This window comes from Rhyacophila brunnea, unplaced genomic scaffold (genome assembly GCF_057557595.1).
Source record: "Rhyacophila brunnea isolate RB1 unplaced genomic scaffold, BYU_Rbru_1.0 scaffold_10, whole genome shotgun sequence".
Lineage (NCBI taxonomy): Eukaryota > Metazoa > Arthropoda > Insecta > Trichoptera > Rhyacophilidae > Rhyacophila > Rhyacophila brunnea.
The window spans coordinates 41,061,036-41,122,302 of record NW_028232752.1 but is presented as its reverse complement, the minus strand read 5'-3'; the positions used below and the strand labels follow the sequence as shown (position 1 = coordinate 41,122,302).

Below are 61,267 nucleotides of genomic sequence, written 5' to 3'. Positions count from 1 at the left end.
GCAGAATAAATAAATTTAAAAACAAGTATGTGTTTTTTTATGATTATTGTATTATCTAGTATTTTATATGGAGTTTTGTAATATTTATTTTTTCAAAGACAGGTATTTCTTGTGGTGTTCACGTGGTAAGTTTCATAAATAGTAAATGTTTAAATGAAGTAACTTCTGGTAAGAATGAAAACATCAATAATTTTTAATTGCTGAGCAAACTAGGTTTCCGTAAAATAATTGATCTTAATTGAAATGGTGCATAATAATGATTGTTAATTTTTTAGAATATATCTAAATATAATAAAACTTTTGAAGAAGTACAGTTGTAGCGCGGGGGTTTTCGAATACTTTGTCTTTCATTTCACTCATTTGGATGTCGCAAACAGCACCATCCAGGCGCCCCCATTACCAGGCACTACCACCACAGTGCGCAGGAAAAAGTTATCACACAGTTGGCAGAGAAGGGGTCGCCTATTTAACTGTTTAAGGCAGGGGGGGGCAAACTTTTTGGATGGAGGGCCAAATTCAAGAATTCAAAATGAGCGGCGGGCCGCAAGTAAAATACCATTTTTAGATATACACTATTTATTATCACGAAAAATAAACATTAAAAAAAAATATTGAGAAGAATTAAACTGTTCTACATTTTTTAACATTTTTTTTTTTAAATTCAGGTGTTAATTTTGTAGTTGATATTCTCAAAACTGCTTGTAAATGGGCATCAGAGATATTTGATCGTAAAGAATTTTTATTGGGGTTCATGATCGAAATAATGTTTGTTCATATATATAGGTTGATCCAAAAATAACGAATCTTGCATAATCTTTAAGTTGGTAGAATTTGTCTGAATTAAGGGCATTGTAAAATTTGGAGATTTCTTCACGACGATGCAATTCTCTTAAATCAGTGTCACACTGCAGATCTATAATCTCACGTTGTAGATCTGTCGGTACACTGTCAATATCTATTGAAAATGGATCGCGTACTATTGCTAAACTTGTCTCAATTTTTCGGAAGTCACCAAATCTTTCATCAGAGCTTCAATAATTTTACCATATTCTTCAAATTTATATTCTGGTATATTCAGCAACTTCAAAGTTGGAAAGTGGTCCACGTTGTTATTCGATAATTGTCGAAGGAATAACTTGAGTTTTAATTGAAATCCATTCAAACTTTTTACCATATCATGGGCATATATTTTTTTTCCTTGCAACGCGGAGTTAAAAGTATTTAAATGTGTTACGATGTTCAACGTAGAAAATAGTGGTTCCATAGTGTGACGAGACGCAAGGAAGACGTACTGAGATAATAAATTATTTACAAAAGAACATATTCTTCAAATTTTAATGTATTGTCAATATTTAAAAAAAGTATATATAAAAAAGTTATTCATAATCAGAAGTACAATTAATGATGGTGGGCCGCAAAAAATACCCGGCGGGCCACAGTTTGCCCCCCCCTGGTTTAAGGCAATGCTTGACCTTCAGTTATATTTTAGAATTGAGTCAGGCTTGGCTTTGCCAAGAGATTTAATTCACCTAGTTCACTACTATAGCCTTGCTTGCACTCTGAAAATGGATAAATGCGGTTAGCCGTAAGCCCTATCAAAGTCAAGTGAGCTATTGGATTGAACTAAGTACATGGTCTGACTACGCCGTAGTTCTAGCATTATAAATTACCCCGCAAACTTATACTCACGTTGTATCAATTTATTATTAGAGTTATCATGAGTTAAAAGATATATACCATACACACTTCGATCAACCCACGACTTGTAATTTATAAATAAGGGGGAAGGAAGAGAAGAGGATTCCACCCCTTATACAGTTTTAATTTGGTATGGCGCCTTCAATTCAGCTGTGAGTGAGTGGTCTGTAAATGAACAGTCATTTATGTGGGCAGATTTAAAAGCTTATCCAAAAACTATTACCCACTCACTGAAGAAAATTAAGGCCAATTATTTGTGTATTGGCCATATTGTTTGATAATACCGGTTGGAGTGTCTCCTTTATAAAGTTGATTTTCTTTTTTTATTTATTCCCAAATAATGCATTAGCCATTAAAGTAAACAATGAAATGGTAAAACAGTCCTAAACATAATTTGTGGTACAAAATTGTTTGAACCAGACAACAAATGGTTGCATTAAATTTTATACGCCATACTTTGGTAGGATGGTTAGGTACTTTAAATGCCTTTATCCCAAACCTATTCGGGTTTAAACTGTTCTAGAACAATAAATAAAAAAATATATACTATTACTATATTAATGATTTTTATTATGTTTTTGTAAAATATAATTCATTATTGTGCAATTTTTTCATGTAGCCATTTTTGAACTCCAATGCGGTCATATTTCTTTTTCCGGGGATTCCTAGAGAACAAAAAAACACCGATTTTCCGTCCTTGCACCAAACACGGATGCAATTATTGTCTTTATCGTAAACAAAATATCCAGGAGGGTGGACACCATCCCCATTATGCTTCCATAGATGAATTCTTTGTACTTTTATTAGGTGTTCTCTAAATTTTGTGATCAACGGATGAATGCCGCATAAAGCTCTCGATAAATTATATATTTCCTTTGCTGAGTTTTCGTCCCATCTTAATTTGCCAAATGCCGGTGAAATCTTTCGAGCTGAAAGTTAAAAGGATGACCAAATTACGTGATATTATATTAAAATACCTATTTTTGTCAATTTGACAGATCACAGCACTTATAATGGAATGATGCAAATATTATATAGTTCAAAATAGATCGGCTTCAATGCAATCTGGTGTACCTGGTGTGATTCAAGCACATGTCTTTCGCTAGCCGTGTGAAACCTGTGACCGTTAAGTTAGCAACTCGAGCACAATCCTTGTAGATACATTACTCTCTTTTCTGAGTTTATTGGTTTAGTGCTGAGTCCTCGCCAGCGAGTGAAAAATGTATCATCAAATCCCACTTGGACCAAAATTTTGTTATATTTATAATAATTTATAGCTACCGTATAAAATATTTAACTGCATTATGACAGTGACCCACAATGGCCGAGTGGTAAGGTATCCACTTATAATGTTCGAAACGTTATCGGGTTTAAATCCCGGGCATGAAAATTATTCATCATTTACAGACGAGTGACTAAGATCCAGGCGAAATTGATGGTGATGGTGCAAGTCAGGAGATATAAGACAGACCTATAATAATATTCAGCAGCTGACAAAAGAATATGGACTTACCATGTGTGACTAGTTTGCTGTCCTGTTTTATAGTATTACTCAAACAGTCTGGTAAACTATGGATACATTCTAATAAAGCTTTAGCCCCCATACATGCCAAGGTGTCATACAGTTCTGGCTGTAATATTTGATTGTCTACTTTCAATTCCTTTTGACTTACAATATCACCTGTAAACAAATAACAAACAAAAATACAACTTTATTAAGTCTATGTCTATCCATCTAAATATGAAAAGTTAAATAATTAATTCTAAATTTTGTAAGGTTACATTTTTATTCGTTGAATAAAAAAAATAGTTTATTAAAAACTGAAATATTGAATGAAATAATAATTTTGAATAATGAATTAGATCCGGACCGAAACATAAAACCGCCACAGAAGACAATCTTTATTTTGGAAATGTATATACTAGTTTAAGATAATTTTGAATAAATCAAATCAAGCATTATCAGTTGAGAATATTAATTATTACTAGCTGAGCCAGCTGGCGGTCGCCAGTCTGTCTCGCTAGGTCTTGCAGACGGCTTGGCGGTGTTGGATTTTAATATAATTGTGAAGTATGCATAGATGGCGCCATCGTTTTCCCTTCGGGATGGGTTTTTTATTCACGTCAGACAGTTTGACATTTCGCTGATTTGTCATTTTTACGATTTGCAAATCGTCACTTGCAATATAAATTTGGACTCATATGCGTAGTCTATTCAGGAGTCGCCGATTGCTACCACTGACATTTTAATACAATATATGTGTAGGTATGTGCTGTTAAATATGCTAAATAAGTATACATCTCAATCATTCGAATATAAAGCAATATATTATGTGATTATCATAAATAGCGATCCAATATAACGTGATATTAATCTCCTTCGGGTCCCATTGAGATAATAGAAGGTTAGCAGTGTAAAAAATAAATTTAAACATTATTTTGTTTCATTGTCTATAAAAAATAAATGCTTGCAGCCATAGAATAATATTAAAAAAATCAAAATTTGAATTAAAAATTAACCTTAAACAATATAGTTTCTCGGTGCGGGACATTCATATCGAGACAAATGTTGATAAATAATGAAGCAATACATAATAAGACCTAAAGATGTGGAATCAGCTTAAAGAGGCCTTCATCCAGCAGTGGATTGATACAGGTTGATGACGATAAGTAATGAAGATATAAATGGGTAGGTATATAAAATCACAAATAAAAAAAATATAGCAATTTATATGACCAAGTAGAGTAGAATTAGGTTGGGATAACCTTCACCCAGCAGTGGATTGATCCTGGTTGATGATGATGATGATTATGATGACAATATGAATATGTAGATAATTAACATTAGCATTTTTAATAAATATAGAAATTCAATACTGTCAAGAATCAGATTGCGGAACCCTTCATCCAGCAGTGGATTGATCCTGGTTGATGATGATGATGATGACGACGATATGAATATGTAGATAAATATAATATCACCGATTTTGATAAATACAGCAATTCAAATGACAGAAAGGAGTAGAATCAGGCTAGGGAGGCCTTTATCCAGCAGTGGAATGGTTCAGGTCGATGATGATGAGAATGATAGAAATAGGTATAATATCACAAATTTGTTTAACCGCTAGTAGTAGAATCAGGTTGTGGAACCCTTCATTCAGCAGTGGATTGATCCTGGTTGATGATGATGACTATATAAATATGTAGATAAATATAATATCACAGATTATGATAAATACAGCAATTCAAATGACAGAAAGGAATAGAATCAAGCTAGGGAGGCCTTTATCCAGCAGTGGAATTGTTCAGGTCGATGATGATGAGGATAATAGAAATAGGTATAATATCACAAATTTGTTTAACCGCTAGTAGTAGAATCAGGTTGTGAAACCCTTCATCCAGCAGTGGATTGATCCTGGTTGATGATGATGACTATATACATATGTAGATAAATATAATATCACAGATTTTGATGAATACAGCAATTCAAATGGCAGAAAGGAATAGAATCAGGCTAGGGAAGTCTTTGTCCAGCAGCGGATTGGTTCAGGTCGATAATGATAAGGATGATAGAAATAGGTATAATATCACGAATTCGTTCAACCGATAGTAGTAGGATCACGTTGCGGAACCCTTCATCCAGCAGTGGATTGATGATGATGATGACGATATGAATATGTAGATAAATAACATTAGCATTTTTAATAAATATAGAAATCCAATACTGTCAAGAATACAATCAACGTAGAGAGGCCTTCATCCAGCAGTGGATTTATTGAGGCTCGTGATAATAATGGCATTATATATAGATAGGTAGATAATAATTTAATATCACTGATTTTGATAAATATAACAATTCATGTGTAAGTAAGGAGTAGAATAAGGCTGAGGAGGCCTTCATCCAGCAATAGATAGGTCAAGATTGATGATGATAGGGACGATAAAAATAGGTAGATATTATACAATATCACATATTTTGATGACTATAACAATTCGTATTAATTTCTTTCATTGTTTGCAATGGCAACTTTGTTAGTTTAATATGACTATATTCTGATCTGTGGAAATTAGTAGCCTAGGTAATTATTCAATAAAAAAAGATTGAGTAAACAGCCACAAAGAAGTATATAAAAAAATCAAATTTGGAATATCACGTTATCTATGAAATGGCGGACAGTGGCGAACGGCGCTGTTAGAAGATATTATACGTAGTGAATTGTACCAAGATTATGGTTTTTTCACCAGAAAAAAGTGCGCCAATGCCTACATTACGATATTTGAATAAAAATAATCGAATTCGTTTGTCAAATAAAGGATTAGAAGGTCTTAAGCGACGAAGACGTCATTCTGTGAGGCATAAACAGTAAATATGGCGATTGTATACGGTGTGTAAGAAAATATTGGATAGAAACGTCATGTACATGTAAAATAATGGAAAATTTCTGAAATGTGTTCAATTCAATCGGTAGATGAATCGGTAGCGCACATTTCGAAGTGAAGATGTAAAAATAACAATAAAATGTCGCTTAAATGAGCTGTTGGTGCATTTTCCAAAATCTCTTAGGATAATAATATATAGGAGATAATTTCTAAACAGGAATATTTAAGAATGTGAAGCGGTAATCGGATGCTTTTGGGATTTGTAAAAAATATCTAAAATGATCTATCATTTAATATGAATACATAATATGAAATATCTCCTGCTTTCTATAATTTTCCTAAGAGGCAGTTAACATATAGATTATATGTTAATACTGCCTCATTACTTACTTATTTTACTTATTGAATATTGTCAATCTCTTACCAATATCAAATTGGTGTGGATGAATTCTCATTATGGTAACGCCAGTTTTTGTGTCTCCATTTAATAATGTGTGTATAATCGGTGCGGCGCCTCTCCATCTTGGTAAAAGACTGGCGTGGACATTTAATATTCCTCTGAAACAATATTAATATTGCAAAATTGTGAGGGGTTATGGCTTATACCATAAAGCACATTGTACAGAATAAAAATATTTTACTGTGTTTAAAAGATTACCATAATATTATCATAATAAAAACGATAAATCAAAATAATTAAATATTCAGTATTGGTATTAAAGGCTCAGGCTCAGATGCCGTTCGCAGAAGGTCAAAAATGAAGAATTTAGATTATCTCTGTGAGATAAACCAGAATAATCTGGAGACTGTAGGAAAGATGTACGTCAAGATTAACTGTCATTTCTCATCTTAGGAATTAACATTGGATGGTCACATAAAATATAATAACACCATAAAAGTGTACAGTAGAACCTCGGCTATCAGGACTAATTAATTGTGGATGAAGTATGATGTAGTGTAGCTTATAGTATTTTGTCAAAAATTATAGTACACGTCATTGTCATCAGTTGAAAATGTATATAGGTTTTTCGTTTGTCATAAAAAAGTAAGTAAGTACCTAAGTTAATACCTAACATAAATAGTGCACACTAAACATTGTCAGTCATGCTTACTAGTTATTTTCATTTAACTAATAAAATAAATTGCAGATGGTGCTGGTTAGTTTTAAAATTCAATTAAACCCTGCCTACCAAGCCAAGTTTTTATTTATTTATTAGCGGTCCATGATATATTTTTTATATTTTCACTGGTCCGCAGCTGTAAAAAGGTCGGGAAGCAATGATGTCAAAATTTTAGACAACATCTATAATAAAGAGAGGATTTTCTATATCTTTGAAACATTCCGTTTATTGAGTCATTGCTATGGTAAGGCTAAGGCCACACAGGTACAGACCTACAGACTTATCTGAAGAATGGGATGGGGGAGCCACTGTCAAAAACTACCTCTAATCAAGATTCGTAAAGGGACAAAATCTGGCATTTTCGAAATGGCGTCCTATGGTAGTTTGTCGTTACATTTTTGGCCATTCTTTAGATAAGTTTGTAGGTCTGTAGATGCCTCGCTTAGTGCTACACTACAGACATCTTGGTTAATTTTATTGTATTACCTAGCGATTTTGCAAGATGGAGGAAGTTTTAATAGGAGCAGTTTATAAAAGAGAGCCTTTGTGTCTCTTTTAAGCCCAACAATAAGTCAAAATAAATGTTTCCTGGTTCACCATCAAATAATTAAAAAACTTTTCATCGTATTTCCGAAATTTTTTGTAGAGAAGTTGAAACTCTCCAAGAGTACTTCTAGATGAATTGACATTATGTACCCAACAAGTTTGAATTTGAGACTTTCGAAATTTTAAATGTAAATGCTCTGTGAGAAGTAGCTTTCTGGTTAGTTTTGAGAGTGACATATCATTGTAGACTTGAGCACTCCTAAATGTCAAATGAATTTGTACCTAAGCACGTAGCATGCAATGTGGCTGTAGTGTTTTTAGTAGACAAACATAGCACCCAGCTTAGCGCTAAGCGAAGCACTTCGGTGTGACCCTGGCCTAACGTATATCTCTTGACTTCAAGATGTTGTAAAGAAAAATTCTTTGAGGTAGGTTTAATAAGCTATGAGTGAAATATGAATGAGCTCAATCCGCTAAAACATAATACTTAAGATACTTACAATGGAAATTTTTCAATTATGTTCTTTGGAATGAGATGACCAAACGACACCACTATTCCAAGGTCGAAGGCGTCGTCTTCGATTGAAGGTGGATGGATTGGCCATGGATGCAAAGGCAATTTATATTTTGTAGCAAATTTCATGACATCATTTCTTCGACCAGGTGTCAGGTTAGTAACTATTTCCAATTTATTTACAATATTCCCAGCTTCACTGAAAGTTTTCAAGTTAATACAAAATATAACGACTGCTGTGTTCGTTGAATTGTATTTTAGTCTATATATAATTTCGCTGCAATGTCGGATTTTGACAGTTGACATTAAAAGGTTATAATTTATAAATGACGTACTATTCACCGTGTACTTGTTCCAAGCTGCTCAATGAAAACTTATCAGTACCAAAAAATAATATATTCCATTTTTTATCACCAAATGATCGGCTAAAGGAAGTTAAATGATTAAATAACTGACGTATATTTTGAAAACACCGCGCACTCGCCAATCCTAACATGACGTTTAAAAAATAATATCTGTACCTCAGAGGCAGACGGATGCAACTCCGTTTTTGGGGAAAATTGAGTTTTTTTAAGAATCGTCATGCTAAAAGGCTTTATCCATTAGTGGCAGAGAGATGAAAGTCCTAGTCCAAGATATGCATAGCATAAAGATGCAAATGCCATACCTACCTTAGAAGCAGAAGGATGCAAATCCAATAATCCACTAAGATAAAATTCTATCAAACCGTCTGAAATATGTACTAGACGAGAACCAGCCAGGAGAACGAGCTTTAGAGGAGGATACAGCACTATGGACCATATTATCCAAGTCATCAGAGAAATCAGAGCGGTAACAGAATACAAGCTGCCGCTATCCATGGGTTTTATAGACTATGAGAAAGCGTTCGATTCCATAAAGAAATTTTCAATACTCGATGCACTCAGAAATCAAGGAATCCCCGGGCGCTATATAAATATTTTCAATAATATATACAGTAGCGCAACATCTCCAAAAACCATCGCGCATTTCCTAACAGCAAAGGAGTCCGACAAGGTGATACAATCTCACCTAAACTATTTACAGCTACATTTGAAGACTTATTTAGACAACTTGACTGGAATGACTCGGGTCCGCATAAATGGAGAATACGTGAGTCATCTACGCTTTGCCGATAATAATAAATAGTAGTTCGCAAGACTCAGAAGGCCTCCAAAGCAGAATGCAGTAACTCGCTGGAGTAAGCAACAAAGTAGGCTTGAAAATAAATGTATCAAAGAATAAAGTCATGTTCAACTGCTTTGCGGGCCAAAAAGAGATCCTTATCAATGGCATTCAGCTCGAACAGGTGAAAAACTACATCTATCTGGCACAATAAGTGTCTATAGATGGATGTATATTTGATGAAATTGTTCGCAGAGTAAAGCTAGGCTGGAGTGCTTTTGGCCGCCTGAATAATTTCTTCGAAAATGCCTAAAGTGCAAAGTGTTCAACCAGTCTGTACTTCCCGTAACCACATGCGTGTGAAACATGAGCCTAAGTAAAAGAGAGATCCAGAAACTTAGAGTAGCACAACGTGGTATGGAAAGGTGCATGCTGGGCATAACGCAAAAGGACAAAAAAGGAATGAGTGGATAAGGGAACAGACAAGGATTAATGATGTGATAGAGTTTGCTAAAAACCTCAAATGGAAATGGGCTGGAATATGGCTTGAAGAAAGGACAATCGTTGGACAAATTTAGTCATCCAGTGGTATCCAAGAAGTAAAAAACATCCGCAAGGTAGACCTAGAGGCCGCTGGATCGATGAAATGATAAAGTTCTGCGGAAAAACTTGGCAACGCAACGCACAGGAACGAGAGAAGTGGAATCAGCTTGGAGATTAGCGAGGCCTTCATCCAGCAGTGAATAGATTCAGGATGGTGATGATGATGATGACATGATAAAAATTTAAAAAAAAAATTTTGCTTTGTTATATTTATATCTATATTTTTTTTTAACTTAAAAATTGTTTTATTTTGGCTAGGTAAATAAGATACAAATCCACATTTAACAAAATATCGTTAGAGGCAGAAGGATGCAAATCCACACTACGTTTTTTATTTAATTTTTTTTAGATATAAAATTGTATTATATTTATTCCTTTCTTACATATTCCAGAAGTACTTTAATTGAATTAGAATAAAAAAAAAATAATGATCATTATATGTATATTTTCTTGGAAGTTATGAGTATTCGTTTAAAATAAAAATTGTTTTTTGGCTCTCCTGAACAATTGGGTATTTGGATTTGCATCCGTCTGCCTCTGAGGTACAGATTATGGGTTCAGTGTTGTCAGTGTTGGCATCTTTTCAAAGAGGAATTATGTACAGAACCTCAAAAATTATAGTATTTGGGGGGAAAATATAGTACGCGCTGTCATCTGTTGAAAATGTATATGTTTTTTGTTTCTCAGAAAAAAATAACGGAGAATTTGAGAAACTCCGAGACCCATTTTTATTTAGGTACCTACCACTGTACTATAATTCCACTTTCAAAATATGGCAACACTGATGACTAGCCTAAGCAGTGTTGCCATGTCTACTGAAATTTCAGTAGATCAACTGATATTTTTTGCCAATATACTGAATTTTTGATTTTTTTCGAAATTCAAGAAATCTACTGATATTTGTGTTTCTCCATAATTGTAAATTAACTGATGATTATTTTAATAATAAACTTGAAATGATTTACGCATGACCTTTTTTGATGTTATACACTTCTAAATTGACATAAAAAGCATTGTAACTCTACCCAAGAGCGCCATTTACCCATTAATATCATCATTGTTTACAATAAATTAATATTATTAGTTATTGTTATTCTTATTAGTTTTAAATCATATCTAATAAACCACATTTTTCAAAATCTACTGATATTTTATGAAATCTACTGAATTTTTTGTCAAAATCTACTGAAATTTTAAATTTTGACTTGGCAGCACTGGGTTGATCGCATAGTCAGTGTTGCCATGTCTGTCTACTGAATTTTTAAATTTTGGCTTGGCAACACTGGGTTGATCGCATATAGGCATTTATTTTTTAAAACAAAAGGATGAACAGCTTCAGTTGTCAAGTTCAAGCTTCAAGTTCAGCGATGTACTGTTCTCGCAATAATCCATGTCGACAATTGTGAAAAATAATCACACGAAAATTTTCACAAGTTAATTCCATTTTTTGGCCGAGATAAATTTTTAAAATGAATTTAAAAAAAAATAAAAAGCGTCCGTTTGCTAAAAGTTTCTGAGTAGGTACTTTAACCTGTTCTATGCCAAGAGGTACCTATTTGTATGGCCATATACGAAAGGCCGCGATTTTCTTTGAAAAAATAAACCTTAGTAAATATACTTTTTTTGGCTTTATATTAATACTATATCATATAGACTTACCAAATTAATACACGATGTGTGCATTAATTTGGTTTATCCAAATAAATCAAAATTTATGTTTCACAAAACGTCAGGGTTGTCACAACACTTACACAGTAAAGATGAGAACGTGATAATGTATGAGAAGTAATTCTACAATGTGCTACTTTAGTCTTAAAACCATATAAAAATGTAACGAATTCAAAAAAAAATTAATAGTCTTCTACCGTACTGTGGTATGTCTCAAAACAAGGTTTAACGCAGAGAGCCACTTTGCACTGTTTGCACTCATACCTTGATTCTCTTCGAAGTTTCCTGGATAAACACACCACACATCTTGCCATTGTTTTGACTTTTTTAGTACTTGGAGGTGATTTTGCCATAAAATGCCTCTGTGAGACGCGATGGCAATTCTGTCTTTTCCTAACTGAAGATTTGGAAGGTACAACACGTTTGTATTCATTAATTAATTGTCGAATGACCTCTAATTGAAATTGTGCCAACGGTACACGTTTTCTAGTTTTTTGCAAAACAGTATGTGGCTGTTCAACAGTGAGAGGTCGATTAGATGGAAGAACATTTTTTTGTACCACCTCATTGTTTTGCGCGTCGAGTGTACACTTGACAAAACCATGTCTGATTTGTCAACTGCACCCATATTATTTTTATTGTAATCTTGGACACATTCCGGTTTTATTATCGGTTCATTCCGATACGTTCTTTTGCCCGTGTCGGTGAGCTGGGCAGGATGAAGAGTCCTCAGCATGGACACTTCCCTTTTATCTTTCCAGATTTGTGCCGAAATAGTGTCTGTGTGGTACGCTTTCATTTCTCCTTTTTTCAATTTCTCCGTATGCTTTGGCAATCCCTTTCGGTTTCTCCTTACAGTGCCGCAAGCATTCCGGTCATGTAGTTTTTGGAACAAAATTGGGCTAGTATACCAATTGTCTACGTACAGGGTATGTCCCCTGTCCAAATATGGTTCCATGAGAGTCAAGACTACACTTCCTGAAATACCCATGTGCAAGTGTGCTACATATTCGGTGGTTTTTTCAGTGTACACAATAAAATTCAGTACATATCCGGTGGCACAGTCACATATCACACAAAATTTAATGCCAATACGGCTTGCTTTTGATGGGATATACTGGCGAAATGACAAATTGCCTTTGAAAAGTGGCAAACTTTCATCGATACATACATTCATGTAAGGATACATGCACTCCGCAAACTTTTTTTTGAAATAGTCCACTAGGAATCTAATTTTGAAAATCTTGTCCCCACTTATTTGTTGCGTATTGTCACAAAAGTGGAGCATGCGAAGAATGATTTGAAATCTATTGCGGCGCATCGTATCTGAGTAAATCGGAGAAAATAGTAAAATATCTGTAGACCAGTGATCTTGTATTTTATTTCTCGAATTACAGGCCATCAAAAGACAAATTGCCAAAAAGAGGTACAATTCTCCTACTGTTACGTCTACCAATTGTTTCAATCTCCCACTCAACTCATTGCAGTGATTTTTGACGTATTGGTATTGTTTATTGGTTTCAATGGCAACGAAATCCATGAGCGTGCTGGTTATGTACAGCTTGAAAAACTCCGATTCTCTGCTATCAACATTTTCTACGTCCGCCCTGACCTCGAGCTATCAAATAAATTTATTGTGTGGACAAAATCATCGGTTTCCCATTCGAAAACTGGAACAGACTCATCAGCCGGTACAGATTCATCAATTTGTGCAGCTTCATATGCACTGGGAATCAAATCATCTTGTTCCTCTTCATCAAAATCGACATCAAAATCACTATCATCCGATTCAACAGTTAGGCCAACCCTGTACATCAAATCTTCGACCTGTTCGGCATTTTCTGATGTACTTTGTGTTCCTTCCATTTTGATTAGGAAGAAGATCAAAAGGTTTATATGTAAAAAAGTTCAAATATCCCAGAAACTTGACTTATTATAAAAAGATATAACACAAAAAGTCAAATAAGTTAAACACTATGCGAATAAAATAAGTCCCGACATTAATATTTTATAAAATAAACAATTACGGCACACAACACATTACGAAGGTTTAAAAATTACGAAATCGTACCCGTAAATTACTGAAATGAATTATACAGTGAAAATATTTCAGCCGCGAAACCGAATTAGGTACGTCAAATACGACTTCGAATATTCAACTGGCATATATTCCAAGATGTGTCACTCCTATTGTGTAGTTGTGTATATTCAGGAATCACAGTATTCCCCGTTTCTCATATGCATAAGCGAACCATAATTTCGATTGCATCTACTATAAGTAAACGGGAATCCTGGCGTGTGATTTAATAAATATCTGATCCGTGGCACAACCCTACTAGCGACGCGTTTCGGTAACTCAAGAAACGTTTGTTTAAAATTGATGCTTCGTTGATGATAATATAGAAAATTACAAATGTAAGTATTACACCATGATCCTAAGAGATGTCGCTGTGTGTGCAATGCGATTGAATTATTCAAAACATTGCCTCGGCCGATATATTGCGTTTCAAGTGGAGCGTCTTTGCACGCGCATTTTGCATGGCTGGCCCTCTGTTCTCGGAATAGAAAAGCGTGCTAGCACGCTGGCGGCACTTATCCGGTTAAATGTCAAACTTCAAAATACAGAAGTCAAATAATTGCAGCTAGCAAAACCAGTGTTGCCAATTCCCGAAATATAAACGGTTACCTATGGATACCAAAGACTGATTGTGAATAACACACTATTTATTTCTTGATTAGGAATAAGGAGTAGGTATCTCTTTTAATTTTCAACATTTTAAAATGTAGCATTTTTTATTGAAGATACATTAATTGGCAAATCTTCAAAAATATAGTTATGAAACAAATATTATTTACACAGGATGCATGAGGACTCATATTTGACACCAGATGTTATTGGAACAAATGCGCCAAAAAAATGTTATGTAATCATCATAATTTTTTTTGTTTTACTACTGTTCTTGAAAAGAGTGTTACATGTATACATAAACATGTTAATAAAAGCCTTTGCAATGCAATAACATGAAGTTTACTTCTATTTTTGCAGAGTTAACTAGTGAGAAGGAGATCCGTCCACCCACAAGATGGACCCACAAGATGGACCCACAGGAGCCAAATGGGTACCTAATATTTACATAATTAATATTATTTCTCTCTTCTTGGTCGTGCACTCATGGCTGAGGATCGTGACCACATTTAAATTTCGCCATCCTATGAGCGACCAAGACTTTCCATCCTTCTCGATCTTCCGCTTCTCTTCCAACAATGTGTCTGAATAGGTAATTTGGTGTGTACATGTTAATATACTTACTATTATTGCTCATGTTAAAAGAGGCCTCAGTGCCAGTGTTGGGCGCAGCGTTGAGCGTTATGCGCAACTCAAACGTATAACCGTATAAATGTATAACCAAAAAAAGACATTGTCTACGAACATTTTGCACACACGGTTATACGTTTGAGTTGCGCAAAACGCTCAACGCTGCCACTCAGGACGTACACTAAGAAAAGCAAAATATATTTTCCATCGACACACCTGCCTAATCATTTTTGAGTTACCTAATTAATTACAATGACACCTGTTGACAAGTGAGAACTATTTCTTTCCACAGTTAAAATCTATCAATTGACACCTGTTGTCCGCACATTTGTGAAAACCATCCATGTCTGATATTATTTTCATCGTTATCGGCGCATGGTGAAAAGTATATTTTATTGTGTGAATATATTATATTCCCAATTGTGAATGTTTATAAATAATAATTTGTTACGTCTTATGGCGTAAATATTAAAATTAGCAAGTGATTATGGTCAATAATTTGTAGCAATTCAAGCGATTGAAATAAAATATAATGTTAATTTATTATCTGTTACTCAATAGCTTGCTATTGAAATAGATTTGCTAGTATTTAGTTGAATAGTACCTACTTTTTACTATGTCAAATTGCCTTTGTGAAACTTTAATTTTAATATGCTAAAGTCATGTACTTATTTTTATTCTATAATAAACAAAAAAAAATCATTAAGCAAAAAATGTTACTTTTCCTGGAGACAATTAGTTATTACCTACATATCATGCAAATTATTTGTTTAATAGGTAACTAATCTTTTATAATTATATAAGTGCCCTAATAATTCTTAATAATTTTAATATTAATGACCATATTTTTAATCAGAAAGATATTTTTAAACCCTTAAAATGTAATTATAAGATAATTTGAAATAACAATAACATATTTTTTTAATAATATCAATAGCATAAATAAAAAAATACCCAGCGGAATAAAATTAAGTACTGGCCTTTACCTAACTAATCCCTGCATTACCTGTGTCCCCAAATTCCATGTCTGTAGGAAACCCACCATTACCTACCAACCTATTTAGGCCTTAAGACAACCCTTTGGCTGCTACGATGTTTTTCAAAATCCAGGCGAGGATTCCTACCAATAATTGTCGATAAATGAAAGTATTGTATTATTTTTAAACACCTTACCAGTCTAATTGATTCTGCGAAATAGGAATATTATGAAAACACATTTCGTAATTAATTTGTCGTTTTGAATAGATAATTAGGCAATTAGATATCCCGTGCGGCATCTACTGTTAAAAGTAATTGACATATCTCTTTCTCGCTCTATCATACGGGCGATCGCGAGAGCAAGCGAAATGCACGATCCGCGCACAGAGCTTTGATTTTTACCAGTTATTGGAAACAATCGGTTATCCCACACGTGGGATAATACAAAGTAGTGGAATTAGGAAACTACCCGGCCAAAAAGAAAAATTTTGCATGGTGGCCTCGTTAAAAGATCGCGTACAATATGCGTGATTTGTGAAAAAGGTCTTCATGGTGTTTGTTTATTGCAACATTTAAAATATGTATTGCAAATGATTTTTTTTCATTATTTTTTTATAAATGAAACTGTTTTATATACCACAAATCCACTTTACTTTAAACACTGAGTTGAGTAAAAGTTTTTCCCATTGTTTCAAATGCATAAAATAAAATAAAACATTGTCCTACCACTAAGAATTTGACTGTAAACATATTTTTATATGGTAAACTGAAATTTGTATTTGGAATTGTTTTTATTGTAAAAAGGGTGATTGCCATGAAAAAAAAATACAATCGTTTAAGTTCTAAACCTACCCAGTCACAAAACATATTATATGAATCGGGTTATATTACACAACAATACAACTAAATAGATAAAACAATGTTTCGCACCACTGGTGCAATAGTATGTTCCCAAATTAACATAACATTTCAGGCATCAAAGGCAAAACGACGATCGTTGTTAGCATTTCTGGCCATTATCAAAAACAACGATATATCGTTGCGTAGCATTCTAAGGGTTAAATGTAAAAATAAAATGATAATATTTTAAGCTATATTATTCATAATCTACTTAGGTATATTAGATATTTTATAGCATTTAATTCAGAAAACCAAATCCGACAAACAAAAGTCGCGAAGTCTTAGCTTACTTATTCTCCCACATAAATATTTATAACCTATATTCTGTTGTTCCTGCTACTTTTTATATAAGGACAAATAATAGTAAACGTGGAATTTCTGAAATTTATTGCAAAAACGTATTATAAAAATAATGGTATTTCTACAAGATAGCATATCATTATTAACTATGTATTGTTATTACAACTTAGCTCAATCATACTCAACCTTTTTTTTCTTCGGGCCAAATACATATTATATTTGTAAAGTATCGTGGGCCGCATCACTACTGGTGTGATGAAAGAAATCATGAAACCCCCCCACTTTTTACAAAACATTTTTGAGATTTTAAAAATAATGCGTGTTTTTTAAATTAATCGTGTGCAATAGCAACACTCTTATACCAGATCTGATGTGGACCATAATGACAATCCTCTTCGGGTGTCGAAAAAGTCGAAACGAATCTCAAGATATACGAAATTCCTGATAATAAATGTGTTTCGGGGAGCACATAAAAGCTTAAAGGGCCGCAGGTTGAGTATCGCTGACTTAGCTAATCTACAAACTAATAAACATATTTGAATTAAAATTCATTATCATTCATATTAACGAATGATACAATTTTATGACGAAAAAAACTTGTCCCGTGGAGATAATGACAAGGAATGTCATTTTTATCAGGGGAGATGAAAAAACTAACCTAACGTAACATAACATAACCTACAAAATCTATCATTTGTATAATGCAAATTATCAAACAAAAAGCATTTCCCCGACAGAAAATAGGTTTCCTTTAATTATATTTTTGACACAAACCAAATAATGATAAAAACGTGTACTTGAGAACCTTATGATATTTTATTATATCACACAGGATATAAATATAAATGACAACAAAAAAATACACGTAAAACTAGAAAATAATAACAATACAGCAAAATATAGTCAATTTTTAAATACATTTCTTACCGTAACAGGCTACATTTCCACCCAGCTGGATTTTTCAAACGCTTCCTTGATTGTGATTTCGTCACACTAACTATTGAAACATTCATTATTAAAAGTACTCTTGTACTTACCAACTTACCTTACCGGTGACAAACTAACCAGTCATACAAATAACCAACTGTAATTATGAAATAAAACTAATATATAGATAATCACAAAATGAATGAATTAATAAAATGTTAATTATAATAAAAAATTACAATATAAATGGTTGCAAATGACATAACTTCTAACAGATGGCAAATGATTTCCAAATTCCTGACTTAGTGTAACAAACGAGTTGCTGTTAACAACTGAACGTAGAATAAATTATCTGGATTCACAGAAAAAAATGCAGTACTGTTAGTCAAAATGAAAACTGACACAGTCGGGACCAACGAAGTCCCGTGGGGGTAGGCAGATTGAGCGTCGCTTGGGGGCGGCAGTTACACAAAGGGCGGCAAATCGAGGAGAATAATTAGGTAAGTAAGTATATTTAGAAATAGCTACATAAACTAAGTAATAACGGAAATATCGTTACATTAAAAAATATGCTCACTGGTTCGAAACAAAATGTATTAATAATTAATACGCGTATGTTAATTATTAAAGGTTTAACAGGACTATATTTTTTGTCGGGTTCGCGATGTCTAGCTTACTTCCATGGTACAGCAATTACACGTGCAGATTTGAGAATAATTATACGTAGTACATACTTACCTAATTTAAAATGTATCCAAATATGTTTGCCAGTCACTCGTGAGTTTTGGAAGTTGCCAGGTGTATTTTGAAATGTCTTTGAAACTGTGGACTCGCAGTATTGTCTATTGAAGCAAAGATGGCATTTAAATTAGATTTAGTGGTGTATATTTTCTTAGTATCCATACAACACATTTCTTAAGGATGATAAAAAACACTGTATAAACAAATGGCGGCATTTTGGCGCTGCCTAGGGGCGGCATTTTGTCTAGGGACGTCACTGGTCGGGACAATATATTTCAAAACTAAAAAAGGTTTTAAATATTTGTTCATTGAAACCCATAAAGTATGCAGATTATTTAAATGTATATGCATAAAAATGTTTGTCTTTTCGCTGGTGCAGAGTAGAATTTACTTATAATTATTACGAAATAATACGATTTATAAGACTTTCTGTAAGTAAAAAAGTCACTGAAATTTGAATTAACCAAAGAGATTGGACTCATTAGCAAAATAAACAGGGGTATATTGTAGTAAGGTACATGTGTATTGTATTTGTTTTGAAATAATGTAAAATAGTATCATAACGTAAAATTCGGAAAGTTAGTAAAACATAAACACTATTATTTGAAGATGTCAGTATCGATTTGACTATTACCTATTAGTTCAAAAAAAAATCTATAGTAGATAGAGCAGCACAAAGGATATAATGTATTATGTATGCTGGGTGTATGTAGTATTTATTTTGGTATAAGTACCTACTATATTTTCTAGTTTAAAAAAATATAAGTACATGCATTAATTAACGACTATTGTGCTAGGAAAGGAAAACCACAAATTCTATTTGTTTGAGGAGTCACTTTACTGTTACCAAAACTTCAATGAATAAATTCTTTCTTTTCAGAATGTCTTCTTCTTCTTCTTCCACGGTGCTACATCCCGGGGTGGGATTTGGCCTCCTCCACAACCGCTCTCCACTCACTCCGGTTCAGAATGTACATTTAATAAATTTATTGCACTTAGTTGAAATTATCTACATAAATATTTTAATGTATTATGGGTTGGAGCTATTAAAATATATTATTAATTAAAATTAATGTTGTCCTTTATTTTCCACTTTATAACATATTATAATCACATAACACTTTTACTCGTATACTAATATAAAGTTTGAATATTATTACCAGTGGCGGCCGGTGGTTTTCAGAATAGCATTTTTTGGTAGTGCGCAATGGTTTACCTTCTATACCTAGCATTGGAGCATAGGGCAAGCACAAGTTCGCGCCACTTCCCTCGGTCCAACGCCAACTCTTGCGCCTCCCGCCATGTCAGACCTGCAGCACGTAGGTCGCTTTTGTAGCACCGCTACAGGGTGAGGGAGAGCCGGCCATGGCAACGGAACCCTTGAGGCTGTGCCATAAGGGTATGACGTGTCACACTCTTTGGCGGCATCAGGAACACTTGCCCTAGCCACGTAAAGGTCGTAAAGCGTCTCTTCATGATTACCTTAATCACTGATGGCTGCCGTGTCAATAAGCTAAAATAAAATCTTAGTGTATCGTGCACTAATACGTATCTGAAACGTCGAACTTCTCAGAAGGTAAATTAAATATGTCTATTTATTCTATTTCTTAAAAAAGTTTTTAAACAGTTAAAATGATTTAATATCAATAAAGAAAAATAAATGTCACGGTTTATGGCTTTACGCTCGAACAATGAATGCGTCAGCCAAAATAAATATGAACCATTCTAAAAACAGATGACGGACGCATGGTCACTTTGTTAATAGTGAAAAGCAGTTTGTTTATTTCTTAAATTTCACATTATTATTAATTTAAGTGAAATTATAAAATAAACTAACATTGCGTGGGTAATATTTATATTGTAAATCAGCGTTCCTTCGAACTCAGATTTATTTCTGATGTATTTATATGTCATTAAAAGTATGTTTTTCTTATATTATCGTTCTTATTTATTATTCAGCTACGACCTACTACTCATGTAGTGCTGCTGTGTTTTTTTGAATTTTGATTTATTATATTGAATGTATTTGAGTGGTTTAGAAATAAATGCGGGAGTTGGTATTTTTGTAAAAGTTTGGCGATTCATTAAATCTTAAATGTGAAATTGTTAAAAATTAACTCGCCAACATTGTTATAAAACAGAAACTGGCGTTTTTGTTTCTAGAGTCCTAATGTCGTGCGCCGATCATAAAGTGTGTAAAAATGCTACACAAAACGCTACCACAGGACATTGGAGTACCGTTTAAGAAGTATACAATGGCCTCATTATAATCATGTGCAAACTGAAAATCCATTTGGATCGCAATCGCTTTGCCCTCGGAGTATTGATCATAATACTGCTACATGTTCTACTTCGCGAAGTGAGTGATACACATATGAATAACAATGAAAAGTTGAGTGATGTCTTCAAAAATGCTGGCAGTGCGTAGCACTTGGATGGTTAAGAGGAGCCGCCGCTGATTATTACTATATGTGTTCCTGGTTAGAAGTCCAACTGAAGAGTGTTTTTTTTTTTTTATATTACTGCAGTGTTGCCATATTTTCAAAGTGGAACGTCTCCTTTTTTTAGACAAAAATTCAAATAGAAGGTGATTAACGTCTCATCTTTTAGACAAAAGTTCAAAAGTTAGGTATTTTAGTCCTCCCGAACAGCTTTAGCGCTATTTTTTATCTATTTTTCCGAATTTTCAAAATTATAGTATTTTAGGCGTACTATACCTGTTTTATATCGTACATAGTACGCGGGCCAAAACTATAGTACAAATACTATAATATAGTACGGTTGGCATCACTGAGTGTGCCATTTTTTGATGATTATGGTACGAAGCACTGTTTATGGCTTAATAATGATGTTTATTTAATAATTTATTATATTAGAGATCGTATTAGAGCACGTGCATGGATTTACTGGCAGCTATGTATTTTAAACTATCGTGACAATAACACGTAAAAATTCGGACTGTCTCTCTCAATCTCATTCTCTAAGAGTAAGCGAGACGCGATGTTGTCATTTTATGGTATGTCCCTACTATTTGACAGGAAGTGAAAATCGGCTAGCCTCACAATTCGTTCGTAGTTCGTTTTTTTGCCAACAGGTTCGCCACTGCGACTGCTGGATGAAGGCCCCACTAAACTAATTCCATCCCTCTGGTAATATACTAATTGCGGAAACCAGCCGAGGTAAAATTTTGATTGAAGCCAATTTCACACTTCTAATATCAATTATTATTCTTCTTCCTCGATTGAGAAATGTGGTGATAAAAATAGCTTTAGTGAACACGTTGTGATTTATTCAATAGGTGCATTTCTGATTTATTTCAACTCCTAAGCAGAGCATTTTAAAGCACACAGGGAAGTTTCCTTAACACCTTTTTGGAGAAAACAGGTAGAAAACTACGGCGCCGTCAACGCATATAATTTTTATTAGATTAAAATCCAACACTATGTCATTAGGACGCCAAGCTGTCCACAAGACCTAGTGAGATGGGCTGACGATAGCCAGCTGGCTCTGCTAGTTATAGGTACCTAATCCTTCAGTGATACCCCTAGGCGAAGTGCTGCCCTTGCAGAATTAGAATGCCGCCCCCGTTCATATAAAATTATAGTAAGTATAAAATTGTTTATTCGTTAGGTGCCTACTTACTTACTTACCTACCTATTTTTAAATCAATTTTTATCAATCTTAATCAGACAAATCCACCAAAAATCTCTAAATTGATATACACAACATCTACCTACTGATAATTAGAACATGTATACGAAACCAACAGCTCTCAAACTGTGGTTTTAGGTATGTGGAGGTCGGTGGCAGGTTTGGGAGTTAACGCTGATTAAATTAGCCGGTACGATAAACCACATTACAATATATTATAACGATACAATAATAGGTATGTTGGCAAGATTGTATATGCTTCGATTATTTTTTAAACAATGATGTTAATGAAGCATGAAGCAATAACATCGTCTGATTCGTGGAAAACCTTTAGTGCTCTCAAAAGTAGTCATATTTGTTTTCGTTTTACTCGCCGCCATTTATAATGTACCTCCCATATGCAACGCATGACCTATCTATCTCTACGGGACGTCACTGTAACGAATTCTATATGGTAAGAGGTACAATGATGGGCCAGTTAAGCGAATGGTTTGCTTTGATCGGTCAGAACAAGCTTATTAATACGGTTTTATTGAAATGCATTTTTTTTCGTGTTTACAAAGCATGTATATTGATATATATGTGTACATATTTTATAACACAAAATATGGTTATTACAAAAAATATAAAAGAAAAAAAAATCGCAAAAAGTATAGTGATGGACCACACTCAGATAGTGATCGGCCACTTTCCAGACAGTGATGGGCCACCCGCCTTTTTCTGAATAAATTAAACAACTAAGGCCTACTTTTCAATAAAATATTGAATCAAAGTGTCTAATATTATGATATAATCAACAAACATACTTCTTTATCTCACCGTTGATGTAATAAAAGAGGATAGAGTGACAGAGAGTGGATTCTAAGGTCTTAGAAAATTATTGACCTGTCTGTTGAATACTTCATCACCTGAGTCACTAAATAAAACATCAATCTCAATTGGGACATGGACCTGCTGAGGTTTTGGAACGAAATTTGGAATGGAAGCTATCTTTATACACTGAACATTCTAATTTATTAAGATATTTTATTATTATTTCACAAATCGCACAATGATTTTGGCCGCCATTTTTAAAACTTTATTATTTTTGATTGCCTCTACTTTCAATTTCCTCATTAAAATGTGCTGTTTTTGTCTTTATTTTTTTATCTTCCTCTGCACTTTTCATGCTTTCCATTTTTTGGTCTTAAATATATCTATATTTTTGCAAAGTGATGGCGAATGGAACTCTTTGTAAAAAATGTTTATCGTTTATTTTTGGTATCTGAGGCCATGACAAGGTTTGAATTAGAACTGTAGATATTATATTTACCATATTTTCATTTATTTCTTCCATGCGTTCAGTATCTATTGCCATGTTGCATTCTCTCTCGGCACTGACACATTATATACATTTAATTGGGTTATATTTTCTATGCTCTAGCTGTTGTCAGATAATGACTTAATTTGATTAAATTTTTCCGCAATCGATAAGTATGGTATAAAAAATGTTTTATCTATTTGCCTCCGCTAGTATTTTGAATATTTTTAAGGTTTTCTTCTGTTTAATTGCCCACTACATTGTACAATCTTTAAGGATGAAAACAGCATTTTGGGATATTTTGCAGCTTTAACTGGAGGGAAAACAGTTATATCTATAGGCTGAAGAATCCTAGGTGCATTAGGATTATAGTGCTATAAGATGTATTTCAAATAAAATTTTAGACAAAGCTCACTAACTTGGTAGATAAGATTCGATAATTAATATAGGAAACTCTGTACCCACAGTAACCAGATTCGGATAGAAAATATTTCCAATGTATTGATATCGATCGTGGCACTCCGATTTTTTTGTTGCAACTTCACATAGTGATTCCCCATTTTTATAAAAGTATGCAACAGCATCATCTATAGTTTTAACATCATATTTTAAACTTAAATTATTCAATATTTTGATATTCGGAAAGAAATGGGAAGTTAAATGTTTCTAAATACAGTGATGGGCCAGTACAAATTCAGTTATCGGCCACGTGGCCAACGACTGTTTAAAATAAAAAAAAACATAAAAATAAAAATGGTAGGTAATATAGTGCATTATAAATATTGTATTTAGCATAAAAAAGTTAACTAAAAGTAAGAAACCATTTTTTCAATCATGGGCCAGCCCGGCCCATCTTACAACTGGTACATATATTTAGTGCAGTAAATGGCCACCCAGCTAGATGTTTCATTTTAATTTAAAATAGTCGTAGACTTAACATAATCATATGTTTGAATATCCAGCATAACGATTATTAAATAAAAAGTATACTAATTATTAGTAATATAGTTAAAGAGATCTTACCTTCCAAAGTATGTTATTTCCTTAACAAAAAGTTAAGCAATTGTCAGACAAAATGCAAAACGTGTGACTTGGTATACAAAATGGTCACTTATATGGTCAGTCCTGCTACCTATATAGGAAATAATGTGCTAGAACCGAAGTATATGATGTTGTGAGTCACATATAGGAACAAATACCCATAACTTAGGTTTTTAAATACTTACCTATTTTTTGTGTTTTACTGCTGAGTGGCCCATCACTGGAGGGTGGCCCACGATTGAACCTCTTACCCTATTATATAATTATATGGAAAGCTAATTATTACTAGTAAGATTGCTAATGGGTGTTCTCAGGAAATACACATTAAATTATTAAATACACTATTTTCTAATTTATTAGCAGGATGACCTATTCCTACACCCTGGGTGCGCCACTGCAGTACGATACCTATTTAGAAGATTAACTGAAACTGCAGACCTCAATGCTGCAACCAAATATTCAATTTCTTTCTAACAAAAATCAGACATAACACAATCATTAAAAGGCTGTTAAAGTTTAAAATTAACGAAGAGTCTTCATTTCATTGTTTTCTTTCATTTACAAAATAATGTAGGTGATTACATACAATTTAACGTAATGAATGTTTCTTGAGTGCGGCCTTATTTGATTTCAGATAAATGCATGCAGTTTTACGACATAAAAAGGTTCGCCACCTCTGGTATAGCGTATACTGACGTATATTGATGTGAGGCAGGTAGCGTGCCTACCTAGAATACTAGATCCACCCGACTAGCTTGTCATTGTACTTATGACCTGTAATAATGTATGGAAATACTAATATGATTATAATTAGTTTTGATACCCCTTTGATCATTATATAGATAAAATAATTATGAAGAAACCTTATTAGACTTGTATTATTATGTTACCAAAATATGCATTTTTGTTTTATGTACTGTAGTACCTATTGGCGATCTTGTACGGTAACCAAAAGTGACATCACCGGAACGGACGGAATTTATTAACATCGTAATGCGAGGGTTTTTGAAATGCGCTGAGAAATACAATAATTTATTAGGCACGTTAAATGTGACTTTTTTGTTGTTGATAATAATTTTATAAATATTTAAATGCTTATGGGGTAAACAGTTTTAATCGTTGTAAACATTTTGAGAGGATGAACTAGTTCAGTCGGTGCAACCTTTGTAGCTGGTTCAATTGGTTCGAACGGTTTCAGATGGCTTATATGGACGTGTAGATTAACCATTATAGATAGTTCCGGCGATGTGTGACTTTCGAATGATTCAGGCGATGTGTAATTTTCGAATGATTCAGGCGATGTGTAACTTTCGAATGATTCAGGCGATGTGTAACTTTGGAATGATTCTGTCGACGTACTTGTTTCAACTGGCTTAGTCGGTGTAACCATTTCTGTTGCCTCAGTTGGTGCAACCATTTCTGTCGATTTGATTGAAGTTTCGATGCACATTTCTATTTTTTTGTTGATTTCTTTTGATTTTTCAGAAGCATGCTCTACAGAAGAAGAAGCGCACGTCGTTATACTATTTACGAAGTATATCCGATTAATATGGGCGCTGTCAACCTAAAAGGAAATAGATGATTGTGTTATTAAATTACAGTTAGGTAGTTACCTTCAGGTAGAAGGAAGAGTTGAGTAAATATACTATGAAGAACACAGTTTCTTGATAGTTGATACGAAAAGTCATGATGCCAAGAAGTGGCCGTGGTTCCCACTCTTCACCTTTGTAATATTGTACCTACCTACGCGATGGAAACTGTGCGCGCACCATGGATTCATCGGGATAATATGATAGACGCAGTTTATTTCATAATTAATCTACCTGAGGCAATAGTATACAATATATATGCCATGGTGCCAGCTACGGAAGTGGTCGTGGATCCTACGCCACCTCTTTCTTATCTTGGTAATTTAAAGGCAATGCGTTTGCGCACGTACTTTTGTAAAGTGGCCGCCACCTAGCCTTGCCATTTGGAATAGATTTTTTTGAATTAAAACGTCAGTAACCAATCAAGTGTCTGGCTTTTACTAATATGTACAATAATTATACGGTTGCGTATACACACAAATCCTTGTCACTCTGTACAATGGCAAGGTTACGTGGAGGATACTCTACGTGTACTATTATGATCTACACACGTTAACTGCACACATTTTTGGTGACAGCAGGTAGGATAAAAACATGGCAAACCTGTAATATTTCTCAGGTTGACGTGGAAAAGGATCAGTAGGATCCATAAGAGACGGGTTATATGGACGGCGAGAGAGATAGAGCCGAGCTGCGGAGAAGGCTGTTTCCAGATTGCAAAATACATGCGCATACGCGACCCCATGTTGAGATAGAGATAGTGACGTCACACGGCGACCTGGAGCCGAGTTATTTCTATCCTTTTCTTCAACTGAAGCAACATTTGGCCGGATAACGCTTCGAGACCGACGAAGAGGTGAGAACATTTTTGAGGACGGCGGCAGCGGAGTTCTTCGACAAGGGAATCAAGGACCCAGTACCACCGCGGTACTGTTCGGTTATACGGAATATAGCGGAAAACGCATTTAAAAAATAGCCGATAAACTGGATTATTTGTTAGTTTGGGTTAGTTTAGGTTAGGTTAGGTTAGGTTAGTTTGGGTTAGGTTAGGTTAGGTTAGGTTTGGTTAGGTTACCCTAACAAATAATCCAGTTTATCGGCTATTTTCAAAATGCGTGTTCCGCTGTATTCCGTATAACCGAACAGTAGTACCAAAATGGAGCTTTTATGCTATTTTTTGAATAATAAAATGCCTAATTCTTGTCAAATTTGGGATCACAGAGATTATCAATATATTTTTTATTGTAAATATTTCACTATAATAATGTCGACATAAATTTTACTAATGGTTTTATAAATGCTTTTAAAAATTAATAAATATAAAAAATCTTAACACCACTTCACATGGACTTACTGAAATATGACTATATTCTAAAACATTAGAGCGAGAGGTTTGTTTAAAAGAATACTATTTTATGTAATAAAAATACTTTATGCAGTCATCAAATGTTTAAAATAAATATAAAGGATAATAAGGCTTGAAAATTCTGTAAATAGATTATCTACAACGTTTAAGGAATATGTGGGCCGTTATTAAGTCCACGTATATAGTACGTAGGTATTTTTTTATACCTACCACCCGGTCTACGAAGGCACCCTGTCGGCATTGAACAAGCTATTGAAAAAGTATAATTTACACAAGATGTAATTTATTATTACTCGTTGACGATATTATGACTGTTTGATTTAGTCAGTCAAATTTCCATCGAATATATTTCATGGGTACGTAACCCGAAGCTTTCAAATTAATGAAGGAATATGAATATTAACACTTGAGAGTAGTTTTATGCTTCGTGGTGATGACCATTTTATTGGTTTTAACTGGAAATGCTGGAATTGATTTTATTGAAAAACTACTTACAATTGGTTTCGCCCGAGATCTACTTGTTGCAAGTAAACTTTCTCCTTTCGCCAACATATGCTTCTTGCAAGAATTACCAGTAAAATAACCTCCACAATTACTAGATTCGGACAAAATTTGGTTCGCCATCTTGTTAGATTGAAAATGATGATCATATAAACGATATTGGATTGAGTTTCCTTTGGCTACTGTTGGATGTACGCAGCTGTCATATTTATTATTAGTGGATTTGGTAATATCGTCAATATATATTTTGTGATTCTGAAATTAAAAATACATAAATTTAATTACGCCTAAAGATAGAAACTGCAACGGAATCCTGAGAACACTCTACTTAATTCAGAATATTACACGAAACGCTTGATTTCCAACCTTGGGGACCCCACATCGGAATCCTTTTAAAAAATTAAAAAATATAAGTGAAGAAATCCGGTAGATACCTAAGTAGTACTCGTTAAGGAAGAAAATGTCTTTTCCACCAAACGATTCTAGTACACTGCTCTCCATAACTTCATATTAGGTGGTTAGAATAGAAACGCCTCTTTAATTTCATGCCCACGATGGCTGCGCGGTAACGTGTCGGCCTACAATGTTGTGGGTCCCGGTTTTGAATGCCGGGTCTGGTAAAAAAAATCACGTGTTGTTTTTTTCAATATATGTTTGGACCCAGAGTCTGTACCTACCTAATAGTTTGAGCAATTGACTTAACACCCATGTCTCGTAAAAACAAAAAGCTGTAATACAACCTCCACTCACGATAAACTGGTGGAATGGAAACGTGGAAGATGTTAAAGCTTAATCAAATTTATAAGATTGGTGCAGAGTCATCAGTGGAGAATTACAGACACAGACCGGTGGCTGTTCTCTCTGCACCTTCTTTAGATGGCCATGCACAACATGATTACTTCAGTCGAGGGAAACAAACCCGACAGTATTCACCGATTATAATTCCGTGTAATTATAGTACCCGTGCTCACGTATGGCTGCGAGACGTGGACCCTCAACACGAGAGATGTCCAAAGGCTAAGAGTCGCACAGCGAGGCATGGAGAGGTGTATGTTGGGCATCACGCGAAAGGACCGTAAGATAAACTAATGGGTTAGGAAGCAGACAGGAGTACGCGATGTAATAGATGTTGCCAAACAGCTGAAATGGAGATGGGCGGGACACATTGCTCGCCGAAAGGACGGCCGCTGGACAAATGCCGTCATCCAGTGGTACCCAAGGGGCACGAAACGGCCACAGGGTCGCCCTTAAAACCGATAGATTGACGAACTGGTAAAGTTCGGCGGAAATACGTGGCAGCGAATGACACAGGACCGAGAGAATTGGAAGAAGCTTGGGGAGGCCTTCATCCAGCAGTGGATTGACCCCGGCTGATGATGACGATGATGATAATATGTCGTCAGAACTAGCTAGAGGCCATCAGGTAAACTGTTCCTACAATGACTTACGGCATCCTGATGGAAAAACTCCAACTAATTGGATTGTCGGATCGATTTTTGAAACTAATAACAATAACTATTCGAGAATTGTTTTGAAATAAAATTGTCAACAATACACGTGTCGTGGCGTCTCTCGTGGTGCAGTGCGTAAGGTACTGACCTTCCATCCGGGAGTTCTGGGTTCGATCCCGATGAAGACACGCTATAATTATGTGATTTTCTCAAAGCCTGGGTGTTTGTGATAGTTCAAATTAAGACAACCACCTTGTACGAAAAAGCAAGGACATGGCTATTTAATAATTAAAAAAAAATACACTTGTCGTACCTACTGCCGCTATCAGTCACAAAGACATTTAAAACATTTTCTGGTATCCCCACAGGGCAAACACATGGGGACATTGATGGTCTCGATTTATATAGTATGTGGAATTAAAAATGTTATGTTTTGTCGTTCACTTTGGAAGATTGTCGTCAGCTTCAATTTGATATAGATTAGATTGGGGCAGACGTGATAAACTGGACTTATATATTGATAAATGTAATATCTTGTGTACTAAGGTGAATGGTATCAAGCTATCCAGTATTCGATGCATGGCAGAGTTCTCTCACGAATATCATCTGTAAGGGATCTAGGTTATACGTTTGACAGTGATGAGTAAACTAACGTTTAGTGGCGCTACAAATGTTGAGCGTCGACTTAAGCACTAGTACCCGGGATTTTCGGATCTTAATTAATTCCTTAGTTCGAAGCAGGGTCTATTGTTTGGGCCCCGTATCATTTGAAATATGGTCATGTGGTGTTTTTTTGAAACTCCTTTACTTGAGGCTGTGTGGATCATATTATCTGTTGTTTTATCCGACTCACTTTCTCTTAGGTATGCTTACATACTGTAGTCATGTAGTGAGTAGTTCGAGTATGAAGGGATTAATATTTAGCTACGTTTTTTTCACACTGTGTAAATGAGAACTATGCCATTCTTGGTAGTGTTGACTCGCGTGTCCCTGATAACTGTATTACAAATCACGAACATCAGTTATTTGATCTCCCAAGGTGCAGAACTAACCTGCTATTCGTAATGCCAATTAATTAGGCGGACAATATCTATGTTCAACCATATCACTTCGGTTATCGATAATATATTCTACTTGCATGTGGATGAGTTTAGAGGTGGACGTTGTTCTATAAATTCTAAATGTATATAAGGGTAAAAGAGGTCTAAGGGTATACATATTTAGCTCATTCGGTGTATTTCCATATAATTTATATTTTTTGAATAATATTTCTTTGTTTTTTTCAGATAATGTTGTGAACGTCTTAAATTTATACTTTGTATAGATATTATTCTGTATTACGAGTACATATCTATAAAAAATAATTTAAATTTGACATCGAAATGGAAGGTTTCGATAATAATAATAATTGGTATCGGACATCGTATTGATATAACGTATCGAATGAAAGTATCGATAGCGACATTTAGGTAGGTACCTATCGGTGCTTTTTGTGGAGTAATAATCACCATTCACTCGTTATACTATAGTCATGTTGATGGCTTTTTAGCAACATTTTAAGCTTACATAATACGTTAGAAATAAAACGTTTTGTAAATAACGATGAGCTAAATTCACCCCATTTTAGGTATATTATTTATATTTCGTTATGCTTAAAAATAGTTTTGATCGTAAAAATAATTACTAATGATCTATTATTATGTCGATTTTGATGATTTATTATACGCTTATCGAGTGTATCGAGTATATTGATAAGGTAGGGGGTTTTTTTTACAAATACTTCAACAACTTACCTATTCATAATTATATGTTTGTTATATTTTTTTATTGACATAATAGGTAGGTAATAAAGTTTTTACCTACTGTATTGTATTGATTTGTTATATAAGTTAGAGTTAATAGTATTCGTTATCATTGTGTAGGTATTTGCCTTTTGGTGTGTGTACACAGTGCATGAAGATGCCGAAAGGCGAAACCCGGGTCGCAAAAAACGACTCAAATGGAATTGTACAAAACCTTTGGTCAATAATTTTAATTTTAAATAATCATTACGTACCTATCTAAAAACAATAATTTAAATTAAAAAATAATCCTACAGTTCATTGAAAGTCCCATTTTTATTAGTGTATCGTATTTTGTAGATATTTCTTGAGCATCTTTTATTTTTATGTATTTTTTTAAATTGAAAAAATCGAGTTTTCTAAAAACCATAAAAATGTGTATATCTTGCACATCTTTGCAAGTCATGTTTATATCGTTATGAACTTTCGTGTTGCGACCGCATCAAAATTCACTTCGATATAATATACTTACTGACTCGTATGAAAATAATTACAAGATAAAAAGAACTTTTTATATACTTACAACGTTTTTAAATTTTCCATTGAATCATAAATAAACTTGACTTGACTAGCTTAAACGATCAAAAAATTTGTACTTGATAGAAATACTGAATAATGAAATGTCATTTCATATTGATTTCCATAGTAACGCACGTATATATTATTTAATAATTTAGTTGCTAGGACCCCCTAGCAACCAATAATGATATCGAAATAACTTTTCATCCAAATAGAATTAATTAAAAATTAATTCAATTCTACTTAAAAATGGCTAAAAGTATTAAAAAATTGCATTGGCATCGTGTTCTGATATATTCTAAAAGTTTCAAAGTCTAGCTAGTCGGGAATTTAGTTAAAAATCGATTGTAAGATTTGTACCGGACAAACAACCACCGGACAAATAAGAATACGATCTAAGAAAACCGTTGTAAAATCAAGTTCATTTTCAAGAATAATCTATGTTTTTTCTTTAAACTGAAATGATATATATAGGTAAGATTAAACTATAAACCGTTATGGTACCTTCGAAAGACCTTATCAAACTACATTTTAATGATTAAAATTAGGTAGACACTAATAAAAATCGGACTTTGAATGAACGAACAATTTAATATCGATCCTTTTCAATTGTAGGATTGTTATTTCATTAAAAAATAAGCAAAACTTTTTTAAAGATTCGAAATACCTACGTAATACGTATTGATTATTTAATATGAAATGTATCAATTTATTGAAATGATTTTTTTGTTGCTAAAAGCATCAATCTCACTCTTAACGGATAAAATAATAAAATCATTCTTACGGCTGTACACTTTTCGGCATCTTCTCCTTTGGAAGAAGCTAACTCAATTAAATTTGTGAGTCTGTTGCGTCCTTCGTTAATTGCGTCTGTTACTTTCTGACGATTTCTCTCAATGATCTCAGATCTGCTATTTGTGAACTTTACAAAATCTGTATAGGCCTTTCTTGATGCACTGGCATGGTTCCTAATGCTGTGTAACATGGTTGCAACTGCATTGTTTAATCCGGAATCGAAAAAAAACTTTTGGTATTTTTGCGGTGGTTGGTTTTCCGCAGTCACCTTAAAATAAATAAATGCGTAAATACATATATACCTACTCACTATGTACTCACCACTAGGGAATCCAATCCCGGGCAAACATTTTGATCCCGGGATTTCGGGATTATAATTTGACGATCCCGGGATTGGCATTTTCGATAGTTTATATTAATATGTACAAATAGCATTGATAAAACGGTCAAAAATGTCCAGTACATATAATAAGATTCATAAACAACATTCAGAGATTCTAACAATAATTGCTATTCACTCGTGGACGTGTTTGTATTGAAATTCAATGAGAAAATTAAAATATACATTTATAAAAAATAGCTGTCTGGACAGTGTTGCCATCTTTTTCTATGCTGATTATTAATAGTACAAAGAGGTACAAATTATAGTATTTCTGAAAAATATATAGTACTTGACGGCGCCGTAATTTTTTACTTGTTTCCAGTACAACTATTTCTCCAAAAAGGTTTTATGAAAACTTCCCTGTGTGAAGTTTGAAATACATAGGACCGGGAAGAGTAAAATTATGTTGGGGAAGCATTTATCTAGTAGTGTATTGATCCAGGCTGATGACGATAATGATTTAAATGTATAATATGATGTATCTATAGTCTAAGATATATATTATATCATCAATTATTGTTAAATGGATTTTAAATATTTTTATGTTATATTAACGAAGTATTTAATTAAATTTAAATAAATATCATTAGTTTAAAAAATAGTCAATTGTTAACAGCCATAAAAAATGGAATATTATGTATTATGGTGGTCCCATATAGCAATATCACATTTTTTTTATAAATATACCAATTTGTAGGACCGGGAATAATGGAATCGGCTTAAGGAGGACTTCATTATTAGCAATAGACTTATTAAAGCTGATAATCATATAATATCTGAGTATATTATATCACTAATTGTTTAATGGCTTTTAAATATTTTGAGTTGTATTAGGTTATTATATTTTAAGTATTATTTTTCATAGGTTCAAAAACAATAATCAATTGTATGATAATTATATGACATATTGACATTTATGTAGATAATTGATTTTGATGAATATTTTTTAATATAAGTATTATTAAAAATGTGTCTTCGGAAAATTCCCTGCTCCAGAATCCTGCCGCCTGAGTGCTGTGCACCCCCAACATCCTCACTTGGTTCGCCCCTACCTAATCGTACCGTATCATATTATACTACCAGCACTCGAAATGGATAATTTTACGAACTGGAGCTCTCGACAAGTTTCCAAAAATATTAACATATTTATCTAATTTTACGTATATTTTATAACAATAAGGTTGTTTGATTTTATGTTATATGGCCAAGCTAGCGCAGACGGTCAAAATATTTTTTCCACGAGAGGTAGCGATAATAATATAGGAGATTTAACGAACCAGAACTACTTTCCGGTATGCTCCTGTCCAGACCTGTCGAGACCTGATACTAGTTAAAATTAGTTTTTTTTTGTTTTTGTTTTAACACTGCATAGGTATTGTTATTCAATCTCTATAGGCTGCAACAAAATTGATAAATAGTAATAGTGTAACTTAAATCGAAAACAAATATTTTAGGTACTTACCTACAAACGAAGTTTGTAGTAAATAAATTTAATTATTATACATTATGGATGGCAAAGAAAGAAGTGGCGCGTGTGGTAGGTTTGGCTCGCGAATGATTTTCGACGGCCCGGTAAAAAATTATATATTGCTCCCCATATATTTTAAATATTGTAAACTTTATAAGAAATCTAGTATTACCTATTTATATATAATTATTCTAGTTATTGCAGGTAAGTATATATATATTATCCACATTTAATGTTTTTTGTAAGCAGTTGAATACTCGTAGAAGTTGTGGTGAACATATGCTCCACCTGGAATGAGTATGAGGTATAGCTAGGAATATACAGATAGGAAAAAAGTTTGTAATTTTTTTATTTTGAATAAGGTTACTAACTCTAAACATGCAAGATTTCACAGAACAAATGTTAAAACCAATGACATCCCTTGAGACTAAGCAGGTCATGCGCTGCCTAGTCTCACTCAAAATTTTTTTGCTCGTTTTTTATCGTAGAGGGCCTCAAAATCACTCATTGTGTCGTGCCTTTACGTCGTTAAAAGCGCCACTGACATTTATCTTAAAAGTATTGAGTAATTAGCAAAAAATACGATAAAAAAATCTCTAGATAAGGGGCAAGCGGGTGCAACGTAATGTAGAATGATAGGTTGGCTTTCAATAATTTTATTATTTCACTGCGATGGATTGGAAAAAACGATAACACTGGTCACTGAATAATAATTAATATTAGGTAGTAATGCTCAAGTCATTAAACCTATAAATTTAACGATAGTGTATATTTTAATTACCAACCTGAACGGCAACGATGAAAATGAAAACGTACAGAATTCGTACGAGTTCCATTTTAAATTCATTTGTGATAACATATACCTACGTACTGAGTAATTATTAAAAAATAAGAGGAAACAACGATTGATTAATATACTGAAAAGAATCGCTAGAATATGATGGTTTTCAATTTTTCAGAGATGGATTGGAAAAAGCTTCATAATATACCTATATCAATATAAATGGATATAATGGATAAAAATAAATAGCTTAATATAATATTTTCGCATACCTTACCTACCACAGATATTTGATATACAAATCCTACATTCGAGCTTGAAGATACAAAAAATGGAGTATAAGAATAGTAGATAAATGACACTTGCACATTGTAACCGATTGCTTCCGCACACTCGGAATGGCATCTTTTGTTGATATCTTATTACGATTGATACTTGATGGTTGATGATTATTATAAAATAAGCCAATAGCGAAGTTTGCTTATCGAAGGAAGGTAGGCGATGGACGAGGAAAACAATCCTAAGACATTCATATTAACGAGACTTGAATTTTAATTTTGTTTTATCTTCTGTACCTACATAAAATATTGTATTTAATTTTTAATTTTTTTGCCAAGGTTTGATTTATGGCTGTGCCGCAGACGAAGTCGAGCTTAGATGTGCGAGCCGGCTAACAGTGCATTGAAATACATGTTGTCGATGTGAGAGGAAACATCCAGATTTAGTCAACTAGGTCCCGCTGTCTTGGAAGTCAGCGAATTATCATCACGCGGAGCAAATAGGTACAACTAGCTTTGGCAACTTAGCTGGTGATAGTTGGCGGCCCCGTATTGCACCCGTATACTCTAAGCCGCCTCGCACATCTCACTTGTATTTCAATGCAATGTTAGCCGGCTCGCACATTTAAATTCGACTTCTTCTGCAGCACAGGAGTTTAGATATGCGAGCCGACTAACGTAGAGAATGAATATCGACGAAGAGTAAGAATACCACAGCAGTGTAATAATGACTGTTTAATAAAAATATAATATTGTATTTGAAAATAAATTGACTACTTACATCAATGCGGTATTTGGCTTAAAAAATCAGGTACAACCCTGCCTTAACGATATTATGGAAAACGTACACTTCGAAAGCAAAATATTATATAATAAAATAAATTACCTGGTGCATACTGTTTTCATAATAATTCTCAAAATGTATAGTTAATGAGTTCTTATTCAATGTAAAGTAATTTAAATTCAAGTAAACGAATGATAAATATTATACAATATGAAATGTCGCTATTCACATACCTAATATTATAATTTTACTGCACAACAGAGGTATTATTAGTGGCGTGAAAACTAATAATGTAGAGGTCCGACTGTCCGACGCACTGATTTAAACTACTTGATTTTGAGGTCTCCTAAGATAAAAAATAGCAATGAGCTGATTTTAAAATTTGAAATTCAAAAGCTATACTTATATTTAATAAAAATAATTTGTCTACCATACTTCTACAGCCAGTGGATATATTATTAAATATATTTTATATTTTATCATTATACACCACACTGTAGGTATTACTGGCAGCGGATGATTATCTCGCTAGCTTGCAATTAATGTCTATTGTTCTATTTGTAACTTGGAAAGGTTTTCATTCAGCAGTGGATTGATCCAGGCGAATGGTGATTACGATAAATTGCGATATATCTTTTTAATATTTTCAGGTGATAGGTATTAGAAAGTTACTTATAAAAAGTAAAATTGTCAGTTTGACATTTATTTTTCGCTTATTTGTCACTTATGCGAGAATAGGTTTATTTTTGCGATATTCAGATTCCGATTTCGACGAAGCTTGAACCCAATCGATTATCAAAGGCTAACAACTATTTCTCGTAAAATGCTTTTTTTAGTTTAACTCTTATTCTGTGACCGTGTGACGGGCCATTAGGCGCGTACTGACTGAGCGAACAGCCTCGCGTAGTCGCGAGGCAGCTTCGCCATAGATAATATACGTAAAAACCTCGCGAGGCAAAATGCTCAGTCAGTCAATACGCGACTCGCCCAAGGTGCACGCGCCACCACGCCCGAGCGTTGCCGCGAACGATCCAATCGTTGTCGGTTTATCGATGCTCAAAGGTGCTGCGCGCGGCCGGCTCGCGTGACGTTTATTTTGTTGTGAGAGTTGCCTCGCGCAGCGATTTTTGCCAAGAAACTGTCCGAGGCAGCCTCGGGAGGCTGCTCGCACAGTCAGTACGTGGCTATTGGTCATATTATGCTTGAAGCGAAAACGATAATTTATTTTAAAATCATGAATCATTATGAAAGTCATGAAAAGCTAGTCTCACAAATATAATAACATGTACTATAACATAATTATTCTTATTATAGGTACCTAGTATCATTGCTATATTTATGATTTTATTTTATGATAATATTAATAAACTGACAAAATACCTACGTAATATTATTATAATATATATTATGTAGGTATTATTACAATTCTCTATACTTAACGTTATTAATGCCTAGTAATTAGTTAAAACATTTTTTTCGACCATGTCCGATCCTAATAATATGATCATGATGCCACACCAGTTTCCTATAGTTATATGTCTTAGATCCTGGCAGCACTAATGCAAAAATATATGAGAAGTGCATTTTTAACCTGCTTTCGAATCGCCGTTGGGTACCTATTACTTTTTTTTCATAAAATCATAAAATAATTTCATAGAATATAATATTTTTATTCAGAACAATACTAAGTCCTGTAAATATGGCTTCCTAGGACTTTTTTTCGGTTACCCTTCATAGCATATCTACCTTTTTACAGACACCCTTCGCCACTGTAGTGTAACCACTCTAATAAGGTGCTCAATAAAAAATATTATTTTTATTTTTTTGTTCATATGGTCAGTAGGTAGTGTGGTTAGTTTTCTCACCTTTTTGAATTTGATAATTCGGGATAACGAACAATAGTAGATGGATGAAACAACGAACAATGAATCCTAATGAATTTGAATTTACATGCGCCTGTCAATTACCTACGTGGTAGCAGCCATAATTTATTCTGGATCGGAACCGTTTCGTCATGTCAAGCCTATCAGGCACCATTAGCGAGGGGTGCAAGATCATAAGATTAGTAAATGCGCTCCCTAAAGACATATACATTTTCAGTGATGTACTCGTCAGCATTTTGTTTTTGAAACTTTATTTTTCTGTACTTATAAAATTGAATGTTTTTTGTTTTGAAAATTTTATTTTTCTGTATTAAATTGTACTTAAGTATGTTTTGATTTAATTTTTTTCTTTTATTATTATATTCTATATTCTCTTCATCTCTATTGTGAGGGTTATATTTGTTATAATGTAAATCTCATGTTGTGTTCGTCTCGAATTTAGATTTGTCCACAATGTTTTGTATTCTTAAATAAATAAATAAAAAATGAATACTGCATCTATTTTTTTGTTTTTTTATACTGCTTTGACACTATTTCTTTGATTTTAAATGTCGGCTTGTGAACGTCTTAAATTTGTAATTTGTAAAGTTTACTATGTGAACTATATAAATTTAAATCAAAACTAGCAAAATTTATTTACTGGGTATAAACAGATTCCATAACTGTATATTTCGTTACAATACTGATACTTTCATGAAGAAGGTGGTACCTATTTTCTATGATAAAAGAAGTTTTTTTCAATATTATAATACAGTGATACGTTGAGTGACAACCTTATAATATTATAATGGAGTATAATAGTGTAGTACCTACATATATAATATTAAAATTGCGATACGTATAGATCTACAATATAATTTTAACACATTAACTTATTTTCATATATTAAAACGGATGGCAAGAAAAAATGGCACAATATAGTGCGATTGTAGCGATTTCGCAAAATGTTATTGATGAGTAAAGACCGGATTACTTATATGCATTTGCATATTTCGCCCATTCTCATCGGTTATTGCATATTTCACCTAAAACCTAGTGATGATGCATATTTTCGCTATATTTAATATTTCTAGGCCATCGAAGGTGGAGTAAATGACTTCGATAGTGCAGAGGCTATGGCAGTTTGTCATTCGAAGGAAGCATTTAACGATTCTAGTAAGTATTTTAAAAAAAACATAGCTGTGATTAGCACTCATTTTTCCCACATACTTACCTGCGAGTAGGGAATCCAATCCCGAGCCAAAATTCTGATCCCGGGATTTCGGGATTACAACTGGTCCCGGAATTGGCATTTTTTCCATTGTTAATATAAATTTTTTATATTTACAAATATCATTGATATAATCGATCAAAAATAAATCTAGTATAATTTATACAATTTAAGACATTTATTGTTAATATTGTATACGTTCAATCTTGGAAATACACAATTTTAATGGAGTAAATAATATTGTAATTTAAATAATAATGTGAATTTAATAGGAGATTGCTGTTTCTGATAGTAGAGACTTAATGAATGGATTATTGAAATTTAAAATATTAAAGCAAATAATCATGGCGTACTTATGGCCTTTTCGCTTCATAAATCTAATTAGTCAGACAAATATGAAACTGCCGTAAAACATATGATATCATGGTGGAATTACTTTGTTAAAAGTGCAAAGCATTGTTTTTTCCAATCTTTCCATTTTTAATAATTCACGTGAAAAAATAAAATGAATCGGCAACCTACACATGGGTATAAATCAAACTTCATTCAAACTCAGTTTATTTATAATGTACTTAGTTATTTTTTATTACAAGTATTTTTTCTGTTATATTTTCGCGTTTATTTTATTTTCCATAAAAATTGATAAAAAAAATCAATCCCGAAATCCCGGGATTATGTTTATCTAGCCCGGGATTCATAGGTATCGAAAATAGCTCGGGATCCCGGGATTGGAATCCCTACCTGCGAGTATTAAAAAGCTTGAAACCCAAGGTTTGGCGTTGACTGAATATATTCAGTTAATGAATAAAATCCGCCAAATGAACTCCGCATTGCCAGAGGTATTACCGCGTAAACTTAGAGAACAGTTTGAACACATGTTGAACAATAACCCAGGCTTTGAACCTTTGTGTCAAATGGATACTTTTATTAATGTTTGCCAGTAACAATACGTGCTAATATAGCACCCAACTTCAAATAGGTACTGCCCAGTTACCTCAGTGGATGTGAAACGGTCCTTTTCAACTTTACATATTTTTAATATTTTGAGTGACCGAAGACACAATCTTACTACCGAACATTTGGAACAGTATCTGATTGTTAACGTTTACAAGAGTAACAAAATGTTAAATAATAATTGTTAATTGACAATTAATAATAATTATCTTCGATTTGATTTTGACATAAAAAAACTAAAAATTAGTATCTTTTTATTATTTATGTTGCATATTTTGACACTTTTCATGCATATTTAAGCATTTTTCATGCTTATCTTCATACATATTTCAAGCTTTTTTGTTGCATGTCATTCGGTTTCTAGGTGATGAGGAAATAGAAGAATTGAAAATATATTTTTGTGGGTAGCCTGCGAAAAAGGCGACAGGCTAGACGGCTGTTTCATATTGCAGTCAAACAATATTATCGTGAAAGGAATTTGCACTGCAGACAGCTTTTTTTATGATCCACGAAACAAATGCGCGAGAAAAATATCACTTTTTAATTTATATCAGCTATTTTATTCGGTTTCCTATTTTGGTTTTCCTGGGCCTTCTTGCGGCACAAATAATAACAATACATATTATATTGGAATACTGACCTCTTTAAGACCAAATTAAGACTTTTAGAGAAAGTGATGCATTATGATGTAGTACATAGTAAGAATAGCATGTAGTAGGTATGAGTTGTCGTAGTAGTAGCGTTTGGTAATGGTAGTTTAATTTTATCGTGTGACATATTCTTAATGACTACGTATGTGCCAGTGGCGAAGGGTGACTTTAGGAAAGAGGTAGGTTATGGAGATCTGACAAAAAGAACATAATTGTCGGGTATACCTATGAGAAATAAGAAGATAATACGATATTACTACTAATGAATAGGTACACACTAATGACAACAAAACACTATCTATTTTAATGAAACTTCAAAAACTCACTGACGACATAAAAATTAAGCGTTGAGTTTAAATAAGTACGTATTTTATCATTAAACATTTATACACATCAAAAATCATTAGATAAAAGTTCTTTTTATTTTTAAAGACAGTCTATATTTATTAATATTCGATTGAACACCATAGATTTTTAAATTATCTAATTATTAATTATTTAGTTTTAGGCTCTGCGATCGGAGCTTACGGGTCGTATGCATGAGATTCCCAAATACTTTATTTATAGGCTATATACTGCTCGTTTGTATGCATAATGTGACGTCATAATGTGTCATGGCGTCCAAATAATTGCAAGCTTATAAAATTTCATTCCCCGACCATTAGGCCATCCTCCCACGGCGCAACTTATGTCCGTCGGAACTGCAACTAAAATTCCAGCCAGTATCTAGCTAATGTATTTCAATGGCGGCTCGCTGACGGCGAGACTGGAATCTCTCGGCTTCAAAACGGTCGCGAAGAGATGCGACATGCTAGTCACGCGGTCTCTCAAGTTTCCAGTCACCGTAAAACAGTGGTACCAACATCATTAGATTCGGTGAAAAATCATATTTTCTTACCAAAATTAGCACTGCAAACAAGTGTCATGCTATAAAAATCATTTACAACCCAAGACGTCAAAACTACAAGACAAGCAAAATTGAAATAACCTAATTTTATTCAAGTAAGCGCGGCAGCGTGCGCGTTGTTGGTTTTTGTACAAAACAGCTGATGGTCCAGTTTGACAGTTTAAGGTTATGTGATTATTATTTCATGTGGTTTCAGTAGCGCCGTGTGCGAATCATCACATTGGTCAGTTTATGAGTACCATCACCAACCAGTTCCACCAGATGTCAGTTGCGCCGTGGGAGGAGGGCCTTAATTTAAAATTTTGAACCATATAAATTTAATAATTATACATGAACAATTATTATGAACTTTAAATAATTTATCAGTTATTTTATCACACTTATTTTATAATTCTACTGTACGAAAGGATAAAGTATTGACAGTAAACATTTCCATTTGGTGGCAATACTGAATACATACATATTATTATGGCTAACTTCACTTCAATTATGAGATGTCTAAACAGAATGAGAATAAAATAAATGACAGAAATGCAAATGGATTTAGATAATAATATGTAATGATCTCTGTATAATATTATCATTTATACCAATCACCGTATGACACTATTGATGTTTCCAGTGTATTTGAGAGTTGTGCCTTGTTTATTACAGTTATCCCTCAATAATTAACTAGGTAGGTAGGTACCATAATATTTTGAAGAATGCAGAATGCTTCCAATTGCATGTTTTAATGCCAGATACGGCAGTAGGTACCTATTTTTGCGGTCGTTTAGCGGAGATATTTTATCGTAATCATACGCAAATACATCTTATCTCTCCATGAGAAATATTGCAAGCAAAATAGGTACGAGGCATTGTATCAGTTACCTACTATCTAGATTGTAGACTATGGATAAAAATTATACGTATTTTGTAATCAGCACGACTAGGAACTGTTTTTAAAGTTCGCAAATGTTTTACAGAGTCTACCAAATGAACGAGGGCCTCAAGCAAACTTTTGTTGTAATGAATGCATTATTAAAATGACATTTGAAAGTGACAGATAAGCAGCCATTTTTAATGGCGTGTGACGTCAGATTGCTACGTCACAAACAGTGCTATACGCTATATGATGGAAAATCGGTTAAATAGCTAATATAATTGGAGAATCTCATACATACAGCCCTTAGTTCATACGATGTATCTATAGTCTAGGTTCATACAATTGGATAGACTGGGCGGGGCTACGTGACGTAAAGTCCATATGAAAAAAATAAGAATTATTTGAAACATAATCCTACCTTTATTTACGTCAAGACACATGGCGCGCTGTGGTATATTTTTTAAAACCTTTGCAGATTGTTTTGTAATTATCTGTGTAATACATTCCTACACATACGGCATCTCTCGTTGGCAAAATAAATTATTTTATAGAATATATAATCAAGTGATTATATAAATAAGTCAATATGCAATTAAAAAATATTTTTTTAAGAAGGTAGGTTTTAAATAATCGCCTAGTATGGAGTCTTCGCCACTGGTAGGTGCATGGATGTAGATATGTAAGAACTACTCTAAAATTGGGTTATAATTTATTTTTATTGACATTTTAGATCCGCAGACAATTTCTGCCAGTTTGCAAATAGTATTGTCGCCCATTTAAAAATGCATAATAAAAATTCCACCCAAATAGTCATTCAACAAATTAAATAATATAATTTTACAATATTATTATTCTTCTAATGCCACTTAGCGCATCTATTCTATACACAAGACTGCTTTCGTCCGCTATCGAGGGTAGGAAAGTATCCAAGTATTAGCACTTATTGTAACAGTTACAATAAATTAGTTGTAATTATTACAATAAGTGTTAATATGTCGATACTTTCCGTAAAGGCCGAAAGCAGTGTTGTGTATAGAATAGATGCGCTGGTGTACAATACAGTACATATTGCCTTAATTTTGGATATTACTAAAATCTTTTAAATTATTGTCTAGATTTTCGACTACATATTCATGTGAGAAGACTTTTTTGGCCATAAAAACTAAACAGAGAAACCGAAGTCAATGCAGCGCATCGTCTTTCCGGCACAGGGTTGCCAGTCGTCCCGTCCCTATTTGAGCGGGATTGTCTCGAGATCAACAGACAAATCCCGAGTCACGCATTGCCTCTGAAAATCCCTATCTAATCCTAATCCCTAAAAATTGAATATGTACAAAAATGTACATATATAGTTGAAAAGGCTCGCTTATTTCTTGTAGACAGCCTTGCGTACCACCTTTTATGAATAAAATTTGAAACTGTCAGCGAGATGACAATTGTAATGACTTTAAAAAAAATTATCAAGCAAAAATGGCAAACATATTTTAAAACAAGCTAAAAACTCGGAAAAATACTTTATAAAAACTGTTACGATTGTATACACTCTTTCAATTACATCAAAATGTAATTCCTGTAATTGTATCTAATCAATATATATTTTTAATAACTGTGATTCCTGCGGATTATTATGTGACTATTTTTTATTTTAATTAAAATAACATGTTTTTTTCTTAATTTCTTTCATAATTATTTAACTTTTTTATCGTTTCAAATAATGAATGTCCCGTTCTGTAATTTTGGAAATCTGCCAACCCTGCTCCGGAACAACACTGAAGCCACAATCAACTACTATTCTAACTAAGATGCAGCAGCAGATTTCGCACTATAATTAAAAAAATATTTACATATCGGATTGGGTTTATTTCTGTTAGGGATTCAGCGCATCTATAATAGTGCCACTACTTGGATACTTTCCTACCCTAGATAGCTTCCGAAGGCAGTCATGTGTATAGAATAGATGCGCTGGTGGTTGAACCAATTTCATAAACGTCGTAGGTAGAGTATATTTCAACATCGTTGGTTTCACTATACATTTGCGATAGTTAATCGGTAATATTGAAGTAATTTACCGTAGTGACATAGTATAATTAAACAATGTTATAAATAATTATTTTATTACGAGGTATGCTCTGATTTATTAAAAATGCTTTTGAAACATGTGTACAAAAAAGTCAGATAAGTTTTCGTTTTACATGAATTATTTTTTCATTAATACAAAAGCTTATCCCCACCAAGCCTTCCATTCACATGTGGTAAAGTCTTTAAAGATTTCCGTTCCTTTTTCCGTTATCGCTGTAGTAACACAAGCTGGAATTGTTGTTTGGCAATTCACAAAATAGACAACGATGTAGCCTCCTTCAGTTATCTGGAAGATAAAACATCTACTATAAGACAGATTAAGAATATTTACGGCAGCTATCTACTTGACAAAATCAAAAATACACTACCTATAACGATGTGCTATTTAAAACAGCGATTTCCAAATTTAAAAAAATTGGAACAATGGAGATCAAAATTACAAAAAAAATCTGCGCCACAGTCACAAACAAAGATCTATTTACTAAATCTATACATTTGGATGCGTTGCTAATGCACTTTTCACATTACATATTTTAGAAGATCTCGATTTTACGAAGTTCGCGTGGATACAGAATCCATTTGAAGATGAACAAGATGATGAATTTGGATTGACAACTGTTGCAAAGGAACATTTGGTAGAAATATCAATACTTTAGGTTTAGTGAAACAAATATTTCAGAATGAAAGCCTAGTTCAATTTTGGTTGAATGAAGAATAATATAATACTTTTGTCAAGCAAAGCAATTCGTAACATCATATTTATGCGAATCGGGATTTTCTGTATTAGCTGCAATCAATGACAATGAATTCAAATATCGAGATCGTTTAGTAGTAGACACCTAGATTGGATACTTATTATACTTTGTGCTAATAAACCAGCACATTCATTGCATTAAAAACAAATTATTTAAAAAAAAATGAATATATTATATTAAAACCTTGTTATTATTTTGTCAATTACGTATATTTTGTTTTTTTTTTGTATTACTTAAGGTGAAGCCTTAACTGAGCCCTATTTAAAGAGGCACCTAGCGGAAAAATACGAAGCTTTAAATTTGAGACATTTTTTTGATAATTTACAATTACTGTATTAATTAATAAATATGTATCTGAAAACATTAAAAAGATTTTTTTAAATTTAAGTCAAAGATAAACCTACAATTTAAGAAAAATGTAATAAAATGTGATTTTTGTTTACGTCAGCATCTTATTACATGTAATGTTATGGTCATATTTATTAATAAAATTTAGTTTATTAAGTTTTCAATTTCATTCATAACTTTTAACGCGCGTACATAAGTACACACCCCGATTTTTCTATCTACACATTTGACCGAAATGTTTTTCTATTATAAAAGGATAATCATCAACAATAATTACCTAATAATAAACTGAAAGTGAAACGAACAGTCATTTTGTCGTATACCTATTTGAGTATGTATGTATGGGTATGAGTTACCAGCTCTTGTACGTCGGGCTACAAGGGCCATTTTTATTGTTTTTAGATAAGTAAGTACCTTCTAGTTTTTATAACCAGCTTCGACTGGGATTTTCCTTAGCTTTTGTGTATTTCTACTGTTTCACATTGCAACCCTTCTAAGATTGTAGATAATAATAATATGCAAACCCGTACTCTTTAGGAGCATATCTCCTTTCATATAGTGAGCCAGATAAAACAAAAATGTCAAGGATAAATCGTGTCAAACTACAAACGAAAAAAATAGATTATCCAAGCTTTTCTTTGCGTGTGTTATCACACCAGCAAATTCAATTCAAAAACTGGCGATCTTGATTACCTACTGCGCGTAAAACGTTTCAATACCAAACATTTTTATACTAAAGCATAAAAAGTCAGAAGAATAAGAAAGCGGTACTATATTAAAGTTGAGAGTAGGTATATAAGTTTAAAAAAAATGAAACAATATAAACATAATTTATAATATTACTCACCAGAAACACAATACGTTTAGTTTGGCCGATTACGGTGGCGACAGCATTCGCTGCGAACGATATTTTACATAAAGTTCCACTTGGTTTTCCACATTCAAATTCAAGATTTTCGTCATATTTGGCTAATGCATCCTTGATCGCTGCAATAATCTCCTTAAGTTCATTGATAATTTCACTGGCTCTCCTGAGTTTTATCATGACGCAATCGCTTGCGATCCCCGGCCCCGATACCACCAGGACATAGATATCACCCACACATTTCTGATTAAAAAAGATAAAATGTAGTGTGAATTCATGAAATAAATGTTTGTGACTACCGGGCGGCAACATTAGGCCATCCGCTGAATACTCAAAAAAGACGAGACTGAAACTCCAGTATCTAGTTAATGTATTTCAATGGCGGCTCGCTGACGGCAAGACTGGAATCTCTCAGTTTCAAGACGTCCGCGACCGAAACCGAAGAGACTCGAAATGTTAGTCTCCCGGTCTCTCAGTTTCTAGTCACCCATAAAACAGTGGTACCAATATCAGTAGATTCGATGAAAATTATATTTTCTTACCAAAATTGGTAGCAGTGAACTGAACTAAACAAGCAATATCAAGTCAAGACGTCAAAAGTTAAAGATGGGGGAACCGATTTTTAATTTAAAATATGTGGCAGATGTTGAGAAATACTCCTACCTGTATAATTACAGGCTGCCAGAATATTCCCGTAAAGATATTACGGAAAAAGCTTAGAATGAAGTAGTAAAGACAATGGGTTTGACAGTTTGAGGTTAAGAGATTATTAGGTTTCAGTAGCCCCATTTGCGAAGCATCAGTCACTGGCCAGTTTATGAATTCTATCAGCAACCAGTTTGTCGGATTTTAGTTTCTATTTCTACAACCGTAGGGTGGGGGCAATGGGTTCAGCGTTAAGCTAATGGCTAACAATCATTTCTCGTAAACATCTGTTAAAATAACCCTCACTTTGTATGGGGACATATGCTAATATGTTATCTGTTACCATGATAAAAGTTTTTTCTTTTAAAAAAATAATAGGTTAATAGCATTCCGCACGTTTCAAAACTTTGAGTTGGTTTCTCAGCTAACTAAACAAAGAAATAAACCAGAAAGCCCGCGTTTTTTAAAAACCGATTTTGAAAATAAAGAGTAACCTAAAACTCTTTTGAAAAATACTACAGACCGTATAAATACAGAGTAGTTATTTATTTTTCATTTGTTAATTAATTTATCGATCTGTCTGCCTGTCTATTTATTATTTATTATTATTATTATTAGAAAAGAGTACCTACATATTATGAGTTATAACATTACTGTTATTTGCTAATTCATCATAAAACATAAAATACAATACAAAATTATAAATAGTCATGAAATGAATAAAAATACTTAATTACTAATAACAACCAACATAAAACTCGAATGAATAAGAGAAACATATGTTTTATTTTTATAGTGTAAAACTTGTCGAGAAGTTTATCTGGGATCACAAAATCACTATAGAAAAAAATATATAAGATTCACAATTTTGCCAAATAGACAGCGACCATACTGTGGATCCAACTTATGGTCCTATTCCTAACCAATTTATCCCATCTATGTGACAAGGGTCATCGAGTTCAAGAGCAAGTTGTGATAAATAAATATATTTAATATAGCTGATGTGAACCTCTTCGATAGACCACTCTTAATGTCTGGCTATATTTTCAATTCGCAGAAGTGATTTTGGTGATAACATAAGTGCGCATTTTTCGTTACTGCCCCGTGCGCTAAAATACCTTGCTACGCCCATATTTGCTACTGTTGCGAGAAACACAATGCACTCTCTATTTTTGTCGTGACAGAGTTTAGACGATTGTCGTTCTAAAGATGGGTTTATAATCCGAAATAGGTCTGAACATAATTGCAGATATAACTCAAATATTGTAGAATTAATGAAAACTTTGTTTTTAAAATCATTATAATAAAATTATACCACATAAATGCTCACTTAATTAATAAAACCAACTTTATGTAAAAACATTCAAAATTTAAATAATCAAATGTACCACAATTATCACAGAAATGGTATAATACGTTTGATATTTATATATGTTATTAAATTCTCGTTATGGAGCATCGTCAAAACCTGCAGCTACTGAAGAAAGGTTGTTGATGATGATATCGAATATAAAATACGAAATTTACTAAATGTACTACCCACCCACTAGTTAAGATTCTTAATATCAATGATGTCGAACCAGTGTTGGTTTCCGAAGGTGCCTTTGAACCAAATATGATATATTTAAATATTTCCTGCTATTTTCTTTAGAAATTTAGTAAGCATAGTTTTTATATTTTTTCAAATAATTTTGGTTAACACTGCGCAGCCATCATTTTGTTGATTTTTTTTTATTTAGCAGAAAAACGGCCTCTACGCGTCCTCCCGTGGTCCTCGTTGTCGGCAGAACGCTTTCGCGAATTATTTAAAAATATTTATTTCTTCGTGAGTCAGGGTTGTAAATTAGCGTGGTAGAATACTACGATTTTTATATCTTATAGATTTTTGATGGATAATTTGGACATTTTACAGGTAAAGGTAGATTTGGTATAAGTAAGTATGTATATAAAATTGTGTCTCACCTTCGGGCATGTTTCTGCAGAATCCCTTGTATAATGTGCATCGGCAATCACCTTGTCCATCTTTGTTTCAATCTCGTGACAAACATTTTTGGCAGTATCTTCAGCGATTATTATGAATGCTTTCGCCCTATCGTCTATTGCTTTACGGAGTTCTTCAATAGAAGCCTCAGCCTTTAGCAATGCACTTTTTGCTATATCCACAAATTTTGCGACTGTTTCTTCATAAACGTCGGCATTATTTTGCTGCAAAAAATGACATTGATTATCTGATAAAGCAACAATGTTTACTATACGAATAGTAAAGTATTATTTATTCATTAAATAGGCACTTTTGGTTTTTAAGAAAAAAAACTTTCGAATGGATGCATTCTAATGTAGTTATTAAATATGTCGTATTCTCTGGTTCGGCGGAGAATAGTTATTGCGGATGAGATACGGTAGTAGTTGTTCGTGATGATGGAGGAAGCGAGATTTTATTTACTCTTTCAAATAACTACAATGGTACAATCTGACTTTAACGGATACTAGTAATAGAGTGAGATGTCCAATTGATTTTGACCTGCTATTTATACATATTTACCCAATTAAACAATATTTTGAAATTATTATGAAATAAGTAACATTAATTCGTAATGTTATGACATTGCAGATCCGCTATCATAAGAGTGCGAAATGTTATTATATGTAGGTAGGTACTGACTGATTGTACATGGAAAATGAATATTTAATCGAAATCTACATATGACTATGACATATTATTTATATTGATAGTAATTATCTAACATAGTTAATAAACTAAAAAAGCCTATAAGGCGATTTTGATGCCCACATTCTGACAGTGTGGAACCAGAAACTAAAACATGTTTTAGGTGATTTTGATAGTAACGTGTTTAACTTTATAATCATTTTATTTTATTGAAAAATTAATTTTGTAAGGTGAATACACCATTTGTATTAGAGGCACCTAGCGAAAATCTTAAAAGTATGAATTTATCAAAAATGTTTTCTGTACGTTATAGAAAACTTAATAAACTTAATTGTATTAATGTACATGACCACAAAATAATATAAGAATAAGATGGGATCCTTTAACGAATTCACATTTTGTAATATTTTTAATATCACAATATTGGTTTATCTTTGACTTTATTTATTTTTCTTTTTAATGTTTATATATACGCCCAGCGGCAATGTGTCGGCTAATAGTAGCGTAGGTCCAGGGTTTGAATTTCGGGTCTGAGAAATTCACTTGTTGTTTTTAAATGTGCCTTTTAATTCAGAGTATAGACCTATTAGGTTGAGTAAGTTGCTAAAATACATTTATTGTTTAAAATAATAATCGATTAATACGTCTTCCACACCGTGGAGGCCCATATGAACCTCTTATGATCGAAAATAGTGATAATAGTACCTAATATAATTGTATTTTAATGATAACATAATTATAATATCAAATCAACAATAAAATGAACGCCTTCAACGAAGGCACCCTTTATAACAGTTTTTTTTATATAAAATAATCCTTTGAATATTAGGTAGTTACTCATTGATCATTTCAAACACTTCAAAGTAAATGATCAATAAAATGTATACGATCGCATCTTCCTTATTTTTGTCGCTAGGTATCCGTAATAGCACTATGCTTCCCCATAATGAGAACTGGTATTTATAATTATAATTTTATAATTAGTGGAATGCAAAATTAAAATAGGTAATTGAAAGCCAACGACTCTTCAAGAACAAAAACATCTTTACTTGAACAATGTTTTCCAACCGCGTCGGAATACCTATACCCATTTGTAGCAGAACTCGAAGAGTTTGTATACAATTTTCATTTATTTACCGACTCGATGTACATTGATCAAGATTACTCATGACAGTCGCTTGCCATAAGAACATAATATTATTGGTATATTTTTTTCCTCACCTGGACAAAAATGGCCGCTAGAAAGAAGAAGATGAGTGTTTTAGTGAACATGTTGGCAGCCAAAATAAATGTGAAGAAAATTTTGTTTGTTTCTGAGAGTATTTATGAATCGTTTATTTACTTTTCCATATATGACAGTCGTATTACCTCAGATGGATTAAATTCATTTAATGGTAATAACACACTTTATGATACGATCAAATATTGATACAAGATATCCGCCTTCACATTTTCAGCCGACAGACGTAGGAGGAAAATTTAAAAGCACACGGAATAAAGGAAATTAATTTTAACATTTTTAATTATGTATACTCTTGTCTTCCAACTCTTAACGCAGGTTTGATGTGATATTCTTGTGGAGGAGTTCACAAACTTTTTCGTCAAAGGAACAATTTTGAAATCAAAAATATTTGGCGGGCCGCCTTTTCTTTTGTAAATATTTTCTGTTTTTTAAAAACATAAGGCAGAAAAATAAAAAAAATATTTCATTGTATAAACTTATATTTTTAACTATACATATTAAATATACATTATGGTTACTCTTATTAATATCTTCTTCTTCTTCTTTGCCCATATCCGCCCCTTAATTGGAGCACATGGACACCACGCGGCGCCTCCAAGAATCCCTGTCGCTCGCCAGTCTTCTTGCTTCGTTCCAGGTCAAACTAGCATCCCGTAGCTCCACCGTATACACTCTGTAGATTTTATTTAGCGGCCTTCCAGGATGCCGGAATCCGGTCGGCTTGAAGAACAGGCAAGCCAGGTTACAGTTCTGTTCTGGCATCCGCAGCACGTGGCCGAGCCAGGTCCAACGTCGCCTCTTCACTTTCAGCGTGATAAGAGGCTGCTTGGTAGTTCTCTTATCTCCTCGTTGCTCATAAAGTCATACACCGCACACTCAGTATTCGTCGCAAACATCTGTTTTCGAAGCTCAGTATACGGTTGCTCTGAGCCTTCGTAAGGTGCCATGATTCGCTACCGTAAAGCAGCACCGTCAAAATGCAAGCGTCGAATAGGCGGCATTTGGTTTTGATCGAGTACAATCGTGAGTCCCAGACATTTCGCATCGAGTTGAATGTTGCTCCAGCCATTCCCATTCGGATAGCAAGCTCTTTCTGCAAAATGCCATCTCCCGTGATGTGTACCCCCAGGTACTTGAAGCTGTCAACGCTCTCGATGTTTTGTCCATCGCTAATCAGAGGGAAATCTGGATCAGGACAAGTACTATTGCACAAGACGTTGGTTTTCTTCGCGTTGATTTTCAAACCATCGTGAGAGGAGTTGTTATGCAACCTGTCGATTGTCTCTTGAATGCCCTCGAATATGCCCTAGTAATAATATACTTAGTAAAAATAATATTTAAATTAAAAACTGATGCTTTATTTGGTGAAATATTTTTTTGAACATTGATTTTTGTAAAGACTCAAACTTGTTTGCTCGATTATACCCAATTATACTATTATAACTGATGTGGTTTGTATCATAGTGTATTTTTATGTTATAAACTTTCATAACGGATAATATATTTTGTTTGCAAATGAGACATAAAACAATGTTATTTTGTTCGATTATAAAATATGTATAGTAGACTCCATTTTTCTTGAAATTTTTACTTTCCTGTGTTCGACACCTTTTATCTATTTTAGTTTTAAGGTTATATTTTTCAACAGAACCGGTAAAATTTGACTGATAACAACACAACAACTATGGCAGCGGCGCGCCCTTAACTGCGCCTGCGCCGAACCCCTCTCACTTCGCAAATTCCGCATACAAAAAATATTTATGTCTGTCTAATAATATATGTCTGACAATTCATTCTTGCCAGAGGATATTTAATTTCAAATGTAATTTTTAATATAGGATATGAAAAATAAAAATTACTTTTTAATTACACTAGAGTCTAATGAGTCTAGTGACTAGTCTATATGTATGCCAAAGGTATGCATAATTAACAATAACCTATCTGTCTCTGGCGTAGGTAAACTTGCCTGCGAAAGAGTTTGACGTTTTTGATGCGCAATCGCATAAATAGAACACCAACGCTGCATCCCTCCCATGCACGTTGCACTTAATCACGTATAGAATAAATTTTGCTCATACGCTTCTTAATAACCCTTTCACTCATGAAAATCACGTGAAATACACCAGCTTTATCTAAATAGATAGGTACCTACCAATCTATATTGCTATTCAAATCGAAGCGTTCTTTAGCTATGAATATTGTTACCCCATGTTGATTTTATTGTGATATTATTGTTAGGTAAATAGTATTATTGAGCGCATCCACAATAAAATTGACAGGTGGCAGTGCCACCTGATAATATGTAATAATAAGATTAACGAATTCATATTTTATGTTTTTTTTTTAAATTATAAGGTTATTTTTACATATTTTCTTTTCCTTGTTTTTGGAGACGTATTTATTGATTAATTGAAACACTTTATAATGTAAGTAAATTATCAATAAATTGTTTCAAATTGCAAGTTTGATATTTGCCTGCTAGTGCTACTCGTATATTGTGTTTCTGGTAGGTTCATCGTAATAAACAATACGGAAAGAAATAAAATGACTAAACAACGCTGTAATATTAAATATGTTTACGTGTAGAAAAAAACATCTCTCTAGAATTATTTCATAGAATTTATCTCAGCCAAAAAAAATGTAAATATAACTATTGACGACATACAATTCATTGACATAGTACCTACCTACGTTTTGACAATAATCCCCTGTTTAGGACCAGATTATTCTAACTCCAATTTTATGTCTTTGTGTTTTTTTTTATTTATTTACCATTCTAACTCCATATAAATGAAATAATATTACAGAATAACTTAGGTACGAGTACCTAAAACCGAAATAAAGGCATTTAATTTTTATTTTAACTCCATTAAGTAATGCTTTTAAATTTAAAGTTCTTGGATTATATAATTATACACATTTATAATTTTATAAAAATCGATGTTTTTTAAAATAAATATAAAAAATATTAAAACTATGAATTAGTCAAAAATCTGCACGAGATAATAACGTAACTCATGACATAAATATGTAACAAATTCACATATTTTTACAATTATTGTAAGTTTCTCTCAGACTTAAAAAAATCTTTTAAATGTTTTCAGATACATATTTATTAATTAATACAGTTGAAATTGAAAATTATCAAAAAAATGTCTCGAATTGCAAGCTTCATATTTTTTCGCTAGGTGCCTCTGCTGGTATAAGGATCCCCCCTAAGCGTTGGTCTATCGCGTCGCGAGTCCCAGGTTCGAATCCTGGGTCTGGCAAGTGGCAAAAGTACACAATATATTGATTTGTGATCAATATGTGTAGAGTGAGAGTATGGACCTAATAGGTTGAGCAAGTGCTGACATCCATTTTTCGTAAAAAAAAAAAATCGGTTATTACAAAACCTCCACCCTGTGGAGGCCCATATGATCCTATTAGGATCGGACATGGTCGGAAAGAAATCAGCTATTGATGAACAGATGAAGCAGATTCAAACCCACCTTAATCACGGGGTCGAAAGCGACCACTGCGAATTTCCAACTGGAAAAAGTCCTAAAGGAAGAAACTCAGGAAGTCAGGAGAAGAATTTATATAAGGTTGAAAAAGTTAATATGCCGAAGAAAAAACGGATCTCCAAAAAAGATTGTATCGAGAAATGCACTCGAAGTCACGTTATTCATAAGTACAAGAGCGTCAATAATAAATACGTGGCTAGTGCCCAAACGTTTGTTACAATTAAGTTAATGGGTAATATTGTCACCTGTCTACTTTAATTGATCACAGAGCAGATTGACACCTGATTGACGAAATTTGAAGAATCTCAGTTTATACGTAAATATAAGATATACTTCACATGAATCATATACGGATCGATTGTTTAGAGACTAAAGCATTCACACGGAAAGAGAAAGATGTGAGTTCGGGTCTTACTCGATCCAACTTCTATTTTAGTTTTTTTTTCTAATTTGTATGTTTCTCAGGTTTTTCAAAAGTATGTTATTTCCATAATAAGGAATTATCATTCGAAAAATCTTGTGTATATTGAATAAAATAAATAAATATTAGTTAAGTACCTGAAAATATTTTAAGCTTTGTTTTTTAAAATAATAATGTATGTTTCACAAATAAAAATATATAATTACGTCAGAATAACATTGTTTTTGTTCCATTCTCATTTTGGTAGATTTTTAGAAACAAAATATGGAGTTACAATAAAGAATTTGATTAATGTCATTGATTAGATTAGACGTTCGCCTAATCCCATTTATCATTAAAAGTATAATTTATTAAATTATATTCAATACAGTTTTGTATATTCAAGTATTTTAGGATACTGTATAATATTATTTTTATGTTTTGTAAAAAATCTGTACCTACGATTGCGGCAATGTTCACATTGTTTTATTATAATGAATCTTTGATTTATCTCAGAAACTTAAAAATGTGAGTTAGAATAATCTGGTTCTAAACAGGCGATATCTAATAAGTACAAAATGTTTATCACTTTAGATAATCTTAAGGTTTAATTACACCAGCAGACGCGCAGATCCAACAAGATCCAATGATCAACACCGAACGTCGTGAGCAATTGTCATTACTTATTTTATTACACTATAAGCGATTAGGTACACGCAACGATTTGATCGTGTTGACCATTGCGTATGATTGGTTTACAGTAAACGTAGTGTTGCTATTATTAAAAATATAGGTTTAGCAAAACCTATTTCTTCGTTGGATTGGGGGCTACTACAGTTTTCCCTCATTTTTTTTACGTCAAAATTCAGCTGTGAGAGCTAATTGTATGGTCTGTATGTTTTTTACATCTGTAATGTCGTTAAAGATCCTATTTTTTAAATTATTTTTCGAATACGACGATTTTTTCATGATGTTCCACACTCTCTAGTGTTCAATTCAACGAGGAGTGTGTCCTCAGCGCTAGTGCACGCAGTTCTTTAAATTTTTGCCATATTAAGATAGTAAGGATAGTTAGTGCTGAGCAGAAAAATGTTAATGGTTGAATATTGGTGAACACTGAATAGTACGAATAACTACGGCGACGTGACTCGCAAAGCGGACGGTGACTTCGGAGGTTTTCGTACGTTCTGGCAATCTTCGATAGGATTGTTGGTGAATCGTGTCCAAAAATAGGAATTGTTCCAATTCGTTCACGACTCCAGGGAACGACTCAAAAGTGACTATTCACGATCGAGGGCGATCGTGGCATACAGTCGGGACAGACGGAAGGCCTGAGAATCTGCCAATGTAATTTAAACTTTACAGTCTTTACAGTATACCAATGCCATAGGGTTAGATATGGAAAACGAGCTATATAATGCGAGATAGCTAGCGGGTATGGTAGTAACTACGGTTTACTTACAAGATACAAAAATATATGATTGAGTATTTTAAATACTAAAGTGGGGTGGGTGACAAGCGGGGAGCAATTTAGGTTTATAAAAACTATCATGATTTAAATGATGAATAATTGTAATTTTCCAGGTACCTACAGTTGTTTCTAAATTACGTGTCTGTTTCAAAAGTATTACGAAGGTTTTATCGAGTTATTCCCATATAATAATTATTATGATCGTGAAAATATGTTTTTCTTTTGAATTGAAACACTTTTGTAAACGTGTTTATATTATTTTTATTTGCACAGATGCCGAATATCCTTAATTAAATACAGTTGGATATATAGACTGTCTTTAAGAAATACGGAAATTTATAATACATGGAAAAAAAATGTTATATAACTAAGCTGGGATAACCACTGCCAAGGTTTAAAAATGAAATAGGAACGAAAAAATACATCATCATTGTCTCTAAAAATGGGTGATTCAAACCAGCCACCCATGGGTTCAGAAGCAGACAATCTGTCTCTCGTCCATTGCTTGCCTTAGAAAAGAGGTGAAATAAAATTAATGATTTTGATTTTGATGAAATCAGGGACGACTTCGATGATTAATAATCGGTACCTTTTTGTAGTATTTAGTATTTCTGTATAGGGCTTCGAACCGGAACTGAACCGAAAACCGGAACCGAACCGGAAAAAATATCGGTTTTTTCGTTTCGGTACAAGTTCAAACACGGGCGTTAACATATTGGCGCAACACGTCTTACGTATTGGATCTTAAACCTTGGACTCTTAGACTCTTGGGTCACTTACTAGTCACTACCATCCACTCGGAGCAAAACCGAAAACAGGAAAAACCGTTGCTTTTTTCGAAAGGAAAACCGGAACCAAACCGATATATATATGAAATCAAAATATAATTAATATTAAATTCTACAGGTTTTTTAAAAAAAGGTTTGTCGATAGCTATTTCGGTTGTAACACCATTATCAAGACTATTCAGATAGGCCGCTTGCCCTTGCTTAAATACTACACGTGTATAGATAGAGACAGAATACATTATCTTACTCGTTCTAGCAATATTATGAATTTGTACACTTATTACTAATTGTAATATTTTTAATACTTTGAAAAACCTAAGTGGGTTTTTTTAATGGATATCAAAATTTATCAATATCACAGTGTTCGAGATTGACATTATTAATCAATTAAAATATTATTAGTATAATTGTATTATTCTTATGTTTAAATTATATTTTATAGTGGCGACGAATGCATTACCAAATTTTCATTAATTATGTGATTACTTTTGGATAATTCGCGATTAATTTCCAACTGTTCGAGTAAATTCAATTTTAGACCTCAATTGAATTTACTCGAACAGTTGGAAATTAATCGCGAATTATCCAAAAGTAATCACATAATTAATGAAAATTTGGTAATGCATCGTCGCTACTATTAAATATAATTTAAACACAGGAATAATACAATTATACTAATAATATTTTAATTGATTAATAATGTCAATCTCGAACACTGTAATTTTGATAAATTTTGATATCCATTAAAAAAAACCCACTTAGGGTTTTCAAAGTATTAATAATATTACAATTAATAATAAGTGTACAAATTCATAATATTGCTGGAACGAGTAAGAGAATGTATTCTGTCTATATCTATACACGTGTAGTATTTAAGCAAGGGCAAGCGGCCTATCTGAATAATCTTGATAATGGTGTTACAACTGAAATAGCTATCGACAAACCTTTTTTTTAAAAACCTGTAGAATTTAATATTAATTATATTTTCATTTGCAAGTATATGCTCCGACACAGAGCTATCCTGATGAAAAAGTGGAAGAGTTTTACGAGGAAATAACATCCTTGAAAAATAAAAGTAAATGCCACTTCAACATCATAATGGGAGATTTCAATGCACGTATTGGATCATACCAAAGAGATGACGTAGCGGTCGGACATTTCGGACATGGCTCAAGGGATGGTAGAGGGGACATGCTTGTGGGGTTTGCTGAAACTAACAATCTTCACATAATGAATTCCTTTTTTCAACATAAACCTACACGTAAATGGACGTGGAGAAGCCCGTCAGGAAGGACCAGTGAAATCGATTACATCCTCACTGACAGAAAATATACATTTTTAAACTGTAAGGTGATCAATCAGTTTAACACCGGCAGTGATCACCGGATGGTGAGATGTAAGATAAGATTGAACGTCAAATCAGAAAGATCCAAACTGCAGAAGACGTCAAATGCTCGCGTATACCTGCAGAACAATACTGAATTCCAAAATGAACTCAAAAATGCACTATCGGCTTTCTTAGATGAGAACGAAACCGTTTCCCTATCCAACGCGGAGGATATAACGAATATTATTCTACAATGTGCAGAAAAAACAGGCGTAAAAAGCTCAGAAGTTACACCTTCCACTAAGCTTTCGAAGGCAACAATTCATAACGAATCTTATGGAGCAGAGAAGGAAAACCAAGAGCGATAGACAGGCACAAAACGATATGGAGTTTTCATCACTTTGCAAAACCCTCCGAAGGAAGATAAGAGAAGACCTTCGTAAATTCAATGTAAACCTCATACAAGCAATTGTGAAAGCAGGCAGAAGTTTAAACAAAAACAAGCAATGCTTGTCGATAGGAAAACGTCAAATCACAGCACTAAAAGCAAAAGATGGTTCTATCGTCAGAAATTGGGAACACTTGTTAAGCCGAGTTGAAGAGTTCTACAGCGATCTCTACAGTGATGACACTGACAATATGACTATAGACTTAGATCTTCAGAGAAATGGAAACTCGGAAGACCATACTCACAAAATCACATCCTGGGAAGTAACCCATGCTTTAAATTACATGAAAAGTGGGAAAGCCCCCGGGGAAGACGGTTTAACGATAGATATCCTCAAAAAAGCGGGAAAGGATGCAAATGAAGTACTTGCACAATTGTTCACAGCCTGCATATGCAAAGAGGATGTCCCAGAGGTATAGAAAAATGCCAGCATTGTCATTCTTCACAAAAAAGGTGACAGAGAAGACCTAGCAAATTATCGTCCAATAAGTCTACTCCCTATTCTCTACAAGACGTTCACAAAAATTCTCACAAACCGTCTGCAAAATGTACTAGACGAGAACCAACCGAGAGAACAAGCCGGATTTAGAGGAGGATACAGTACTATGGACCATATCCAAGTCGTCAGAGAAAGCATAGAGCGGTACCAGGAATACAAACTGCCACTATGCATGGGTTTATAGACTATGACAAGGCGTTTGATTCGATAAAGAAATGTTCAATACTCGACGCACTCAGAAAACAAGGAATCCCTGGGCGCTATATAAATATTTTCAATAATATATACAGTAGCGCAACAGCATCTGTAAATCTCCATAAACCATCGCGCAGATTGCCTATCAGCAAAGGAGTCCTACAAGGTGATACAATCTCACCTAAACTATTTACAGCTACCCTTGAAGACTTATTCAGGCAACTTGGCTGGAATGACAAAGGGATCCCCATAAATGGAGAATACCTGAGTCATCTGCGCTTTGCCGATGACATAGTAATTTTCTCGCAAGACTCAGAAGGCCTCCAAAGCAAAATGCAGGAACTCGCTGAAGTAAGCAACAAAGTAGGTTTGAAAATAAATGTAACAAAAACGAAAGTCATGTTCAACTGCTTTGCAGGCCAAAAAGAGATCCTCATCAATAGCACTCGGCTCGAACAGGTGAAAAGCTACATCTATCTGGGACAAAAAGTGTCTATTGATGGATGTATATTTGATGAAATTGTTCGCAGAGTAAAGCTAGGCTGGAGTGCATTTGGCTGCCTGAATAATATCTTCAAAAGTGACCTTCCACTGTGCCTAAAGCGCAAAGTGTTCAACCAGTGTGTGCTTCCCGTGATGACATATGCGTGTGAAACATGGACCCTAAGTAAAAGAGAGATCCAGAAACTTAGAGTAGCACAACGTGGTATGGAGAGGTGCATGCTGGGCATAACGCGAAAGGACAAAAAGAGGAATGAGTGGATAAGGAAGCAGACAAGGGTTTGTGATGTAATAGAGTTTATTAAAAGCCTTAAATGGAGATGGGCTCGACACATAGCTCGAAGAAGAGACAATCGTTGGACAAATCTAGTCATCCAGTGGTATCCAAGAAGTACAAAACGTCCACAAGGTAGACCTAGAGGCCGCTGGATCGATGAAATGATAAAGTTCTGCGGAAGTACGTGGCAACGCAATGCAC

General features: G+C 33.6%; 4 protein-coding genes and 1 long non-coding RNA gene across 5 annotated transcripts in view; 2 read left to right on the top strand and 3 right to left on the bottom strand.

Moving 5' to 3' along the window:
• Positions 1–25, top strand: part of Gpdh1 (Glycerol-3-phosphate dehydrogenase 1) — a 24,299-nt gene extending 24,274 nt beyond the window's left edge. The window contains exon 9 of the mRNA XM_085954197.1: positions 1–25. This exon is cut by the window's left edge and continues 196 nt beyond it. The gene's annotated coding sequence lies outside the window, so the exon portion shown is untranslated.
• Positions 26–2,245: 2,220 nt separating this feature from the next.
• On the bottom strand, positions 2,246–8,777 carry LOC147079202 (methionyl-tRNA formyltransferase, mitochondrial). Its single transcript, XM_085949067.1, has 5 exons — positions 8,595–8,777; positions 8,246–8,458; positions 6,503–6,636; positions 3,212–3,379; positions 2,246–2,627 (listed from the first exon to the last, which is right to left on the bottom strand). Exons 1-5 carry the CDS (start codon positions 8,753–8,755, stop codon positions 2,269–2,271), a joined length of 1,035 nt encoding a protein of 344 aa, XP_085805193.1. The 5' UTR covers positions 8,756–8,777; the 3' UTR covers positions 2,246–2,268.
• A 2,613-nt stretch (positions 8,778–11,390) lies between these two features.
• On the top strand, positions 11,391–19,873 carry LOC147079201 (uncharacterized). The gene is made up of 3 exons (XR_015070947.1): positions 11,391–11,613; positions 14,720–14,792; positions 19,716–19,873. It is a non-coding gene; the product is annotated as an uncharacterized LOC147079201 (long non-coding RNA).
• Positions 19,874–25,834: 5,961 nt separating this feature from the next.
• Positions 25,835–33,151, bottom strand: LOC147079200 (uncharacterized). The gene is made up of 3 exons (XM_085954110.1): positions 32,879–33,151; positions 28,278–28,538; positions 25,835–26,391 (listed from the first exon to the last, which is right to left on the bottom strand). The coding sequence occupies exons 1-3, from the start codon at positions 33,077–33,079 to the stop codon at positions 25,915–25,917; spliced, it is 939 nt and encodes a 312-aa protein (XP_085810236.1). The 5' UTR covers positions 33,080–33,151; the 3' UTR covers positions 25,835–25,914.
• Positions 33,152–45,148: 11,997 nt separating this feature from the next.
• LOC147079199 (uncharacterized) lies at positions 45,149–51,708 on the bottom strand. The gene is made up of 4 exons (XM_085954099.1): positions 51,633–51,708; positions 49,706–49,948; positions 47,081–47,341; positions 45,149–45,416 (listed from the first exon to the last, which is right to left on the bottom strand). The coding sequence occupies exons 1-4, from the start codon at positions 51,681–51,683 to the stop codon at positions 45,273–45,275; spliced, it is 699 nt and encodes a 232-aa protein (XP_085810225.1). The 5' UTR covers positions 51,684–51,708; the 3' UTR covers positions 45,149–45,272.
• Positions 51,709–61,267: the final 9,559 nt, after the last annotated feature.

Coding starts and splice junctions, on each gene's coding strand:
- LOC147079202 (XM_085949067.1), bottom strand. CDS start 8,755: ATGTTAGGATTGGCGAGTGCGCGGTGTTTTCAAAATATACGTCAGTTA. Junction 8,459..8,594: donor GAACAAGTACACGGTGAATA/GTACGTCATTTA, acceptor GAAAACTTTCAG/TGAAGCTGGGAATATTGTAA. Junction 6,637..8,245: donor ATAATTGAAAAATTTCCATT/GTAAGTATCTTA, acceptor ATATTGTTTCAG/AGGAATATTAAATGTCCACG.
- LOC147079200 (XM_085954110.1), bottom strand. CDS start 33,079: ATGTTACACAGCATTAGGAACCATGCCAGTGCATCAAGAAAGGCCTAT. Junction 28,539..32,878: donor ATGCCGAAAAGTGTACAGCC/GTAAGAATGATT, acceptor TTTTAATTTCAG/AATCACAAAATATATATTGA. Junction 26,392..28,277: donor GATCTCGGGCGAAACCAATT/GTAAGTAGTTTT, acceptor ATTTCCTTTTAG/GTTGACAGCGCCCATATTAA.
- LOC147079199 (XM_085954099.1), bottom strand. CDS start 51,683: ATGTTCACTAAAACACTCATCTTCTTCTTTCTAGCGGCCATTTTTGTC. Junction 47,342..49,705: donor CTGCAGAAACATGCCCGAAG/GTGAGACACAAT, acceptor TTTTTTAATCAG/AAATGTGTGGGTGATATCTA. Junction 45,417..47,080: donor CTAAACGTATTGTGTTTCTG/GTGAGTAATATT, acceptor TTTATCTTCCAG/ATAACTGAAGGAGGCTACAT.